Source organism: Nelusetta ayraudi, unplaced genomic scaffold, assembly GCF_046127955.1.
Source record: "Nelusetta ayraudi isolate G7.1 ecotype Tasmania unplaced genomic scaffold, CSIRO-AGI_Nayr_v1 ptg000017l, whole genome shotgun sequence".
Taxonomy (NCBI): Eukaryota; Metazoa; Chordata; class Actinopteri; order Tetraodontiformes; family Monacanthidae; genus Nelusetta; species Nelusetta ayraudi.
The window spans coordinates 10,584,473-10,652,813 of NW_027466067.1; the positions used below are offsets into that span (position 1 = coordinate 10,584,473).

Below are 68,341 nucleotides of genomic sequence, written 5' to 3' on the forward strand. Positions count from 1 at the left end.
TATGTGTGTAAAACCTTTTTTTTTTCATCAGAGTTGAGGCACAGACCAAGATGATGATGATTAAGGAGAGAGCAGACAAGGACATTTTCATGTACAATATTGAGATAAAGGAACTGGAGAGGATCATTGCACATGAGTGTAGACTGAAGGAATACATGACCACTAAGTGCAATGAGCGCAGCGGACAGGACGATACCCAGGACACGGGGCCCTCACAATGTAAGTGCAGCTCATTTCTCTCAACGATATAAACAGTATTTTCTCTCGAAATGATGTGGATTCCACTGTGGCAATGACTTCTTAGTTGCTTCCTGAGATGTAAATAACGTCTCACCACCCTAATTAGTAGTAGCACAGTGCAAAAGTGATAAGCACATATGGTGCTAAGTACAATGTATTATATGGCAACCAGTATGTACAGCGTGGCACACCAAGATGGATTTATGCCACACATCTATAAAAGTATTTAGAAAGGCGAAAACCCTTTTGTCATTTGCATTCACGCATTGATTCATTCAGATTATGAACTTTCTATCTTGGCCAACACTACCAAAAAAAACAAAAAAAAACTTTATTACTTTTCTTTTAATATGAGGTTGCTCTCCAGTGCTTGGAAAAACTACTTCTGATGGATTATGAGCAAATCTGTTTCACATTTTATTTTTTTTCTCCATTCATTTTAAATGGACAGATCATGGTGTCAAACTAGTTCATGTGTTCAAGTGTAGGCCCAAGGGCAGTTCATGACATTGCAGTATAAAATCATTCAAGATAAAACACAAATAAATAATACTGTCACTGATATAATAGAGATAGTACTGATATAGCGCTAACAGTCCTGTTTGGTCTCAGTGTCTCAGCTGAAGGACCAGAGGATGGTAGACCTGGGGGAGGAGTCGTTGGAAAACCTGGAGGAGGTGTTTCAGAGGATCCACACAATGAAAGGGGAAGACAACCTGGACATACTGGTCACCAGGTTCATCCAAGGTGAGTCTTTGCAACACTTTCTCAAAGAGAATTTCTCACATCAGTCTGGCAGACTTGAATTTAACTAACATACTAATTGTTGTGCTGCTGTGTAGAGGAGGACAGAAACTTTGCACACTACAATTTTGTAAATGAACAAAACAATGAGGCACAGGCTCTGAAGGATCGAATCAGTCAGGTGAGTTTTTCTGTTTTTGTCTGTGTATATATGATCCTTATTAACGACTCCTACTCTTATTTCGTGGTTAATACAATGTTTATCATGCCACATTTCCTTGAATTCATAGCTCTTCTCAAAGCCAGGCCTAGATTGAAGGGATTGCTGAAAATTACACAGGCTATTCTGTTTAAAAAAGAAAAAAAATCACATCAGTTATGTTTCTGCTTGTCTTGTCTGTGCTGAAATGGTTTTGGGTGAAGATGGATGCTGAGATTGAGCAGTTTAAAGAAGAGAGCTCGCAACAGGAGAAAAACAACAACTCACGTCTGGGAGACATTGACAAACAACAAAAGCAAACCGAGTCCTGGGCTGAAGATTATGAACGACAAACCAGTGTCATCAGCAAAATCCTGGACGATGTTCGAGCGGGTATGATTTATTCAATTACTGATGATAGATATATGTATATATAGTCTGTTGGCATGTAATTCTTCTTCCTCCTACCCCCTACCCACAGCCATAAGCAGCACCCTGAAAACTACACAGTGTGACTACTCTGCATTGGAAGATGCACTTGGTTCTTCTGCAGGGATCACTGAGAGCAACGTCATGTCCTACATGAGTCTGGTGGAACTGAAGACCATCGAGCTGCTCGCCATACGAGCTTACCTTGAGTCTAAAGTAACCCGCCAGCTTGTTGCTCAGTTTTTTCTTCCACACATAAGTACAAAATATCTAAGCTTCCCTGTTTTTTTCTTTCCCTTACAGGATGTTGATAAGGACTACAATCCCAAAGAGCTCGCTAAATCCCTTTTGGGACAGTATCCAAAACTCCTTAAGCAGGACATTGTCATCGAACCTACACATGACGGGTGTGGTATTTTTTTTTTAGATTTAACCTGCATTAACATGTTAACATTTTGAAGTGCATTTTGATGACAGCTGAGTGTTGTTCTGGACTCCACAGTATGGATTTTATCGGGTCACCTGACTCTGAAGAAGAAGAAGTACAGCTTTCACATGATGAGCTGAGGCAAAGAATAATAAACACGGTAAGGAGGGGCTGGAGGATGACCTCAAGACAAATGGTTAAATGTTTTCATAATTAGGTTACAGTAAAAATGGTTGTTGATTGTTTAAAAATTTGATTTGTAGGTTCTGCAGCAACAGAGCCCGACGACAGAGTCCTGAACTCCCCCAGTCTCCGACAAGGCAGCATTTACAGCAGCCTGCCTGAAATCTGATCCTCATCCTGGCTTTCTCATTGTTTACAGTAATGATGATCAATGGAGGCCACAAGCACTGATGGAACCGACTCCATTTAGAAACGTTGCAGCGTGCCTGTATAAACATGTAAAGCCTTACAGTTAGAAGTGTTTGCGTCGCCACGTATATTTAAACGAAACCTCTTTGGACATCATTTCATGTCACAGTGATTTATTTTCTTCTAAATAATTAGGTTTGCAGCTATCAAGATGCCTTTTCAGACTCTGGCTACCAGCTGTCCTTTTGAAGTGAGACTTGCCATCTGGCTTCGGCTATTCTCTGTTGTCTCCAGGCAGCACCCCCACCTCTCCGTGGCTCTGTTTCATTTTAGGATCCTTGCTGCTATGCTCAAAAGCAAAGGTTGGGGGCAGCAGAACCTTTTGTAATTGTAACAAGAAGGCATGCTGAGACCTTGATTCTCTTTCCAAAAGGGAGGGAGAACCTTTCCAGCCTCACTATATGTACACGCTAATTTACGATGCATTTTTTTTTTTTTTAATTATTATTAATTTGTCAATTATTTTATTTAGTCGTTTTCATAAAAATTAGAATCAGTTGAACCATAGCGTGTCTTCCTTTGTAACCATACTGGTTCTTAGATGGTGGGAAATAATTAAATTGTGATTCCAAGTAGTCAACTTCTTGTTAACACTGATTAGAAAACCACCGCGTCTTCAGCCGACGTGGCTTGCAGTGTCCGCACATTTCAAAAAGTGAAAACTTCATTCTTGCTCCTCTTGGGTTTTAAATGTCACCTTATCCAAACATCCTGGAGTGAACCGCAAACATGGCTGTCACCGCTGCAACTTCCTCCGTACAAAAGAGACTGTCAGGAGGTGGAGTTATTTTAAGAACTGTATTTTTAACAGCAGCACAGTGAAACAATTAGCAAAGCTCCCTACTATATTTAGCCTTTAATGCCCAGTTGCACAAAGAAAAGGGGGCTGACTTTAGAAGACAAGTGATTATCTGGAGTGGCGTGTGACACAGGAAGTGAATAATGTTTCAATGCGTAATGATTCCATGTATCTGCTGACACAAAATCAGATGGGTGTTTTGGGATTTAATAAGTCATTAAAACAATAATTGGTATTTTCTAAAATTAGAAAAAGCATTTTCACATTCACTTTAAGATAATGTGCCACCACATTTGACACAGTACCCTGAAAACATGAATCTGTTCTGTTGATTAATATTCCTCTGACATCACATCTGGTGTTAGTAAAATGTGAGGTGGAGTAGGACGTAAGAAAATGAGGATCAGCAGTAAGGTTGGTAAGGATGTTCTCGTAGAAACGTAGTTGCGTACGTTTGACCATTATTTTTTTCAGCACTGAAATTCGTTCGCAAAACCAACATTTTGAAAAGAAAAAAAAAAAGAAATCGCCATTCTGTAAACACTTACGCAAAATCCGGCAATGACCACCCCCCACCCCTTCTGCCAGCCTCAACTGCGCGGCTATGAAAACCGATTATCAGAGATAAAAGGCTGCTGCGGGGAAAGCAGAGTTGGCAGTGGAGGGAGACGAGATGGAGGAGGATTTCTTTGAAATTCTACTCTCACTTAGCCCCCTCCTCTCCCGACAGTCTCTCTGCACACGGCTCTCCGCATTGCCATAGAAACTTTCCTTTTAATCACAACAGAAACCTCATTTCCGTCTCTCCGACAAAGAGTCCTCATCGCCTGCAGAGAGAGAGAGAGACCGCCCGCATCAGCCATTTTCAAGGCCCACCTCCTCCTTGCCGGCTCTACCTACCATCGCCCACCCACCGTCTCTCCCACCCCTTCGTCTCCTCTACGTATAAGCACATTTTCCACCTTTACACACACCCCGCTCCACCCCACCCCCCGACACTTTCCACCTTCTCGAGCCGAGCGCACACCTCATAATCTCTTGACATTCGAGTCCCTCTTTTCGTTCCTTTGTATGCGCGCCAGGCGGTTATGACTCGTATTTAGGTCAACCCATCCCAATTAAAGGAGCACTAATCCAGCGCAGCAACACGCCCAGCTGCGCAAACAGGAAGGCGCGCGCGCACAGGTAGCAGTTCTTCCCGCCGCTGGCTGACCTGGACTGCTACTATCGCTATGAGTAACCGCAGCGGCTTCCACTTCCTGTTCGCGCCGCCTCTAACTTAGTTTTACTTTCTGCTTCGAATAATGCCTCGGCCCAATCTGGAAACTGTTTTATGGCTCACTGTAGAATTCACTTTAACTTTTTTTTTTCTTCTCATTCATTTCCCGTTGGCAAAGTTGGGAGTCGTTTCACTACTTCCGGTCCCTACTCGCTCAGCCTGCTGTGGGAACAAACTGTGTTCGCACCATGTGCAACAGACATGGGCAAACTGCGGCCCAGGGGCCGTATGCAGCCTGTTTGTAATCTGGCCCGCCGTACATGAAGAAATGATAATCATCCAATTTTCAGTGTTTTAAGAGTCATTTCAATAAAGAGCTAAATACCGTGGGACTTCAAAGACACAGATTTTGTTGTGATGCTTTGTTCATTTTCAATTGACATTAAAGCACATGTTTTCTACATATCTCATGATATTTTCTCCTATGAGGTGGGTCACCAAAACACTCCATCCATCGGCTCCTGCTCTGACCCCTTGGTCAAATTTTAGAACCCATTGTGGCCCACCAGTCAAAAAGTTTGCCCACCCCTGATGTAAAACATGTTCCCATTGTCTCGGCACAAGACTGTTAGCGGAAAATAGCCTCCGTCGAACTCTCCCTGTAGCCCTCCGTGTCCTCATCTCTCCACTCTCTATTCCTCCGCTCTGACTCTGCCCTCCTCTCCCTTGTGTTTGTTTGTTTGGGATTGGTGCCAGGTATTTCCCCAGTCAGTCAGTCAGTCAGTCAGTCTGCCTGCACCCAGAAGGCTCCATCCCCTTGACGAGCAACCCAACCCAGGCCACCCCACTCCCCTCCGCTCCCCTCATCCCACCCTGCAACACTCACACCCTCCCACCCACATCCCGCCCTCCCTATGAATGTTGCTAAGCAACTGCCCGCCACGAGAGCTGGTGCCGGCTCCAGCCAATCAGATCCGCGGACAGGTTTTTTTGAACAGGGAGAGCACAGTGGAGCAATAGTGAGCGGATCTCTGCTGTGTTTCTGTCGTCGAACAATCTTGTCTTTCAGTTATTGTGCGCGTGCACACCTTACGTCAGGAGATCGAGTCTGCCTTATTGCACGCGCATGCCATCTATTGCATTTTTTTTTTTTGGTGTGTGTGTGTGTGGGGGGGGGGGGGGGGGGGGGTGATCTTGTGCCTCTGTTGCTCCGTTGCCTCATCTCCAGCATGTAGCAGCAGCCCACCGCCGGGTGGCAGCAGGATCAGTTTCACTGTTACCACACAGGCAGGATTTTTTTTCTCTCTCTCTCTCTCTCCCTCTCTCGCTCTCCTTTTTACTGCTGTTGCTAAGCAATCCAGACTCTCATGTCTTACCTGTGAAATATTTGTGATTTTTTTATTTTTTTTTTACAGAGGTCCCCGCCACCATTTTGTCTTTGTTTTCACGGCTTAGAAAATCCACCACAGTCTGTGTGGAAAGGGGAATCATTCTGTTGCACAGCGAAAAACCCCTATTTAGAACCAGTTAGCCGTCACCGAGGTATTATTTAAACTGTAGTGGTTTGTAGAGTGGGAAATGAGATGCACAATATGTCTGAGGAACAGGCTTGTTGAAGCATGAGCCTTGAGCAACTCCAACCGACATCATCTCATAATGCAGAAGGCAGGAAATGTGCTCTTGAGTGATTAGCCCGGCAGCGGCTCTTGTCCTTCGCTTAAGCACCAGAGGAGGAGATGCGTCGCCTGGGTATGAGTTTATACAATGGCAGCTCCTTTTCTTTGCATAGAAACCTCTGAGATGTTTCGCACCAGCTGCTATGACGTTTCAGACATGATCCAGATGATCAGGTTGCATTTAAATTATGTTGTTTTTTGTTGCTGATTAGTTATCTTTATTTACACTCCAGGTCCCTGTGTCCCTCCCCCTCCTGGTCCCCCTGTGTGCAAGTCCCTCATCTCAGCTTTGGTTGCTGTGCAGATGGCTCTTTGTTGGTGCTTTACAATAGGCCTAAGGTTAGTGTGCCTCATGCCATCAGCACACTCAAACTTCCACACTACAGCTGTCCCATTCTTATCATTTGGTGTTTTTTGTAAAACAATTCCCCAGCATGCATCAGGGCTGCACATGTTTTCTCGATGATAAGTTTTAAAAACCACAGATGAAGCATGGAGGCAGACTGGAAATGTGTTAACGTGGGAACATATATCATTTTGTTTCCCTTTCGAACCCTCTGCATCTTCTCTTCACTTTTCTTAATCACCTTACCTAAATGTGTCAGTCAGAGATGACCTTTGCAACGTTCGTTGAGCCCCCCAATCAAACCAGACGTTAGAATATCAGATCAGCCAAAGAAATGGAAATGCAAATCCACCATCTGCTCTGTGATCCCAAAACAAGCCTTATTTATCATTCAGGAGCTAGTGTAATCATTGCACCTAGCTTAACCCTTTGTTTGCATGATTTCTAGAGGATTATGTGAGGCTTCAAAATGAATAAAAATGACACTGAAAAAATGCCCCTACTACCTTTGTGCTCCCTGTTTTATAGGCTGGGTATGATCCAACAAACCAGACAGACTCTGATCAGCAGATGAGATGTTCAATCCAACAATTACATTTACGAGGCAATGAACGCCGGTGGCAGGAAAATACAGAGGTGCCATGTTTTCCCGAGGCGCGAGTCTTCTCTCTCTCTCTCTCTCTCTCTCTCTCTCTCTCTCTCTCTCTCTCTCTCTCTCTCTCTCTCTCTCTCATTGTTCCGCAGAGCGCCACAAGGTTCAGCAGCAGAGGGCCGGCCGAGAGGTCTTGAGCAGGAAAAAGCAGGTAGAGAGAAAGGCGGGAAACTAGAAGGAGGAGGAGCTTTTCTTGCAAAGGGACAGGAATTACTGGAAATTTCCACTTTTCTCTGGCAAGGCAGTTGCAGGGGAGGAGCTAAATGGTGAAATAAATAAGGTTGCATGGCTAATGTTAAGCCCGCTGTGCAGAAGAAAGGAACTTCTTAATAATTTGCATGTAACCTTTTGAAGAGAGATTTGGCACTTTGCAAGATTGTGAGATGTTGCTGTGTTTTCAGATACTGCAGCCCGTTTAAACACATCACATTTTATGTTTATTTCATATTGTTTTTGAACCAGTGTTGAGGGTTAGAAAGGAGAACATATAGCTGCTGGAATTGTGAAGGAATACGGCATTTGGACATCTTTATTTATTTACGCCGCTAAATCTCAATGTTTCTGCCAAATTGAATACACCAGTGCCAGCTGCTATGTAAAAAAAAACAAAACATTAATTACTCCAAAGAGTAGAAAAATGTTAAACACAAATATATTTTACTTTGTTTTACTAGCTGTCCTTTATTTGATGGAGGCGAAATAGAAGTAAAGCCCTGTTTACCCTCTTCATTTAATGTGAATGAAATGCATGTATGTTGAAATGTGCTGTGATCACATTTCAACAATGTAACCAGTGTGAATACTGATACATTTGCCCTGCAAATCTGTCATCCATCTGCGCCTGTATGCATCCTTGCTGGCAGCTTTTTCTAGTCAGAGTTGCTGTGACAACACATTCAGCACAATATCCCATATTGTCACTGTTTCCCAAACAGGGTTATCCAGCACTTCAACCAAGTTATCCTCTGCTGAGTGTAATTTCAGTTGCCAGTCTGCGTTTCGTCACTTATTACGGGTGAGGTCAAAATAAAGACGATTTACCTGAATGTCTTCTTGATGAATAAGCCTTCTAGACTGTTGTCGGTACAAGAGTCCACATTACGATATTTTATTGTACTCTTGTATTCCAAGTAAACATTAGTAATACTAAATCCTTCTGTGCCTTCTTACATTCTGAACTTGAGTTGTTGTTTTTATCTGGGCTGGGCTGGATAAGACCCTTTATTGGAGAGAATTCTTTAAATAATCTTCCCAGTAATGGCTTCTGCTACCCTGAAACAGGCCCTGAACGGCTGGGTTGACAATCTGCTGTGAAAAGAGCACAATCTTTCTGACTTTAGCTGCACCTTCATGTCCTGCCCGTCATTACAACAAAAAAGGGAAGTAGATAACGCACATCCCCATAACAAAACCCAACACTCGTTTTGAGGCGGTTTTTAGATATAGTGGAAAACGGCACTACAAATCCACTGTGCACAGAGAGCAGATGACTTGGAGCATTTTGGGAGCACTGGTTCTGGCTCATCCAAATCCTCAAAGCACCTAGAGACTAATCCATGCAACGTCGAAGAGACATGTCAGCCATAACAACCCAAACACAATTCAGAGTCACAGGGTTTCAGCATTTGTTGGCACTATGCCTTGTTTTCTTTCTTTTTTTTTTTAACTTGCACTATTCGCTACAAAAAGAGGTCCATACAGACCCATTGCATATTTTCATATACAGATAATATTACGTCAGTTTTATTCTTTATATATACTATCGCTACGATAGTAGTATATATATATGTGTGTATGTACATATATATACTGTATTTATATACATATAAAGAATAAAACAAATAATGTGGGCTTTTGCTTGATGTTGCTATTGTTTCTTTTAATTTACATAAGTATTTCAATGATATATGACCAAATTGTCCTTTAATAAAAAACAAAAGAAGTTATAATGATTGGGGAAATTTTACTGGTTCTACTAAAAGTAGATGTATTAGTTTCTATGTCATCAATGTATGTCTAACATAATTTCCGTAAAGGGATAAGTGACATTATGATTCAGTTATGTCATATTCGTTTAAGATATTGAACTGCCCTTGTTAGTTAGCAGCACAGTGTGAGCTTTCAGAGGCCAACAATTGAAAGTGCCTTCATTGTTTCCAATTATCACTGTACTATATTAATTAGTCTTCAGTCACACAATAACGCTTTCTCCATGTCTGTGCAATCGACTGGACAATCTAATGAAGGAGTCATATTTATGTTGCTCAATGGATATGGGAGAAGGGCAGGCAGACCGTGCAGGGCACTGCTCTTCTAAACAAAAGAGCTCAGTTTGCCCCCGCCAATTCTTCCAATTATCAAGACCCTTCCCCCGCCTAATCCTGACCTCTGCTCTTTGATGGGCCCCACTTCACTCTACCCCCGAGCGCTGACATTCCTCGAGTTAGGTCAGACCTTTGTCCTCAAGAAATTAAGGTAAATTAAGGTGCTGCACTTCCCATCCTAGATCCTTTACCCTCTGAGCTGGAGGTGGAGCAAGGAGCAGCTTTTTACTCAAAAAAGAAGGAGGGGGCAGGGGGAATCCTAAGGCTGTGGGAGCTCATGCAAAATACATTGACTTTCAAACATGTCATTAGGTGCATAGTGAGGCTTTTCTTTTGTACAGTATTGCTTTCTGTGGGTGCATACATTTGAAAGTATGAAAAGTTTCCTAGTTCATACTTGTGGAAAGTGTGGTGAACACTTCCGTTGTTTGGAAACATAAGGTTTAGAAAAAAATAATACGACATAAAGGACTCGTTCTTCATCGCTTCACACACGAACCACTCACTACCTGACTGCATGACCTTGTTGCAACATTTTTATTTTTATTTTTTTTGCTATAGCGCGAACAGGCTGCCCATAGACACATTGCCATTATTCTTCACAACATATCGGTGGCACATGGAAACATGTTGAGGTAGGCTAACAGGGAGGGAAAAAACAGGCAGGAAATGATCTCACAAACACTCCTCTCTCTGATTGCTCCCATTTTCCAGTTAGAAAAAAAACAGTGAGTAATGCCTTCGTTTAGTCTGCTCCTCTGTTGCTCCCATGATACCCTGGGGTTTCTGCACAAACTTAAGCCTCAGCAGTCTTCACATGGCCCTCACTTACCTAATTAACAGCATAGCCAACATGATCCCCCTATCTTCAAATGCTGAGACATGTCTTTTGCTCCAACTGTACATCATAATTTTAGCTCCACGGCAGGAAACTACTGGGGACAACACAGAGGTTTTTTGGGTGCTTTTTGTCTCTCCATACTTTTCCCATTTCTTTCGACTAATGAAGAAGGAGCTTTGTTGAAATGCACTCAACTGTATGTTAAGAACAACAGCCTGCTCGAGTTAGAGGCAGACAGTAAATTTTAAAGTTGCCAATTTGAGCCACAGTGACACACCTCCCTTTGATCTTTGAGTGTAATTACAGTCTGCATAACTGTATTTCAGCTGCTTGTCAGTTGAAAACAGAAAAGAGCCTGAGGGCTCCCTTCAAACCTGGGATGGTACGACTAAAGGTAGACAATCTTGAAGTATATCTAAAGTCAGAGGTTAAAGACATAGCTACTCATGTCAAAATTTCTGCCACGGCTGAGATAGTGTTAGACAGCGAGTGGCCTAAAAGAATGGTAAGAGCAATGGTGAGAAAGAACACTGCTAAGATTGTTGATTTTAATCCTTTCTTTCTATTGCCCCACTTTAGCAAACACGTCTTTCTTTTAAAGGCTGTAACATCAGGGTATTATCAAAAACACTGAGCAGACCCATGTTCTGGGCTACAATAAAAGTGTGGTAGTGCAATGACAACTTTTACTGTAAATATGAATGCTCATCATGAGTGAATGTTAGCACTACAGTAATTTATTTTTTGCCAACTGTTCAAATCTTTCGCCAACATCTTAAATGCGTTCAAATGCTTCACATTGGGCCTTTAAGATATTTGGTTTTAACATTTACATTTTTTTCTATTTTAATTGGAACTGTGTAAAAAGTGTCACATTAATTTTACCTGTTTTGAGAATGTTCCTTTTTTTTTTTTTTTTTAATGATCACAAAGAGATAATTCCCACGAGTTGACTTGGGGACATCAAAGCTCACAAAACGGTCACTTCCTTTGGTTTAACACTTGAATGAACAAGTGCTGTAACGCCACAGACGGTTAATTTGAGATTAGAGGGGAACTCCAGTTTCAGAAACACATCACATGTGAAAAAGGCAGAAAGAGTCAAGAGTTCACAGTTACTAAGGTGGTGGTACTCTACATTTACAAATAACTTTAAAGAAACCAAAGATAATACTGCAGGATTTCAGGGGCCTCCATATTGGTTGTAGAAAATCCCTGGTATCCTAAAAGGCCTTGGCATTGAAGTTCTTTTAATGTGTATGTTGATATATTTTGTGATTCAAATTATAAATCAAATTCAAATTTAATCGAACAAGTAATGCATCGCTATCAATACGATGTATTTTTTTTTTAATTTAATTTAATTTTTTTTTTTTTTTTTACTGATTTTAGGTTTTCACATAACCGCAGGCCTGGATTTTTGCTAACAAACATGTAGCATCTTCATCAATTTACTGACAATGAAATGCATAAAATAACGTCTTAAAAGCAAAGAAATTACTGCATTAAATTCTGAAAAATTAATCTCATCAGCCTTAATAAATTTGAAATCACACCATTAATTTGCATATTAACTGTATTTGAGATTTTACTCTGAAGCTGCTTTATCTGTTTGAACTTTGTGGCTGTGATTTGTAAGCTGCACTGTTACATTTACTTTTCTAAACGAATAATATACATATATATTTATTTATTTTTTTAAATAAAACCTTATTATGTCATTTGATTTCCAAGAATAATTCAGTTGACCAGATTGTAGTGAAAGTCAAACGCACTCTTGAAGCAGGAACACGCTTTATTTTCGGTATTAAATATAGAAAGGAGGAGTGGCCGAAAGGTTTTCAGCGTCACGTTTCTTTTTGAGTGTAATTTGATACCACTTCTCTGTAGGGTGAAAGGCTGAGACAAAAGATTCTGCACGTGTTCCACGAACTTTTCGCCATCCAATTCGTTCCTCGTTGTAGTCAGAAGGTATAAAAAAAACCTAACAAACTGACTGGACTGTTTTTCCTTTGACAACGACCTACTTACATACACGCGTGTTAAAGTATAGTTGGCGACATCAAACGTCAAGTGATGGGAAGGAGAAGAAAGAACTCTTATGCGCCAGTGCAGCGCTTTAAAGCAGCAGGCCAATCACCAGCCAGATGCTAAATAGGCATGACGTCTCGCTGAGACCGACAGGGTGTTTATCCAGTGGTAGCTCCCCTTGTCCGAAATGGGCCAATCGTGTGCTCGGATCAACTCACAGCATCCAAGCGAGGGTGAATTTTCAACGAGCTCGAGAGAAAAGCGGAGACGGCGAGGCACCATTTCTCTCTCAGCGTCTCAGGACTGTACGCACGCAGGCGAAGAGCCAAGAAATCGAGAAAAAGCTCCTTTTTCTTGTCAGGAATAAATTGATCTACACGAATCCTTCAAATTAACAATGGCAGACACAGCTGTTGACACGACCACAACTGCAGAGGTTACCGCCAAGGTATGTTTCATTCAAGGTTTTTTTTTTTTATTCTTTGAAATGTCGTGTGAATAATTAAGGTTGAACTTTCAAAAGTATATCCGATCGTTTGTGTCGCGTCAAATCACTTGGGGTATGCAGTGCGACCATCTGCACTTAGTGTCCGTTCGTTTAAGTTAAAAGTTGTAATTCGGTGGTGGGGGGGGGGAAAAAAACCTTGTGAATTCTTGTTAACAATGAAACATGACGCAAAGAACGTCAGCATCACTATTGACGACTTAATTTTAGTTTTCAGTCTTAACGGTGCCTTTTTTTTCCGCTCGGAAACTCCAGCGCATGATGTGGTTAGCTTAAAACGTCTCTTGAAGCAGACAAAGCGATAGCGGCGGTGCAGCTGGTGGAGCGGAGCTGCTGCTGCTGCTGCTGCTGTGGGCGGGAAGCCACAGTAACGTTCACGTTACATTACACGTTCGCCATATCTCCCCCCCATTAAAAAACAAAAACCTTCCATTTCAATTCAGCACATTTAACAAGAGCGTCTTTCCACTATTTTACATCGAAACCGAGTCGCCTTGTGAATCCGCGACACTTGTGAACAAACTCCAATTGTTCACGGAACATGCTTTTATTTTGTAGGACCTGAAGGAGAAGAAAGAAGTGGAAGCGGAGAAGAAGAAGGAGAAGGAGGAGGAGAAGAAGGAGAAGGAAGAGGACGAGGACGAGGAGGAGGAGAAGGAGAAGAAGACCGACAACGGAGACGCACCTGCCAATGGCACTGTGAGTTGTAGTCGAGAAGTGGCCTCATGGCCTTTTGTCTTAGCAGCCCTCATCATGCAGGTGTCGCTGCCGCCGCCTCCCCCTCCTGTTCAGAGGCTCCTCGTTCGGCGCTTTGTTTGGGTTGTGAAACGGCGCAGATGTTTTACTTTTGCGAGTTCACGGCCTTTTTTTCCCCCTCCTGTCGGTGTCCCGCAAATTTTTTTGTTTCTTTTTTTAGCGTGGTAGCTAATCCCCCGGGAAGAAACTAGGCCTCGAGAGGCGACGCTTTTCAAGTGTCCGTAGCTTGAAGGGAAGGTTTTGATAGAATTTAGAATTGGCATTTTTGGAATTAAATTTACGGTATGATTCACATTTCTGAACTGCAATATGACGCTGGACCGACATTTTCTGTCGTGTCTTTCAGAACGGTGCTGATCACAGTGACAAAGTGGAGGAACCCGAAGAAGAGAAACACGAAAATGGAGACGGTACGTTGAAAGTAACTTGTCTGTTTTCAGCAAAAGCTCTATATATCTATAGCTCTATCTATCTATCTATCTATCTATCTATCTATCTATCTATCTATGACCTTTTCCCGTAGTGTCGTCTTTGTCAACTGTTTCATATGGTCACCCACCCACCGCTACATATGGGTGTTTATTTTCAAGATTTACTGCTACAGAGAGCTTTACTTAAATCTGTGCGGACGAAACTGAAGCTACATTTTCTCAAGTGGCACTCTGTCTCCACAGGCACTGCAGAGGAGGCGCCCCCTGCTGAGGAAACTGATGCACAGCCGGTGAAGCGTGCTGCCGACGAGGAGGAGGTGGGTTGTCACTAGGCTCGACTACACCCTTTTAATCACATTTTGGATTTTGTCTTATCTGGATTAATACTTAACCCCCCTTCCCTCTTCTTTTTCTAATTAGGAAAATGTGGAGACAAAAAAGCAAAAGACGGGGGAAAACGGGGACTCTAAAGAAGCAGAAGTGAAGGCTTAGGTCTTTAACCTGCCCCTTTTGCGGCACTGTCTTACCAGCCTGGTCAACATCGTGTTGTAGAGCTTGTGCTTTCTGTACTTTTTGAGAAATAATCTTTTTTTGGTTTGCTCCCATGTTATCACCTTGCACTGGAGTCATGAAAGATGGTGGCCCTGCATCTTCTTCTTTTTTCTTTTTTTTATAAAATATTATTTATTGGTCTTTAAAACGAGCTTGTTTTACATGTACAAAAAGGGCCATGCCATAAGATCTTCTTTTTTTTTTGTTTCATGAGGTTTTATATTGGTATGTTGGAAGCACAATCTTTATACCAGTGCTGACCAGTCAATTCATTCATAAAGGCAGCTGCTTACCCCCTCCAAGGCTCATGTTGACCTCTCAGATTCACCTTAAGGACCAAAGATAAGTTTTAAGCAGGGGCTAATAGACAGTTCACATTATTAGTTGTGGCATATTTTTTTGTGTTGAGCTGCTACTTAATCCTTGGCTTGGCTGCCCTGTTAACCTAACAGATGGTGCAAATGAATACAAGGGGCCCTGTCTTGTACCCCTATAATAAGGTTACTTGATCTTGTTTAACAGAGACAAGATTATTCAATGTTAATTAACCCCTCTTAAATCTTAAAGCTTTGGTCATTTGTTCTGTATGCATTCCACGCAAGTTTGTACCATTTATACTTGTTTTTCTTATGTTTCAATAAGTTCTATGTTATGGTTGGGTAGCCCAGTTTTGTGTCCAAGACTGCCTTTTCCAAAACCAGAATGACATTCGGTTACTTCAGCCACTGCTTTGTATATTCTGATTACAAATAAAAATGTGTTTTTACTTAATTGTATCTGTCTGGTGTTTTTCATCACTGGGCATCACTGCCTCCTAAATTGCCTTAAAAAAGTAAATGATGTCACTTGACCCAATTTTTCTAAACATGGAAAATGGCTGGCTTGGATGCAGGAAGAAACGGGGATAATCTCGGTAAGTCTGTAATGGAAAAGTATGCACACAATGGACTGCAGTCATCTGTCCACTGGCTCCCCCGCGTGTTTGTAATTGAGATTGCAGGTTCTATAACGCGTATAGGCCAGCAGTGATCGGTGTAAAGGAGAAGTGACACGAGTGCAAAATTATCTTTTTAGTTTTCAGTTAACCCTGAATAAAAGAAGCAGTTACAGAGTAGAATACTATTAGGGAACTTAATGGCATCAGAACACAAAAACTTTGTCAAACTTTTTGTTTTGTTTTCTCCCCAAGCAAGCTGCAACAGCATGAACCATACAGTTATTGTTTCCTTGGAAACAGTAGCAATATTCAGTCCATCAAAAAAGGCTTTAATAGTAGGCAATAACATTCTGCTGAGGCAGCAAAGATGACTGGCATCACAAGCCTGTTGAAGAGACCATCAGAAATTTAGTCTCTAAATGGATTTCTAAAATTCATCCTCTTGTTAAAGCCCTGAAGTCAGGCATGTCGCCCAGTTCAAACAAAGCATATAGTTTCCCATGGTGCAAGAGATGTAGAAAATACATTTGCTGATAAAGATTGGCTTCTCCTGGATGGAAACTGACATGAAGTTGGATGTGTCTGAAGGACATTGTGAAACTTGGCTTAGGTATGTGTGACCAACACCAAACTGCAATGATGGGCTGAACGAGGTGGAGCAAAGCCGAGTACCGTAAGCATGCGCCCTAGTGATGTCAGTGAGCCCTAGCTGCTGGTTTTCTGGACCCCCACAGTCCTTTCAATGCTGTCCACCTTCGGGGTTTAGCCACAGTTCACATGAGTCTTCTCCCTGTTTTCTGTTCTTCTGCGTTTGTTGGTTTCCGACTGATTCACACCCCAGTTTCAACTTCTCCTCTTCCTGATAATGACAAGAATCACTGTCATTACTACAATGGCATGGCCAGGAGCACGATGACAGCTGACGCTTTTCCATCGCTCAGTGAGGGCGCAGACAGAATTTGCCACCAGTTCACATTTGTTTGTATGCATGAAAGTTTGCGATTTGGGGCATTTATGTGTCATGTTTGTCGCTGCCGGGTCTGCGATGATTAAGTGCTTAACTGTACTCGTACTTGCGGCTACGAGTCACTCAGCATCCAACTGTGAAATTTAGGGGGTTTGCACATTGTTGAGTCTCTTGAAAACTTGATCTATTGGATGGAAGTTGTGTTAATTTGCAAAAAACAAAACACAAGGCCCCTTCAAGTTTCAAAGTGGCTGAGCCCTATTATGTGTCAGGTGCATGGAAAGTGTTTTCTTGCCAATTTATGCCAGGGGAGCTTTTGTGTCAGTGTTGATTTTTAGTGAGGGTATCACTGGCAGCACATTCATTTAGTCGAAAAGTCCTGCCTGAATGATGACATTAGTATTCTAACTCAGAGAAACAGGCAGGTAGACATTTCCTTGGCCATGTGACCAAAAACAAAAGGGAAAGTAGAAAGGCTGAAGTAGAAAGAAGTTGCCATTGTAGCTCATGCAGACGTTATGCAACTTATAAAAGGAGGGAAAAGGGAGGAAAGCCGTGGTTAGCCTGGATATAAAGAATGTGACATCCCTACTCTAGACATCAACAAGCAGGAAAAAACAACACACAACAACAAATATACAGCAAACCAGACACAGCCGAGGCATATATGCGCTAAGTGATCGCTCAGTCTCAATCTCACACAAACGCGCGCGCGCGCACACACACACACACACACACACACACACACACACACACGCACACACACACACGCGCGCACACACACGCCTGCAAAAGTTAGGAAAAGATGCATGGGCACACACACAGTGTAAACACACTCCATGTATGCACATATTAGAGCAGTGGCCAATGTCTGTCTGTCTGTCTGTCTGTCTGTCTGTCTGTCTAGCTCTGAGAGGAACAGTGCAGGTTAGTGCGAGAGAGAAGATGTGGGACGGTGCTGTACAGTGTGCGGCAGGATGTTCGTCCTGTCGGTGCTGTGAACGTCAACACACTCAGGACACTATGTGACGCGTGCGTGTAGCTGCATGTGCGTGAGTGCATGTGTGAGTGAGTGTGTGTGTGTGTGTGTGTGTGTGTGTGTGAGGTAAGTAAGATCATTAGAAAGAGGGTACTTTTTGCTGCTGTTGCTTCTCTTGCCTAAATGTGCACCAATAGCGGCTGGGTCTCGCTTTCGGGTGGCTCACCCTCAGGGGGGGGCAGCTGGTAGACCACGCAGAGGGAGGAGTACAGGCAGCCCACGAATGACATCAGGCTTGAAAAGTACATCACTCCCTGGGCCCCACCCACCAGAGAGGTTAGAGGCCCCATGGCCACAGAGACCAGGATCTGAGCCAGGAAGTACTGGCAGCTGAGCAGGGAGATGTCCACCCCCATCCCGCGCCTGGTACCTTCCTCCGAGGAGCCGCAGAACTGGGGAAGATGTGAATATTCTCGTCACGTGATTGGACAATGCACCGGGACACACAGCAGCATTAAAGAGACAGTGTTTGTGAAATCCCTGGGAAACTTAAGAAAGCATATTCCTCTCAAAAACACAATGTGACGTTACAAAAAGGAGAGATGACAAGATAATATGGCTGTATTCAGAACTCCAAAGTGTCCGAAGGTGTGTGTATGTGAATGTGACTGGGTGCATGTCTTTGTTTGTTTGATAAACTGGCGAGTGACAGCTGGAACAAGCTCCAACGAAAAAAAAAAAAAAATGCAACCCTGAGTGCAGGAGGAAGCGGGTAGTGAAAATGGATGGAGGGATGGATGGATAAGGCTTTATTATTATTACTAAACTCAAAGTTCTGAAATATTTTTCCTGAATATTTTTCCACCGTGTCTCGCCTGCATCTATACAGCTTGTCCATGTGCTAGTGCACACAATAAAAATGCTGGTAGAAGATGCAGAAGATGAGAAAAAAAAGTCCTTTTTTGAAGAGATTTGCTTTCTGTAGTTAAATAAACAATGTGATCCGCAACAATCGCAAAGGAGAATAAGGAGCAACAACGTTCAACGCTGAAATTAACAGCTTGTGAAAAATACCATAAAAAGGCTGTGAATTTATGGCGCCATATTCAGCTTATAAAACTCCACAACAACTGGTTCACAATGTGACATTATACACTGTGTGTGTGTGTGTGTGGGGGTGTGTGTGTGTGTGTGTGTGTGTGTGTGTGTGTGTCAGTGTTTTTTTTTTTCCTAGCTCCTTGCTTAATGGCCAGACTGGCTGTGTGATCATGTTCTTGGATGTTGGCAATTTCCAGAAATGGCTGTGTCGTATAGTCATTTGCTAAGTGGAGGTTCATTGATGGCTACACTGGAGGACAGGCATTTTGTTCTGTTTTACAACCAGTCCAACACTATGACATACTGCAGTGAAATTGTACTGTATATCTCCAAGAAAAAAGGTGGGAAGGGAATAAAAAAATGCAACTTGTACTTTTCTGAACTCATATGAACTATGACTAAGTGTCCAATTACAATTTTCCTAATGTCTGCAGCACGTTCGCATGAGCTTATTCTGGACATTATTCCCATGTAATTTTCTTGATAGTGTCTGGTGTTCATGTGTGAAAGCGGTATAGGTTTAGCGGCAGCTCAATCTATTGAGAACATCTTCAGAATGACATTTGGTGACCTTTGAAATACTGTATGTTTTACTTTTGTTCTTTCCTTTTGTAGGATGAGCTACTTTCATGCTCTTTCAAAACATTGTGTTTGCAGAGAAAAAGTGCCTTTCTACAAAAATGTACATCACAGTTTGCATTTACAGACACTCACCTGAGGGCTCTGGTAGTATTCACAGAGCAGAGAGTAAGGCAGCGTGCATAGCGAGGAGAAAAGCACCCCATAGGTGACACACAGGGAGAGGACCACATAGAGGTTGGTCGATAATGTAGCCAGGCCTGTGCCTAGGCCAAACGCCAGGTAGGCAAAGAAATACAGAGTGCGGAGAGAGAAACGCTCCTCCAGTTTCTCCAATATGGCTGGATGGGAAATAGGGATTAACCCAGGAAGGAAACAAGGAAACAAATGTAAAGTCAGCCCAGAGAGAAGGAGGAAGCACAGCGAACAAGCCTGCTGGCTGCAGAGGGATTACGAGTGTGTCTTACCTGAGTAGAAAGCAGCACTGAATGCATAGATGCACATTCCCCAGCAGCCCATGGTAACGCCAGCATTGTAGCGTTGGTAAGCCTCGGAATCGTGGGATGCCTTTGGGTCTCCTTCAAACACAACCTCCCCCATAAAGTCAGTGTAAAAGAGCAGCATGCCCTCAAAGGATAGCCAGCCTGCAGAAACACAAGGCCTCGAGTCATATCAACAACAGAGCCGCCGTTTGGGCGGGAAATAAGTTCAAACGGCGCCCACCCTCACCCAAAAAATGATTAGTGCATAAGCTCCGCAGAGAGGGTGGCATCCTGTAAATGGCTATACACAGCAGCTTCATCGACATCTGGGACTCGGCCGTCTCGGCGTTCTCGCTCAGGTCGCTCTCATAGCGCACTCCGTTCAGCAAGATATTGGCTACCTACGTCGGAGGAGACAGAAGGGCATTGCACTTTGAAAGGCAGTCGCAGTGAACCCACCGCTACCCAACACCCCGATTTTTCCAAAGAACGCGTTTCACCTGTTGGCTGAAAGTCACCGTCCTCCGCCGTCCGTTCTCCAGGCAGACCGCCTGGCTCGCCGCAGGTTCCTCCATTAGTGCAAGACTCTGAGGTCGCTTCAGGATGCCCGCCGAAGAGCCCCGATGTGACCCGGCGCCGGGCTGAGCTTCTGCTGTGCCCTGAGACGCTCCGTGAGGTTGCCCGTCCCCCCCACCGGCCTGAGGGACTTCGGTGCCCTGAGATTCCCCGGCTTGATGAGACCCCCCGTCGGCCTGAGCTTGGCCAGCGGCAGCGCGGTTTCCTGACTGCGCCGGCTCACCCAGCGGAGAGGCATCCCCCGGAGGCACGGCCGCAGTGGCGCTTGGCGTCTGCGGGCCGGTGTAGCAGTTTATCAGCACGCTGTCTATATAAGAAGCCCCCAGCGAGGAGGCAAACTCATTGATGCCAGTGATCGAGTTGTCCCTGCTGATAAAGCTGCCATACTTGGGAGTGAGGGGGCTCAGGGGCGATATGGGACTGGTGAGGCCGGCGCACAGGCGTGCGTTGGCACTGCAGGAGTGGGCCAAGAGGTCAGCGTGACCGCCGTGAGATTTCGTCGAAAAATTGTAGCTGTAATCCTCGTCCTCTTGGTCCACTTCCAACGCTGAGCCCGGGGGGACGGGAGGCGAGAGGGGCAGCGGGAGGCTGGGACTCTTCAGATGGTTTTTGCCACAGCTTTTGTTTGGCTGGCTCTTTTGCAAGCGCCGTTCAGGAATACTCATGAGGGTCATGGCTGTGGCAATCACCAGAGTCACACTAGTGAACAGGTATATGACCCGCAGCTGGCCGCCCATCGATCTCCCAAACTGGGTCTGGTCCCAGTTGATGCCGCCCACGATGTAGCCAAAGCCACCTCCGAGACCTGGGGAGAGTGAGTGAGGGAATGAAAAGTGGATCTTTTCAAATAAGCAACGAAGGTTGAAGGTTGTGTATTTCGTAAATTTCAATTTGCCAATACAGTATTTTCTGAAAGTAATAAATGTCTCCGTCGGAAAGTCCGTCCTTTACTACTTTTGTGTGCTTCACTTTTGGGAAAGTGTGTGCAAGGACACACAGTTGAAATTGGAAAAGTGGAAATCAGTCATTTGTGATTGCACAAAAAAAAAAACCTGACGAATACCTCTGCCAAGTTAGCGTTAGCGTTAGAGAACCCCGCAAGGCCATCTTGCATTTGTACCAATATGACTAGGACAAATAAACAATCTTTTCAAAAGCTATTGCTAGCCTATAAACAAAATAAGCTATTTTATGTCAATTTAACTAAACAAATAGGTTTTAACTGTATGTAGATGCTCAACTGTGTTTTCACTGAAAAACAGATTCCTTGCCTGCCAGTAGTGCATGGATGTTCAGCCCTCGATCCTGGTCCTCTGGGCTGCAGACATCCATCATGTAAGCGTGACTCGGGTTGTCAGCTGAATCAGCACTGAAGTCCATCAGAACCACACCGCACACAGTCAGGACGATTCCCCACTTATGATTTGTCGGTGTGTCAGCCAAAGCACTTCCAATATCCCGGCCATTCAGCACCAAGGATAGACCAACCAGAGCCCCTGAGAGTGGACAAAAAACAGACTTAGGCACAGCTACCTAAATACACCTCAGAGTGAATTTAGTCAGATTTAGTCGTCCAAGTGCGCAAGTGTGACCTTGAAAATGTTTTTCATGGACATGGGTTTGACAGACAAGTTGGTAATGTCCCGGCATTACCAACTTGTCTGCGCTAAATGTTGGGAAATATACATAAAGCCCTGTGAGTTCTTTATTGATTGCTTGAGTTCTGTAGCGCTTCCATGACACTAAGTATATTTCTCACCTATGGCCAAAGCGAAAATAAAGGGCCTTCTGCGGCCAAACCGGGATGTGCATCGATCACTCCACGCTCCAATGAGCGGCTGAATGAGGAATCCTTCAAGGCAAACAGAGATTGATTGAGTTATGGGGCCCGGTGAGAGGTCAGAAAACAGTTTTGTGCATCAATTGTTCCCGGTATGGCTGATATACACTCACCAAGTATTGGACTGATGAACCACACCAAGCTGTAGAACTGATCCGGCAAGCCCATCTGCAGAAGCACGGGAGTCACATAGGCCGTTTCCATGGCGTAGCTGAACTCAATGCCGAACAGGATGCAGCCATTGAAGAGCAGCTCTTGGAAGGTGCGCCTCGGGGGAAGCTCGCTGAGGTCTAGCTGGTCCAGGGGACAGGGGGTGTTGGGCGGCGGAGGCGGCGACGGTCTTATCAACTTCCGGCGCTTGGGCTGCCTCTGGAAGTTGTTGGCTCTGTGACTGAGGTGCCTGGTGGTCGACGTAGGAAAGCTGGCAGTTTTGGGGAGCGAGCTCCTCCAAATGCCTTCCTGAGCTGACGACGACCTCCCTCCGGGGCTCGCCAGGAGGGGGTCACTGGGGGTCCCCATGCCCGGTGAAGACATGGCTCTCTCTCCAGTCTACACTGCGAGCGGTGGCACAGGAGAGGTCGACATGAAGTGAGGAGTTGCAACTAAAACGGAGCCCGCTCGACATTCGTCACACGGCACAGCCGAGTGACTTTGGAGGCTGAGAGGAGCGGGTACCGGGAGAGGACACTGCAGCAATCAGCAACAATGGCACCGCAGTGACGGACACGACGCGCTGCAAGGCACTGCGCATGTTGTTAGTGTAGTGCGCAAAAACCCCCATGTGCTCGGCGCGGCTTGACTCACAGCAGGGTCGATGCGGCACCGCTCTCATGGAGCCCTTTTCCTGTTTTAATTTTTAATGGAGGGACCTCACATCGGGCACAATAGAGCCGCTGGATGGAGGGGTGCGTTTGAGCGATTGCAGCGATATTGGCTCAGTCCTAGCTGCCTTTCTATGCGTTTTGTTTATTTGTTTATTTATTTTTATTTTTATTTATTTTATTTTTTGGGGGGGCCGGGGGGGTTTGAATGTGACCCGTGATCATTGATGTTCATTTGATCGTTTCGGATCAACGCCGGAAAAAACAAACAAACGGATAGTTCGCGCGAGAGGCTGACAGAAGACAGAAGACGACGTGCACATCTGAAGGATGATAATTACCTTATCGGGGACTTTCGTCGTACTGCGGCATGCTGCGTAAACCGGACATTATTATTATGGACGGAATAAAACTGTCGCAGTCATTTCGGGAGTCGTCGATGTTTGGATACAGTGGTGTTTTTTCTCTTTCTTTTTTCAGGCAGTCTCCCCCTCTCTCTCTTCACCGGCATCCCTTCCTCTTCTTCTTCTTCTTCTTCCTTTCCCCTTCTCCCCCATCGCATTTTCCTCCCGGTCTCTCCCGTGACGTCACGCCCCTCCCTGCAGCAGCGGCGGCAGCAGCAGCAGCAGCAGCGCACGGTCCCCACTGAGAGGATGCACATCAATCAGACCACTCACTCATCTGCCGCCCTTGTGTGTGCATACAGAACTGTGCACTTCAGATCAGAATGTCACGGGATTACACCCACGACCCCCCCCCCCCCCCCCCCCCCACCAGCAGAGCGACGCTACCTTTAGCACCTTGTCATTTGGATTGCCAAACAAATCACCTCACATTAAAACGATTAAAGGCTCTCTTGACTGCTGTAACATTAATCCCTAATCAGGCCAGGCTCCATTACAAAGTTGTCTGCCAAAACCATCGCATTTTCAAAGTTGCTGTGGCAGGTTTTTTTTTTCTTAATGTAATGTAGTTTAGATAAAGGGTCGACAAGAGATGGGAGGAGAAGTGAAGAAGGGAACACAGCGTTGTCCTGTTCTGTTTCATGCTCTTGCATTTAGAAGTGACGTTTCTGTTTTAGAACGAACGAACAATTCTAGCATGAACATCTAAATGAACAGTGTTGGCAGAGTAATGTATTACTAAGTAATCCACTCCTGTAATTGAACTACTTTTTACATAACGGAGTGAAATAGCGGGATTACTGTGGCAAAACTGGTAAATATATCATAATTACTTTATCAAGTAACAAATCCGTTGCTTTTGTTTTATTATCCACAAAATGTCTGAAATTTACGAAAACAACAATGTCGCCGATTATTTTAACCATATGGGCTGTGCAAAAGGCACCAGTGCTGTACATGAGTTTGTTGGGTGAACTGTGCAGTTTGTGTTCAGAGAGCAAACATTCATTCATGTTAAGAGGACAGTGGCAATACTTGCAATTGGAAAATTTTGCACTTTAATAAAGTTCATTCCAAAGCACTGAGCAACTGTTACTTTATCTTTTTTAACTAAAGTAATTTGTAATAAGTAATTGATTACTTATGAAACAAAGTATTTAAAGAAGTACATAGATTACTTTTTAAAGGAGTAATCAGTTATCCGTAGTTAGATTACTTTTATGGAGTAACCCCAACAACAACAACAACAACAACAACAACAACAACAACAACAACAACAGCACTGTGAATGAATTGTGTTTATATTGTGTGTGTGATAACCTCTTTCTCATAATCCTTCTATTGGTAAGATGTGTGTACAAATATACATGAATTTACAAGTAAAAATGAGAAACATGAGAGTTTGAGATATGGTGCAAAGAGTTGCTTGTACTCCTGAACTGGTTATCTGACAATGACTTTTCTGTCCCTGGGGTTAATGGATTATAGAGAGGGGCTGAAGACAGACAAAGCAAAAACGGACTGCAAACAGGCAAGCAATAAATCCGGACACCTTTGAGCTCACCTGTCACATTATGCAACTTGCGTTATGAAAACTATACATTTTTACTCAGTGCGCCGAGGCACGTCTCCGCACTGATAGTGGGCGTTAGCCACTAGCATCTGCTGTGAGAAAAAAACACAATCGCGTCGAAATTATGGCTTTTCTGGGGAATAAAGACAACTATTTACTCACTAATTCCTATATTTTCCAAGATTTCTTGGGGCGCATATCCAAGAGTGACGAGGCCCCGCCCCCAGCCTTTCCCGCTGCGCGGTCAGTGGTGGGTTTTTCAACACTATCACAATCTGATTGGACATTGGAGCGGGGTGGGCGGATCAGGATGCAGCTGTTTTGCAACTCGTGCGGGCGTTACTCAAATTTCGTTACTACTACTACTACTGGCGTATTTACTTCACGCATTCCTCACACCTGCACGCCGTCGTCTCGCTAAACATTCCCCCCACCGCCCCCGAGAAAATGGCAACCGTCGACCTCGCCAAAGTGGGGAAAAACACTTTAAAGAGTGAAAACGGAGAGGTACGTATGATCTCAGGGCTCTGGGGGGTGTTTAGCTAGCTGAAGCCCTTTTTAGCTTCCCTTCCATTTCTGTCGAATCTTTCCAGTCGCCTCTTCTTTAAAGTGCTTTAATTGAAAGTGTGTCGCTCGCCGGGTTGCCTTGTTCACCTCCGTCCGACCGTGTCCTCCGCCGGGACTTCCGCGAAGCCTGTCATTACCTTATATCATTACTCTCAATTACCTAAGCTTTCAAATGACACCTCTCGGGTGACATAATGATGAGCTTGGGGAAATACACGTGAATGGAGCCGTTGCAGTTTTTCAAACAAACGACCCCCCACGGCTAACAGAAGGCTAACAACTTAAATCTTTCTGTTTGTGGGGTCTGCGTGTTTCAGAGTGTGGAGCTGCAGTCTCTGTGGAGGGAGCAGCCCGTGGTGCTCTTCTTCCTGCGCAGGTTTGGCTGCCAGGTGTGCCGCTGGATTGCGTCAGAGATCAGCAAACTGGAGCCGGACCTGAGAGCCAATGGGGTCGCCCTGGTCGGGGTTGGACCGGAGGAGTTCGGCCTGAAGGAGTTCAAGGAGGGAGGTTTTTTCAAAGGATGTAAGTAGCACCTACACTCTTCTGTTCTGATACTGTAGTATATGTGCAACATGTTTAAACATGCTTGTTTTTGTTTCTTTATAAGATAGATAAACAAGTTGTTGTCTTTCAGCTATTTATGTTGATGAGCAAAAGCAATGCTACAAGGATTTGGGCTTCAAAAGGTTAGTAAATAGAGAAATAAAGTTTTCAAATCAAGCTTTGTAATAATAATGATACTACTACTACTACTACTACTACTACTACTACTACTAATAATAATAATAATAATAGGTAACCATAAAAATGTATTCATCAATTAAAACAAATTTTAATCGTGAAACATGAAATCCTAAACGGGCTGATCAAAAAAGAAAAAAATCAACGCTTGAATTAATCCACAAATGTTATTTAAACCGATTTCAAACCATTTGCTCAGCTACAATATTTGGCTGGTAGAACAAGTTCACAAGAAAGAATAAACCCAACCTAGTGTCTCTGGCTTGCTGGCTAAAAGATGGATGAACTGGTTTTAAATCGGGTTCCTGTCATGTGTATGAGAACCACTGGACTGTATGTATCAAATATAACCAGTAGGGGGCATACATGTAACGTATGACAATTTTTTTTTTTCTTGATATGAATTCTTATTTTTCATTTATTGAAATCAACTGTAATAAGGAAGTAGAATATTTATTTATGTTGATAAATCTCCAACCACCTGTTTGAATTTACATTTTAAGATTTTTTCCTCTGCGTCCTCTCTCTTATGCTTAGGTACACGGCCATAAGCATCGTTCCTGCTGCAGTTGGGAAAAAAGTACGAGACGTTGCAGCAAAGGTATCAGTATGCTTGCATTGGATAATATTTTTCCGTTCATGCCATTGTGGTTTAACCCAAAGCCTTGTTTTCTGTAGGCTAAAGCTGATGGCATCCAGGGAAACTTCTCAGGAGATCTGCTGCAGAGTGGAGGAATGCTGATTGTGGCTAAAGGTACTGCCCTAACATGTCTAATGAATTCTCTATTATTATTTAGTAATTATTGTTTAGTATTTTTTTTTGTGTGTGTTTATGAGATAATTTAATTTTTAATCTAGGATAGGCAGGCTAGCAGATATTTTGTATCTGTATACACAATTGACGCAACCGGTATATATTTATAAGGTTCACTGACCTCAGTCAGTCTTTTTCTCAGTCACAAAGATGAAATCCCATAAGAGGCCACATAAACGCATGTATTTATCTCTCCACTAGAGGGCAGTGCTCTGTCACTTAAATCATGTTTGACACTTCTTCCATCATTTCTAAACCATTCCCATTTTAAATGGCAACTTGCCTTGACTGACTACTCTTGGAATATAGATACAAATTCCACATCCTCATAGAAAAGTATTAAATACATAAGAGTGAGTTTTCTGCACACATAACTGACTTGTCTTTCTCTGTGACTGCGCTGTCTGGTAGTTCAGTAGTACAAGATAAAACAAGAAGAACGACTCAACTGGCACCCACTGTACTCCCCTATGACAGACTGAAGAGTGACATAGAGAACAATTTGGTTGAATTTAGAATGTCTAAGTACACTTTCTGTTTTCACCTTCTTAATGATCAACAATATGCTGATACAGAATCTATCTGATGTCCTGAACAATTCTTTGCCTTTATGAGGTCAGCAGAAGAAAAAAAAAAAAAATCATAGCAATCATATGTTGCATTATTGTTAAATTTTAGCCGGACAGCTGACAGCCTCATAAGCAAGCCGGTCGTGGGTTGTCTGTAGGTGTGAGTGTGGGAGTACATGGTCTAGTTTCTCTGCGTGATGGGGACGTGATGAACCGGCAGAGAGTTGTCCTGACTCAGAGTCTGCCTCTGCCTTCCCCTTAAGATAACTACAATAGCCTACAGCACCCTAGTCAACCTGGGTGCATTGTAAAGTGGTGATAGGAAATGGATGGGTGCATTATGTCCCTGCACTCTGCCAAGGTGGAGAGAAGGTCCTGCTGCACTTCATCCAAGCCTCCCCAGGAGACTACCTTCCTCTGCAGGACATCTCCAAGGCACTGGGCGTCTCTGCAACGGCCAAAGCTGGTCAGAGGCCAGTGGTAAGTCATCCGGCCCCACACTTTATACTTTATCCTTACGGTATGCGTTAAAAAGCAGATTAACGGTTTCTTTGTGCCCATTAAGAGACACGGCACTGTTGTGAAGGTCAATTCAGCAGACTCAAGCTTGCGTCAACAGCAGCGCCTCACATCAAAGTACCCTTTTAGAACAGAGTTTCACGCTTATTACGCCCTCGGAGTGGTCCGTCAGCGCTGATGTCATGTTTGCACCAAGCACTTTAAAGAGGACTGGTGGGGTGACGTTTAGCACCTAAACGTGTTCGAAATATATGGATATATATATAAATGTATATATGTATATATTTGTATATATACATATACATATATGTATTTGTATATGTATGTGTATGTGTGTATATGTGTATACGTATATATGTGTATATATATATATACACACACACACACACACACACACACACACACACACACACACACACACACACACACATATTTTGTTAGATGACATCATATAAGTGTTGATAGCCTTGCTTCAGATTAGTCACGCATACTGATATTCTTATTTCTCCTACAATACACAATACAAGCTTCTGTGTTCAGGGTGGATGTGTGTCCATAGATTAAAACAAGAAAACCAAAACCTTTGTTTCCCCAACTCTGGTCCCAACACACAGAAAGAAAATAGATGAAAAAAAAAAAAAAAGTGCCAAAACCGTCAGTGCAAAAAAAAAAGAAACAATATAGGAAACAATAAAAACAGCTACAATCAATACATAAAGCATTAAAACATAACCAACACCTGACGTGGTTCTCAGAGAAGCATTGCTGGATCTCACAGCCTGTTTCAGCCGGTTTGTACTTGCTTTTAAAATAATTGTATGTTCCCGGGTTTCCACTAAATTGCTGAAAAATACCAGCCTTTTAGCTTTCTTTCTACTTTTTCTGCAGTGTAACACACATACACACACACACACACACACACACACACACACACACTCACAGGACGACACGCACCATAATTACTATTACACAGTAAGTGAGATACTGTATCGTCTTTAAAAAAAAATGGTTATGTGATTTATTTTTTTTCCCCGAAAGAAAAGCAAGCGGATGCTGACTGCATCATAATGATAATAATTTTGTAGTTACTAGAAAGATAGTTGCATAAAATTACATTTAAAAAGGATTTGCTAAGGATCGTGCGCATGATACCTCTCGACAAGACCCCCTTGGTTTTGTGCCAGGATGCTCAAAGCTGCGGGGAGTGCCCGTGACATCCACCACATCCACCACATGACGTTTGACACCGAAGCGGTCTGACTATTTTGTTTGCTTTCTCGCACCATGTCAAATTTGGCGGGGGTGACAGTAGACGTATCCGTGACGTGTCCGCAGACCAGCAGATGTAATCGTGGCAGTCCAGGAACAGAATGGAGCTTGTTCTCTCTCACGGGTCGAAAATGTAACAGAAAAAAGTGCGAGTCACAAGCCGTTTAAATGTGCTTATGTTCGCGATGGGGCTCAAAGCATTAAACTTCAATAGACTTGGGTCGTAGGCTAATCAGGATGATGTCAAGTAATGTTCTGTCCTGTCCGGCTAATTGACTTGTGTTTACAGTGTTGAGGCGCTCTTGTGACGCAGCTCGCCTGCAGTACTGAGCAGTTGTTGAGACCTATGGAAAACTTGTTTCATGCTAATTAAGACAACACAAATAAACACAGTCAAGTTTAAAAGAACACAATATAAAGACTGTATGGGGATATATTAGCGGATAACATAAAGGATAATTTACGAAAATGTAAATGTACAAATCAAAAAATCAAGACATTCGGATTAAACTATCACCAGTTTTTGGTTTAGGATGCATCGAACCATATTTTACATTCTATTTTTTCTTCTTCGAATCTTTTCTTAATCCTAATGTAATATTTGCTAAAGATGAATCTGTCATTAAGGTGTTGATGGATAATCTCAGTTGAGCTCAGCCTTCCACAGATTTCCCAGGGATTAGTGTAATTGCCTGTGAACTCAATAAAAGGCCTGTAGACTGATTAATATGGTGCACGTGGTTTGTCCCGACACGTCAAGCTGAACTGCAATTGTACTCGGATGAATGCGTTCAAGTCGTGTGATGGGGAACCTTTTTGCTTTGTCTTGCAGTGTAATGAAGACGTTTGTACGCTATGAAGACCCCCAGACAGATATGTGTATCAAAAGCAGGAAGTATTTGAAGGATTTGTGAAATTGATTCATTATATTGTTCTATCCCATGCACTGTTTTTAATATTTTTTATTTTTTTTAATAAAAATCACTACTTTCCTACATAATAATAATTTTTATAATATTATAACAGACTGTTAAAATACATATCTTCCAAATTATGTATATATACATATTTGTGTGTGCGTGCGTTAATGTATCAGTAAATAATTTTGTGCATATCTCATGATGATAAAAGATCAAAATAACTTCTGTGCAGTCACTCATTATTTCATGCAGACATAATGGAGGTGGAGGTATCTCACTGTCACATGATGAAAGATGTGCTGCCTAAATGATCACTGGTTTGTTTACAACATGAATAATTCACAAGGCTAATGGGCCATTGGGGGAATATTAATCATAATTATAACGTCGTTTAACAAATCTGACTCCCAACTGAAGTTGGACACGAAATATAAATCAAATTGATTTTCAAGTCACTTTTAGTTGGCTCTGAGCTGACTGATATTGAAACGATGCTGCCCTCAAATTACAGTTTGAACCTTCTTGTGTAATTAGCTTTCTTATTGCTTAGTGTTTGTTTTTTTTTCTAGTTGAGAAGCCGCTCTTTAAATGAAACGGTGAGATTAAATAATTGAAATGTAATGAGGGATTGTCTGAATCAACAACAATGACCTGCCGTGACTGTGCTCATTTGGACTACAGTTGAAAGTGGAGGATAATAATCCCACTGTTGCCCAACGCAGTGTCTCAACCAGGGTTCCAAGTAATTACATATATTTTCACACAAAACATTCGCACAATATACTTGTTGTAACAGTCACTTTAATAGCAGTATAGATGATTACATAGCAGCAAGAACATTCATACACATCTTAAACATCAGGATTCTTGTAAAGATATATCTTATTTTATAAATATTTATGTAAATAAATAAACTCATCTGATTGGTATAGAATCTTTGAGAATATAAGGAAATGGAGACACTTGTAACAGAAACCGTCTGTCCACGGTGGAATTTCAAATACTGTATGGAAATAATGGAGCGTCGAGGTGTTTTACTACAATACACGCCTTTTTAGTAAACCAATGCAACAAATAGCAGCAATTTAACTTGAACTTCAAAATGTTTCATTAATTGTATTATACTTTTAGCTCTGTTTTATAACATTATTTGCTGCCAGCTAATTGACAGCTGATTTTACAGGCTCAAAAACAAAAAAATATTGTTTTGTCATTTCAATGTCATTTTACTTTACTTTAAAATGGCATTACAGTGTCAGCACAAAACTGTGAGTCAAAGTCTTTAAATACATGTTTTCCCAACACAACTCTTAATTATCAATACGAGAAGACTAAGAGAGACTGTAAAGCTTCAGTAGACACATTAAATATGGTCGGAAAAGTCGTGACCATATAGCCAGAACTCCAGGATGTGACATAATCCAAGCAAACTGCACATGACAAGCTTTATGTCTTGCTTAATCCTGCATTTGAAGGCCCCGCTCATTACGAAACACGGTCACGTCTGGCTCTCGCCATCTCTTTTCATGAGCTCCGCTCTGCTTTTATTCCCCTGCAAATGATGTCTTAATAAAAAGGTAGAAAATAACAGTCCAGGCCTTGGCCATCTCTTTAATGACGAGCCCTATTTTAGTATGTCTGTCTGCAGGCTTTTGGTTTGACTTCAGCGGTCACCACGCTTCACCATGCCGCACTTCCATCCAGTGATCTCACACAGCACTGATTAATACCAGTTCAGGCGGCAAACCACTTCATCTGCTGTGCTTCCGTGTATGAATCTGTCTCATGAGGATTCTAGACCCCGGCTCTTTGCAAGTAATTGACTGTGCCTTTGGGCTTTGGTCTCCTCTCCCCTTGGAGGACCATGCGAAAGAAACAAACAGTTGTGGTTCCATCAGCATGTCAAAATAAATGTGACCTTACAGATCTCATGCAAGTACAGATGATTAAAGGAGCAATATACGAAATTCAACCATTTGGTGCGGTTGTGTCCCACAAAACCCCTAGCGTTGAACAACCACTCAGCAAGTATTGATTAGAAGCGATAATCAATGTCTTTGTGTTCAATGTCAAGTGAGAAAGCAAGCGTAACAGGGCAACTGAACTGCTGCGCCTCTTCTTATTTCCTCGCCATTGGTTTGTTTTTTGAAAAATATATTTTAGGTTACGATTTTTAGTGGCTACGTTATCATTAGCGTTGGCCAGTGTCTTCATTTTTCAATGTCACGTTCACTAAATGAAACCAGTAACCAGCAATGTCTACTCGAGAAGTCACAACACCACTAGCGCTTAGACACAACATTTGCTTTTCCCAAAGTCTAATTTTGTATGCAGCTCCTTTACGTACAGCTCATTCAACAAATGGCCCATGAGAAGAGTTATGACAGGGGTCTGTACCTCAGAATGACAGTGATTGAGTAAACAATATAGTAGTGTACTCAGTATTTTCTTTCCAGCAAGAAATCTGCAGCGGACTGCTCATATTATTATTTTTTTTTTACTTTACATTATCTGGAATAAGCTTCCAGACAAATGCACCATTACAATAAATCTTCAGCAACAGTCACTGACACAAGTCACAGAGAAATTATCCTGCGAAATTACTGAGTAGCTTTGCGGCTAAAGTGTAAAAATAATGAGAGTCGTGGGTCTCTCAGAGTATTAATCTAAGGTTAAAGCTGCAAAGGTTTAACAGTCTTAAAGTCGTCAGATATATGTATATATTTTGAATACAACAGTGAACAACTGAACTCCCAGAGTGTGACTAATTCTGTGACCTCAAGCGCTCATTTATTTAATGCGCTTCAGCGAGAGTTCTTATCAGATAGCTGTTGTTTCTTCCGAGACGAGACAATGTCTTCAACACAACACACCAGAGACAGACAGTACGGCAGCTCGGTGCCTAATGATAAATCACAAGATTTTCACAAGAGAGATTTTTTTTTTCACTCATAAAGGTTAGTCAAGAAAGGCCGGCAGAGCATTTGTAGCCGGCCGTACGAGATTTTACCGTTTCACGAGGTCTTGGCATTCTACGTAGCTCGACGTCCACTGTGAGACAGAGCAAAGAAAAGAAACGACAGACCTACTCATCCAGAGACAGCGCTTCAAACTTGACAAGATAGATAAGCAAGAATCTTTTTAGTACACAAGTTTGAGCACCAAAGTGTAGCTCAGGGTATCGTCGGAGTAGAGTACACCGACAGTATACAGTGTGTGAGCATCCTCGCCGTTCGATCTGCTCCAGCTCAGTCGTAAGTAAGCAAGCAGCGTCGCTGCCGCCCCAAGAAGTACTTGCGACTTGCTCTTTCAACTTCGGGTTGCCCCGCTTTACCAGTGGTCCCTACCAGACGCGACACTTTAGCTCGGGGTTCATCGCGGTGCCTTTCTGGCACTGGAACGCTTCTGAGAATGCCTCAAAGTTCTGGAGAGAGCCAAGCACCCTGAAGAGAAAACAAACTCAGAATGAGTGGTGGCGGTAGACAGGACGCCAGGGGAGCACTTCAGGGTAACAACGACAGGAAATCTCAAGTAAGAATCAGGGTTTGATGGTTCATGGACAGCTGATCTGTTACTGCAGGTGATGCAAAAGGCCTCATAATCTGCATAATTACCACTTGAACTCTTCAGAAATGGTAAAGACTCAAACTTTGTTTTCAGAAAGTGTCTTGTAGAAACATACAGTTCGAAAGAAAAAAAAAGAAAAGACAATGTCTACCTGTATTCCAAGGGACTGTGTGGGTCGGTCTTAATGGACTGGCTGGCATATTCAGGCCTATAAGCACCACACCACACCTAATAAAAACCACACAAGCATCAAGGAATTTAATTTCAAGAACAACTTGAGCTCCACAAATTTCAGCACTGATGTGATCTTTATTTCAGGAAACGTGCTGTGTACACGTGTGAGATCGTATTTTGGTCCCATAGCAAAAAAAGAAAAAATGCACCCAATGAGCTGTGGAGCAAAAGTGGGAAGTTAAAGTGAAAAGCTCCCCGCTGAGTTACCAATAAAATGGTATCTCATTATTCGGACATACTTGGGCAAAGTTGATGAAGAAAAGCTGCTTGTGATCCATGTCTAGACCGGGTAGTTGAGCCTCTTCACCCTCTGTCTCTACCCACTTGAGGTAAGCCTGGAAACACAGGAGCAACCTTTATAAACTGGTGTCAGGTGATTAATTTTTTTTTTTCTTTCTCTTTTTGAATTCGAGATCTGGATGGAAAGCATAACACTGATTTATAATTTTGTAGCCGTGCTGCCAAGCACCTTGTAGGCTTGTCGGACCCCTCCGTTGTCTGCGATGTTCTCCCCTAAAGTGCTTATTCCACTGACCTGCAATCACACAGACACACCAGCATTATAGCACTCTCTCCGCTGGCCCCTTAATAAACGGTTCAGCGTCTACTGGGATTACAGAACATCTCATTTAATTCATTCCACTGGGCACTTACGTTCTGTCCGCCAGCTAGTTTCCAGTTGAAGTTGCCGTATTGTTGCACCATGCACTGTGACTGCTCTTTAAAATGCTCGGCGGAGTAATTACTCCACCAGTTCAGCATGTTACCGTCCCTGTCGAAATTACGCCCTGTGTGGCAATCAGAGGCGTCAATTAGAGCAGCCCTTCACCGACACTGGGGACTAAATAAAACTGCGTGCGTGCTGATTCCCTGAAGTGTCTTCGGCAAATTGCTCACCGTTGTCGTCGAAGCCGTGTGTGATCTCGTGTCCGATCACCATTCCTATCCCACCAAAGTTGAGGGCCTGGTGCTGCTGCTTGCTGAAGAAGGGTGGTTGGAGGATTCCAGCTGGAAAGACTGACAGAAAAAAACAAAACAGGATTTATTTTTCATAAAGCCATCCATTGTTTTTGCTCATTGGTTTGTGTTGCACTCTCGCGACAGTCTTACCAATCTGGTTCCTGTTGGGCGAGTAGAAGGCGTTGACCACGGCAGGGCCAATGATCCACCTGGAGGTGGGAATAAGAAAGAGTTATAATGAATGAAGCCTTGCACACGCGCGCACAGTTTTTGACGTTATGCTTTTTCTCCCGTGTCTTGTGTGCAACAATATGACAAACAGTTCAACCGTCCACCAACACCCAGAATCTGTACTCTCAAAAACTCAACATCTATTGAGCTAAAGCACAACTGTAGTGTAAACTAATGTGGCAAAGATGACCACTGGAGAAAAAAAGATATGATGCAATGTGACGCCCATTACATGTGATTTTTGATTCCCAGTTGTAAATATTACTTGGTTAATATTTACAATTTCAGATGAAGTTGATAAGTGAGGGTAGAAACATCAGATAATTTGGCTGTAAATGACTTTGAGGAATTGGTCCCTGCAATTGGGTATAATGTCTTGTCATGATTAACCCCCTTAATTAAACACTCATAAGGATTTTTAAATGGTTTTAAATTGACGTGCACAACATTAAGAGGTAAAAGCTGGTGCCATTTGAGTGAAATCCATCATTTCAAGAAACTTGTCAAATCTTACAGGTCTGGGTCAACTGCTTCTCTCAGCTTCTTCAGACTCTTGTGAGCTTCAGACTTGAGATTCTCCAGGATGTTCTCAAAGTAGAGTTCCTCGCTGAAGTTAAGCTTCGGAGAGAGAGTGCATAGAAAGCAGAAGTTTAAAACCAGGGGCTTTAGTCATTTTTTCCGTTGCCAAGAGTGACATTTTATCGAGGACTTACATGGGCGTACTCTTGGTCCAGCTTCGGGTTGCCCTCCTGCAGGATGTGATCTGGGTAGCCGATGTGTTCTTTGATCGCCATGGCCTACATGGGAGCACACATGTCAACAGGAGCTGCCGTGGAGAAGATACAGGAAGTGCTTGTCGCTTCGTCTTGGCCACCTTACCTTCTCCCTTGCCTTCTCCTTGGAAGGGTCATCCATCCAGCTCAACTCTTCCAAGGTTTCCACATAAGCTGTCTGGATCTTACTGATCAGGTCACTGACCTGTGAGTGGTGGAAACACGGTACCAGGGGTGCAGGCATGAATCTTGTGAACGAAGCCTGATTTTACTATTTCACTTTATCAGTTTGCAGGGTTAAGAGAACATGAGGATTGGACAGTGTTTTCTGTGTCTCAAGCATGTCAGTGAAATCTCTAAAGTAAGAAAAGTCTGTCCCTTTCTTTTTGTGCTTGCTCTTCTTCCCAGTAATTGAGTGCTAAAACAGTGTTATCTGTAACGTCACAAAGGGAAGTGACCTCACTCATGTTAGTGCCAACACTCCCACTCATGGTATATTGTTTCAAACATGGAAGGTTCGAGTTTTCAACCAAGTGAAACTGTTTTTGAAGAAGGCTGGAACAGTGGGCTAAGTATGTTGTTACTAATGTCCTTTGTTAGGATACATATTAGTGCAAAGCTGCTCTGCTGGAGTCCAGAATTAAAAATAGCAATAATAATAATAAAGATTTGATAATAAGGGGTCTTTAGTCTTTAGGGGTTGACAATACTCACCATTTTTTTGCTCTCTCCGGCAAAGGTTTCTTTCACATACAGAGCCCCGACTGCGTTCACCATGCTGCTCTGGACGTAGCGGACGCACTCCCGCCACCATGCATCCTCCACAGTGGTCCCGTAGAGAGTCTGACACACACAGTGTTGCATTATTTCGTTATCACGAATACGCTTCAAACTCACTCTGTGCCAAAGGACATTCTGCACACCATACCTTCCTGTAACGGGCTCTGGCGTCTTTGAAACGGCGGCTCAAGCTATTCACTCTGTCAAAGACGAGCTGCCAGATGAGGTAGTTCTGTATTGTCCTGTGAACAAAACCCACTGTCACTGTTTTTTTGTTTTTTTAATTCACACTGACAGATCAAATTTTTTTTTTTTAGCGCTTATCCGCACAGAACGCTCTGGGACCGACCTGACGCTGTGCTTGGGGAGAACCTCGTTCATCTTCTCGAGGTAGGGAGAGCTGTACACCACCACCTCTTCCCCCAGCTGGACGTTGATGGAGACGCTGGAGAGCACTCCCTGAATGTATCGTGTCCAGTTAAATCCCTGTAAAACACCAGCGTAAGGAGACGTGTACTTTAGTTTTCCGAAAGTGTGGACATGGTCATAAATCATTGTTTTATCAAAGCTGCTGCAGCTGTTCAACCATGCCAAGCAAGCTAATGGCAGTAGACACATCCTCAATCACTGGCTCTGCTTCCTCTCTCCGACTGTTGCAAATGCAGCTCTTATTCAGACCAGTCTCGCCGTAACGCTGAGCACACACACACCAAAAAAGGTGGCATCACACTCACGTTCAGGCTGTACGTGTTCTGCAGCTCTCCAAGCGTCATCTTATTGTAAAGAACCGTAACATCTTGACGCTCCTCTGCTGGTGATGTGGCCTGTAAAGTAACAGGATGAAATAGGATTGGTGGTTGTATAAACAGTAACAATTTGGTCCCCTAATCCGTTTCTCATCGGTTAAGCTCTCGACTGCGGCATATAAAGACAGGTTTTAAGTTTGCTCCAAGGAGCCGCTCGTCTTTTTCATCTTGTCATGATTAATTCGACACAGCTGGCGTCGCACAATTCCATTTCCTGTTGTCTCTGGCACTCACGTTGGCGATGTCTGTCTCGAGCTCCAGCACTTGCATCATTTCCTCCCACACATGGTCGTCGTCCTGAGTCAAGTTCCTGTCATCTCGGACTATCTTGGCAATAGAGACCATGTAATGGAGGTAGGCCTTGCGGACCTGCGGTGCGTATACAAGCTGTCAACCTGCTCTATCCAACAGTGTTACAGTGTCAAAGCAAAGAAAGTCAGCCTATCTGTCCTCTATCATTGATGCTGTTAAAGCGTTCAATTAAATCAGTTAATTTGACAAAGGTTTTTTTTTTTAATGGTGGATAGATTTGAATTTGGGAGGTGTTTTTTTTCTCAAAAGAGAAGTGTTTTACGCAATACAATGTTAAGTGGGAACAGAACCTTTTTGTAGTTTCCGTCATTGAAATAGTAATCTCTTGATGGCATCCCCAGTCCTGGTTGGTCGATCTAATAAAAAATTACAAACATTTATGCCTTGTTTCAACAAGATTGAACACCATTTTCCATGATATTGTTTATTTTGCTCTTTATCAACAAATCCCATTAAATGGGCAAGAGAGAGAACTTAAATTATCCTTCTCCCATTGTCTTTTGCACATTGTCATACCCCCAGTCACCACCTGGTTTACCGATAATGTGAGCAGCAGTTGTTAGGAAGACAAGTCCTTATTGATTTTCAGGGGTCAGAGGTCACAATGGGCAAACTGGTTGGAGACTATTGAAATAGAACAGGAACTTGAATAATCACTGGTCACAACCAAGGTGTGCAGAATAGCATCCAAACACTGAAACAGTATAGACTGTATATGCATATACTGCACACCTTTCTGCCACTTAATTAGGTACCTGGTACGAGCAAGTTGGAACTAACAATGTGGCTGGTGAGTTCATGTTCCTGCAATACCAGAACATCAGTGGTCATTTATATGTAATCTATCTTCAGTGTTACTTCAAATATCTTGTAGCCTTATTTTGTGCCTCTTAAGTGGGAACACAAGCTCAAAGCCTGTGATGAAAGTTTTGTACATTTGCAGATGATGATGTGAATATAAATTATGCTATCGGGGACAACCTTACATGAATGATGTGGCGTCGGGAGTCCCGGTCGTCGGTCCACACGTACATGTCCAACAGGGCCTTTTTGTGGAAGCGAGCGGTAAGTGCAGCCAGTGTGTCCTCAAAACTCCAAGACTCCTCTGGGATGAGAAAGAAATCAACTCTCACTTAAAGCTAGCTTGTAGCTGTTAAGTGTCATTCAATGTAGTGCATCATGGAATTCAAGCTCCAGCTTTGTTCCTACTTGATCCTTGACCTCTTACCTGTTCCGAATCTGCATGCACAAACACTGCGTGTAAATCCATTCGAAACCAGCCAGTGTGCACAACACAAAAGTTTAATTAAACAGGCAGAAGTCTGGAGCTCAGGAGAGAGCAGAGTAGACTATTTAAAACATCCGCCCACTCATCACGCTCCCAAACTCCACACCTGACCGCTCAGCTGAAGAACCTCTCGTGGATAGCAACACAAGCAAGGTTCCGCGGCAGGCACATGCACTTAAACAGGACCGTGCTTTTTCGTCTGTGTGCACGTGCTGCAAGTGGGCACTAGTCCAAGGCAAACTGGAAACATGATAAGTTGCTCCTACCCATTGTGGAGTTCCAGTCCTCAAAGGCCACAGGCCAGTCTCCGACACTCTCCATGAGCTTCAGGAGGGGCTGGGAGTCTCGCTGCTCTATGAGGCCTGCAGATAAGAGTCTCTTTAGTATTTCCACAACAGCAAGAAAGCACAGCCTGACCCATCAAAAATAGCCAGAAAATTCAATTTTCTTGGAACCGAGATTATTTGATGATCCACATTTTTTTCTTTTTATTTAATTTTGTTAACAATTTATTTTGTGCATCGTTTTGATATATTTGATGTTTTTGGCAATTTTTTCTCCTCCTGGGTCCACGTGGGCAATGACAGCGTAACCTGGAGTGGTGTGTTTGGGAGGAACGGCCTGCCCAATCTGAACCTGAGCGGTGTTCAGTAATTAGGTACTAGGTAATTAGGCACGAGGACAGCCAAGATCATCTCATCAGACCTTCGGCCCTATGTGCTGGAGACTCGGGTGAAGAGAGGTGCAGAGTTGTCAACCGATTAGCACCTGGTGGTGAGGTGTATTGCAATTGTCGAGTCCCAATTGGCGTTGTTCCACACTGCTGTTGGTGATGGGGCTGTTGCTAGCTGCGGCTGTAAGATCTCTCAGGCTTGTCGGACAGCAACTCTCGTACCCGCTGGTGCACACCCAGGGTCAGGGGAGCCGTCAAGGTGATGAGGGATGCCTAACAGAGCCTACAGTGTCCTGTAGGACTCTGGAGACTGCCAACAGCTACCGGTCTAAAGTCTACTCCCAAGCGCTAGAGAGGAGGATCTGGTCAATTGTTGAACCTCGGATAGAGGAGGAACAACACGGCTTTTGTCCCGATCGTGGAACACTGGACCAGCTCTTTACTCTCGTCACAGTGCTGGAGGGTGCTTCGGAGTTTGCCCAACCAGTCTACATACGTTTTTGTGGACTTGAAGGCTTACAACTGTGAAGGCTTATAACTGTGTGCCCTGACGGATCCTGTGGGGCACTTTGGGAGTCGTGAATGGCCCCTCTCTGGGTCCCTTTATCTATTCTGTGCGAGTCTGCTACGCATGACCGGTAGGAAATTAGACTCATATCCAGTCGGAGTTGGCGTCTGCCGAGTGGATGGATGGATGGAGGCGGGGTTTGGTTGGGTAACCTTAGGATCCTATCTGACGATGTGGTCCTTTTGACTTCATCTTGCTCTGACCTGCAGCTCTCACTGGTTCGGAACACAACCAAGGGTGAAGGGACTGGGATGAGGATTAGCCCCTCCAAATCTGAGGCCATGGTCCTCAGCCGGATAATGGGTGGAGTGTTCATTTTTGGCCCTGGAGGGAAGTCCTACCCCAGTTGGAGGAGTTCAAGTATCCCGGGGTCTTATTCACGTATGGGGGTCCAATAGAGCGGGAAATTGACAGTTGATTTGGAGCAGCATCAGCAGTGACGCAGACACTAAACCAATCCGTCGTGGTGAAGAAGGAGCTGAGCCGCAAGGTGAAGTTCTCGATTTACTGGTCAATATATTTATATATATTAATCCTTATCTATTTTGACTTCATTGACAGCAAGACCTTTTCACAGAGTTTAAACCCACACAAAGGCCTGTTGTTGTTATGATTAAAGTTAATGCAGCCGGTTGGTCATTGTTTCTATGGGGACATGCCTATTCTGTCAAACACAGAGGAGCTTGAAACTGTGCATGTTTGACAGCAACAGTTGTTTGCCTTTTTCTGCATGACCTATGGTGAACAGGACCCGTCTCTGTACGGTCACTCAACATCTGCTGCATCAGCTGAGAGTCTTTAGGATTTCAACACATGTAGAGAGCCCTACTCTCATTCATGCAGGAACTGTAGAGGACTTTGGCCTTCCTGATGGCATCTCTGTCCAGCTCATTCTCCGTCTCCAGAACACCTGCAACAACAAAGCGCGCACTCAGAGGTGTCCTTCCAATGAAATCCACACAGGGCGCCGAATGCTCCGGCCCACCAGTCAGTAATAATGAAGCTGACCTTTGAGAACAATCTCCAGCTTGTCTCTTAGAATGTCAAAGACGCTGTGACGGGAGCTCGTCTCTGGTATGACGTGCCGCTCCAGCCACCCACCGCAGGCGTACTGGTAGAAGTTATCGCAAGGCTTGACGGACTCGTCCATGTTCTGCAAGAGTCGAGCAGCTAGGAGGCAAAAGGCAAAAAGAGTTCCAGGATGGGTCAAAGAGGACTATTGTTTGTTTTGAGTAAGCAATGTCCTTGCCACTCAGCTTATGTGTTTTGCAGCATTGAAATTGCTTGGGAGAAAAGTAATCAAACAGAAAGAATCTGTCCCTCACCTGCAGTAACACAGTCCGGTGTTGTGCACACAGGGTTCAGGCTAGAGCGAAACAGCTGGCCTGGAAAAAGTCTTTATTATGAGTCAAAGGGAAAAATAAAACAATGAAAAAAACTCATTTTGAGGAAGTTAGGCTGCGTGGGATGGTCAGCGCGCGTGTGTGTGTGTGTTTGTGTGTCTGTCTGATGGGTAATGTCTATGTCAGCAGGGACTCTGTTCTTTCACTCTTGTTTGGCACTGCTGATGTGGCACTACAGGGCATTACAGCATTATAGTGACTATCGGAGGTGGAGGCTCCAGTGTGACACAGGCTCACTGATCCCACAGAGGTTAGTTTTGGCAGCATGAGGCGATCAGAGCTCACCTGTTGAACTCCTGGACACACTTGACCTGTTGGATTGATCTGAAGCAGCCAAAGGAAAGCGATTTTGGACAAGGTTTAGGAAGGTTAATGGATTGCATGGACGCGAAATGATGAGATAAGATAAAATCAGATGGTAAATGGGAAAAAAGCAGTATTGCAGCAATATAGTATAGGTATAAGTATAGGGAAGTTGAAAAGGGCAAGCAAAGTATAAAGAGCAGAAATGGTTGTAATGTGCAAATATATAATAATAACAATAATAATAATAATAATAATAATAATAATAATAATAATAATAATAATAATAATAAGAGCAACATATCATTCTAATACATTACTATTTTTAGATTTGCCCAATAACCAATTTGCATGCAACAATGTAAATGAAATACTACAGATCCAAACAGCCATTTAGACCAACGCAATAAAAGTTGAGATTAAATAGTACAACTATGCCAATGCAATGGTGTTCAAAACAGCCAAGTGCAAAGAGAAAAACAAAAATCAAGTTCTACGCGACATCAAAATTGTTTATGAAATAATCTTTGACACAATAAAAATACATGTAGAATAGGCAAGAATTTGCAATGTAAATGCTGTGCTTAATTTTGCTGCTGTTGTTTGCAAAAGAGCATCAACGACGGGTAAACACTGTCACAGCCACCAGTGAGTTTGGCCACGCTGCCTCCCCTTTACCTTTCACAACCGACGTGTAGAGCACCACTATCCCGGCCAAGGCGCAGCTGACCATCAGCAGCAGCACGGACAGACCGATCTCTGCAACGGTCCAGCGACGCTTCCCGGGTTTGGTTGATTTCTCCATTATATCCATCTGGCTTTCAGATTTGCCCATATTCCTCCTGACTGCCGGCTCTGCAGGAAAGACACCGTAGGAGTGTGGGATGGTCCACGCAGAGAGCTGCCGCCGTGTGCCTGCGTGTGTTTGTGTGTGTGGGCTGTGCAGCGATCCATCCGTAAACTGTGCCAGCTGACCTGCAGCGAGTGCGTTTCAACCCGCCGAACACCTACTGCAGCTCTGCCGACAGGAGTTGTGGAAGTGTTGTTGCTGGCAAGCATCCTGTCACATGTTTATTTTTCTACAGTGATGCAAAATGTATGAGCTACAGTGTTCCCACACTTACACATGCAAAAAAATATATGAGCAAAGCAAAGACATGAAGTTTGAATAATAGTCACGTGTAACTAGAACAATGCAGCCAAATTAACCTTCACAGCTTTGGGTCTAATTTCATTCTATAAACTTAATGTCCACGATTACACAAGTCAGATATGATTTGTTTGGGAATGACGCAGCGACCTGGTCCAATCTGGGCAGTTCTCTAGCTAATATCCATAAATCTGACTGCGTTTATTAGCGACCCAAAAAAGCACAATGATCAGAGAGGAGACCAGGCGACAGTCCGGGACGCTTGCCTGCACTTCCATTACGGCGGCCACCCGGCCAAAGCACAATAAATACTGCCTCCACCAAACAAGGCTTGAGCCGCAAACAAATCAAAGAATGCCTCGTCTATTGCAGCTGTTCAACATCGTTTGATGATGAAGTGAACGTAATGTCGTCGCATCTCTGTCAACTAATTCCAAATAATTTATTGTTCGATGAGAGTTTTTAAGAAAAGCATTTTCTAATACTCGTATCCTTTAACCCCCAATGTCCCACAAGGCAATTGCTGCAAACGCATTGTATCTTAATTAGAACTGCTTTCTGTTTATATCTGGAGTTACAATGTTAACCTGATTTCCGTTAACGTCTTTTTTGAGTGGTAGTCTGTGTTTCCTTTTCTGTTCTCATCTGTTGTGCCTGTCTCTCTGTTCCTCACCTGTGTTCTATTAACTAATCACCCAATGTTTATTCAGGTCCAGATCTTCCCTTTATTCCTCATTAGTTAGTCTGATGATGCCTTTAAGTTTGGCTATATTTTGATTATTTTATTTTATTTCTCTCTTTCTCTCTTTATATACATATATATATATATATGTATATATATACATATATATATATATATATATATATGTGATGTGTGAGCTACAAAGGCACGAGAAACTTGGTTAAAATTGATGGCAAGATGAATGCAGCAGGTTATCAAAAAATTTGCACTCATCAGCCCGGAAGCTGCGCATGGGACGTACTTGGATATTCCAACATGATAATGATCCAGAACACAAAGCCAAGTCAACCTGTCATTGGCTCCAGCAGAATAAAGTAAAGGTTCTGGAGTGGCCATCTCATTCCCCTGACCTCAATATCATTGAGCCACTCTGGGGAGATCTCAAGCGTGCAGTTCATACAAGACAGTCCAAGAATTTACAGGAACTGGAGACCTTTTGCCAAGAAGAATGGGCAGCTTTACCATCAGAGAAAATGAAGAGCCTCATCCACAACTACCACAAAAGACTCCAAGCTGTCATTGATGTTAAAGGGGGCAATACACGGTATTAAAAACTAGGGTATGTAAACTTTTGATCAGGGTCATTTGTGTAATTTCTGTTGTCATTATGATTTAAAAAGAGTAAGCACGGTTGTTTGATAATAAATGGCTTCACCTGAGCACTAACCATGAGTGAAAGAAACGTTTTTGTGTTATCATTCATATTCTCTGAAAAATGGCCAAGAAATCATCAATTCTGCTAGGGTATGTAAACTTATGAGCACAGCTGTATATAAAGATATATATATACACCACTTCTAAAAGAAAATATCTAAACAGCAAATCACATGGCAGAAACTAGGCGTGGTCAAGGAGACCCGCTAAAGGTCAAACCAATCATCAGAATGGAGAACAGCGTGATATGAGTGATTTTCAATGGTAGTTTCACAAAGTGTACATCCATTGGGATTGTCAAGTGCAGCCTTCTCCAGTAAGCAGCATTTCTGAGGCTGAAAACACCTTGTTGATGCCAGAGGAGGAGACTCACTGTTTTGTTTGATTTGACTGAATGGCAACAACAACCAAAACATGCAGAAAATCATCACTGAACGACGGCGTTTGGAAAATTTAAAGGTACGGGCTGCAGCAGCAGATGTCCACACTGGGTACCGCAGCTACTGTTCAATTCAATGCGACTGATTTTTCTCTCTGACAACTAATTCTCCAACTTTTATGTTCATGAGTTGATGACACCATAGATTACAGCCAAAAGCTTGTCTAACTGGGATGTTTGCTGCTTGATGTTTGACTGAGGGATGATGAATGGTGATGAACTAAGGCACATCATGTCCAGTTAGATGGCGCTGACAGGGAAGTTTGATTAGAAATGATTTTGAAGGTTTTTTTTTTCATCCGTCCTTTTTCCTGCCCTATTTTGTTTCTAACTTTTGTCGTTTATCTATTCTAATGCTTTTCTGGGGTTTATCCCAGCAGTTTTAATTGCCAGAACACATTGTGTTTTCTGTTGTTTTCTCTTTATCATTCGGCTCCATTCGTTGTTGATATAGTCTGTGGCTGGGAGCCGTCGTGCGCAGTGAATGCCATTTATTCTGCAAGCAGTTTCGAGAGCATTGAGTTAACCATTAAACTTCTGTTTTCAGAAACACCGGCACCCTCTTCACCTCAGCTCACCACACACACACGAGACAAATCTGCATCACTGCACTTACACACACAAACGCACCAGAACTCCGGCTTTAAACCTCCTTCCCGAGAGCTCATTTCTATGCACAATAATGACGTACGCGCGAACACAATATTGCAAATGAGCATTTGTGGAGGGGACAAAAAAATACAATCACCCGTGGCTTTCAGCGGCATTGCTTCACATCTTTTCACTCCGCAGCACCTGTTTCATTACCAAGCCCGTCGCCCTATCATTAGACCTGACAGGGAACAGGCTGTAAATCAGAGGTTCACGCTGCTGTGCCCCATTAGCCAATCCTGATGAATACTCATGGCCACATATCTGGCACTGCGGTGATGGACTGCGGGCAGCTGCTTGTTAAAGTTGCACTGACGTCCCTCCGTGTCACACTGGAGACAAACTGTCTCCAGGGTGAAAATTCTCAGGGAAGAGATTTTGCATTTGGGCGCCGTGATGGGGAAAATGGGAGGGGGCGCCATCGAAACAATCTAAATTTAGAAACCGAGGCAGTGTGGAAGCCATAGAGGTGATGGATGGATAGATAGATGGATAGATAGATAGATAGATAGATAGATAGATAGATAGATAGATGGATACACAAAAAAGTTTATTTGTAATTACCAAAGTCACACCTAATCAAATGAATCAAATAAATAAATGAATGATTAAATAAATAATCAGGTTAACAAATGTTCATGTCCTGACTAGCCGTTCTGCATTCCAGATCCAGTGCAGGCAGAGTCAATGTGCACCACTGAATACTTGAGGAATGTTTGCATATGACGAACTTCAACAGTACAGCCGGTAGCGGTGTCGGGTGTAATTGAAGCTTAGTCAAATGGCACTTTGCAAAGAGCTCTTTTCACTCAGAGACAGGTTTTGAAAGCGTTAATACTAATTAAAGCTGCAGTCTGTGGGATTAAGTGGCGTTTCGGAGTTGCGGTGACATGCAACCTATCTGCACCTTTATTTTGAATAAGCAGGGGGAAAAGGGATTTAAAGGCGACGGTGACGTTCAAAAGCCCTGTGAGGTTCGGTGTTTGACGCGGCGGGTGCAGCGGATTCCAGCGGTGAAATGAGGGACGGGGACGCTTAAAAGTGAACAGTCATGGTGACTTACTGCTGCAAGGCTGATAAATGACACACACACACACACTTCTTGGAAGAACTTAATTAAGACGGCTTTCTCTAGAGGGAAAAACATCTGCGCTGTTTAAATGCTGTTGTAAGACCCTTTTAAAAATCTGAATTTTAAAGACAAAGATGAAATGATCTAAGTATTCTTCATGATACCGTATGTTTGAAAAGGATGATTAAATTCTACAAATTATAGTTTTAATGTTTAACTAAAAGAACAGAACGTAGACATTCAATGGTTCAGTGTGCATTCCTGAATTATTTTAGATTCAGTATGTTTTTCCTCCTGAAATCTAGTTCCTATGATTTAAAAAAAAAGAAGAAGAAAAAAAAATAGTTTTTTAGTATTAGAATCCTGGACACAAATCTGCAGCGTTCCAGATAAAACCTCCCCAGTCGAAACTGTACACATGTTGTCAATTGTCTTCCTAGAAAATAATGAATGCATTCTGGCTTGGTTATATAAAAAGCCTTGTAGAAACGAGTCTCCCAGAAATCCTTCCGTGCGGACTTCTCTCATCTGCTGTTCACACAGTGTCTCACTTTCAGGCATTCTAAGAATCTCTTAAACTTTTATGATCCAGAAGTAAAAGCTTGAACAGTAATGCTGTGTAATTCTTAAAAGAAGGATGTCTACAACTGATTCGGTGTGTATAATGCATGCCTAGTGGTATAATATTAAATGCAAGTACTGCTGTAGCTCACTGATGGAGCTAACTCACTTTTCTTTTTCTCCTCAACTTCTTCCATCCCTCAAAATATTGAATCATATGAGACTGTTTCAGAAATTCAACATTGAATGTTTTCATCAATCAGTAACCCTTCATCTATTGTATGTATATATGCGTGTGAGTGTGTGTTTGTATTATATCTAATATATATTATATATACATATATGTATATATGTATACATATTTATATTTATATGTGTACATGTATATATGGATAACTTTGGATGTTCATTCTTTTTCATCAGCAGAACACTAACCAGAGCCTGAAAGCAGTATCATTTGATCCATTAGGAAGTAAAACTGGCATTTCAGTCCAAAATGAAGTGATTCATGCCGGGTCAGTCTCTGCGTGTTCACGGGCTGTCAATGTCTTTAACACTTTTGAGCAGGTGAAATGATTACATGATGTCACCCAGTCATTCAGGTGAAATATATTCATGCATAACAATTGTTTGGTGCTGTAAAAAACAGATTAAAAAAAAAACAAACGATTCTGTATATTTAGTATTGTGCCATACTTTGCCAGTGACTGAATTTAGGCTCAGAAATAGACTGTGGATTAAGTCATGGCGCAGACTGCTAGACAATTTGATTTTTTTCTGACTTCAGTGCTACTACTACACACACACACACACACACACACACACACACACACACACACACACACACACACACGTTCATAACAAATACCTAAATCCTACCCTGCCCGAGACCCCAGGCACCTACCTTGGTGTGCTGATGGTAGAAGTCCCTGAGCCGTCCCCCTCCCCACCGCCGCGGCGTGCTAATATCTCAGACAACCCCTGCTGAGCGTCCGCTCAGAGCTGGTGTGCAGAGAAATCAGTCGGCGCCGCTGAGTTGAAGGAGACGTTTATCCCGCTCCGAGCGCCGCTCGGCCAGTGAGTGAGGTGGCGGAGGGAGAGTGAGAGCATGAGATGAAGGCAGGGGGAGGGTGAAGGAGGAGGGGGAGGAGGGCTATGGGTGGGGGGGAGGGTGATGGCGTTGGATTGTTTTTTTGCGGTGACGGTCCTGTGACAAGTGCTTGGGTTTCTGATTAGCTGAGGGAGGTGGTGGCGGCGGGGGGGGGGGGTCCACCATCCTCGGGGTCATCAGGATGCGGCCGAGCAGAGCGGCAAAATCTCCTCTCTCACTGACGTCCACAGCGGCTGAGCACGGGAAGGCAGAGGGAGGGAGGAGAGGGAGAAAAAAAAACAAAACAACAACAACAACAACCTTGTGAGCTCCAACGAGATAAGACAAACAGGTTCTTAAACGTTGTGATCATCTGCTGACAAGCTGTGTGAAACCTCCGTCTGCCGTTGCTGCGTTCAGGGGCCCCTGCATGCTGAGCAGCGGCGCGCTGTCACACGCAGAAGGAGCAGTGACCGCAGACAGCCCGTCTTCATCTCGCTTTATCTGAACTCTGTCCTCACGTCAAACTACTAGAGGCAGAGTGGCAGAATATTGACTGATAGACTGAGGCCTTGTACGTGTATGTACTGTAAGTGGGCATTTTTAAAAAGCCTTTTTTTTTTATTATTTAAAAACCCTGTTTTCATACAATGTATTGATGCGACCCTGCAACCCTGAATGCAGGAGGAAGCGGGTCTACAAATGAAACGATTGAATAATTGGTGTCGTCCAATTGATGATTGTTGGCCATCCATTTTTTTTTTTTTTTAATTCAGAAAAGTAACAAAAAATACAAATAGTGTATGTCTGTCTGGTGTGCACTGGTAATCAGAATAAGAATCAGAATCAGAACAAACTTTATTGTCTGACAAATGAGGAAATTTGTCTTTCAGTGCCCATGTCCACAGTACATTACAAACAATAAAAGGTAAAACAATCAATCACCACAGTAAAAGAGACAGTTTGTAACCATGTGTCAGGACACAGACTCAAAGGAAAAAAATAATATAGTCCTAAGTGGGCGCTTCAAAGCAATCAACACGTATTAATAGCTACAGTAGAAAAAAGAAATACAATGCATGTGTTCAGGCAATCATCCCATAACCTGAAAACTATTTTATCCACAATTTTCAATCCAATTTAACCACTGGCCTTTGCACATCAGGTTGCAGACAGATTGAACCAGATAACTTTGATCGTCCTCTAAAAAGTTCCCATTCTCTGCTTTGGAAACCGCGTATGGGATCATGTCGCTACAGAGCTTTCCAAGCACATAATGCAGAATCCATTAGTGATAGATTGTGAGTAATTGTGCCGTGTTGAGTAACTGGGGCTGCTTCCATCGAGTGGCCACTAATGTCTCTGCAGCTGTGGTGCCAGCGAAGAGAATGTGGCGGCCGAAAAATAGCAATATCACAGTCAGCCTTCAACAAAAACTAATAGAAAAAAACAGAGAAGGTGCAGAAGGTGTTTTTTCCAGTAATAATGGAGAGCGCTGACGCAACGGAATTCCAAAGAGGTATTAACCTCTATATGGCCCCGCATTCGTTGAAGGTCCGCCTTGCGCTAGTCACTTCCTGTATCGCCGTTCAAAGGATGACATTCAGTTTGTATCGGTGCAGCGCTCAGGGTGGCGAGGCCGCTGAGTGCAACCCAGCTGTCTTGGGGTGAAGTCAGCAGTTTATCTCAGGGCCACGCACAGAGAGACACGGCCAACCAGGTTGGAGTTGCCAGTGAGCCTCGCGTGTGTGCGTGTGCTTGCACCGTTGGGGTGAAGCTTGCAGAGAACCTGGGTGAACATGCGAGCTGCACACAGCAAGGCCCCGTGTGGTGATTCGTTTCCTCATTGGCGCAAACTGAGAGTAGATTGAAGAAGAAAGGACTAAATTTCACACTTCTGATCTCAACAATTTAGGCCAAGGATGGGCAACCTTTTTGATTGGTGGGCTAAATGGGTTCTTAAATTTGACAGAGGGGGCCGGAGCGGGAGCAGACGGATGGAGTGACCAACCTCAAAGGAGAAAAAAAAACAGATCATAGAAAACTTTAATGTCAATTGAAAATGAGCAAGGCATTACAACAAAATCAGTGTCTTTGAAACCCCACTGCATTTAACTCTTTATTGAAATGACTCTTAAAACACTGAAAAATTAGATGAAATACAGCTATTTTATGACCTACTTACCATTAATATAATTTTTTCAAGTTCGGTAGGCCGGATTAAAAAGCTTAGCGGGCCGCATATGGCCCCTGGGCCGCAGTTTGTCCATGCCTGAACTAGGCTGTGTTCCCTAAGCCTCAAGTATATGTGCATTGAGTAATCTACTTCTCGTCATTTGAGCTTCAATCCACTTGGAAAAAAAACAACTGACAAACATGTTTTTCACCTGCAATTTTGTCTCAAAAGAGTTTGATTTTTTTGCAGGTATACTCCGGCTTCCTCCCACAGTCCAAAGACGTGCACATTTCGTCGTCACATCTCCAGGAATCACGACCTTGTGCTCCTTGCGTGTGTGTCCCCCCCCCCCCGTGCAGCAGCAGCAGCATCTGTTGCCAGCAAAACATGCTTTCTTGTTTTCGCCTTGCCCCGATCATTGCCTAACTTCCAGCAAGCTGTTTGCAAACATCAAATCTCTTATTTGCCGCAGATTCAAGCCTGGATATTGCACGGCTGAGTGCAGGAGTGAGTCTAATTATGCTTAAGTAGGCAACCTCAAATTCGATTATCGGTGATTTATTCGCTGTAAGCCAGCGAATGTTTGTTCTCAAGCAGACCCTAAACATACCGGACTGTTTCGGTGATTAGTGCATCTGCAAAACAAGTTTGAAAGCTTTTTAATTAGGGCCGTTATTGATGAATGCTACTGTACGTATATGATGTGGACAGCTGCTCAACTTTGCTAAAAGCCGGGGATGAAAATGGAACGGGAGGTTGGAAACGCAAAAAAAAAAAAAAAAGGAAAAAAAAGGAGGTTGTTGGGATTTGAGCATGAAGCTTATCTCTGAGATGAAAGAAATAACTCCAAATGATCAAATTAAAGGTTGCGTAACATAAAAGCCTAGCATTAATGTACTTTTCATTGGCTCCAACCAGAAGATATTGCGCATTCATTAATGGACACGCGGCAACTTTTTTTTTTTTTTTTTTTTCATGTCGCTTGCTTTTCCCTAAATCTCTATTCCTGAGCTTACAGCCTGACAATAGTACTAATCAATGCTTTTCGTTCTTCTTTCCTGGTTCGTTACGCACTATGCTAAATACGTTCGGATTAGGCCAGCGGTTGGCATGAGATTAACCGGGGGAGGACTATTTGAGTTTTTAATTGCAATGCGTAAAGCCATTTTCAAGCGGGAGGCACATTTTAAATTTGAAATTGCAAGACGCTATCTTGTCCCCTTTCTTATTACAAATACTAACAATGCTCTCAGGTTATATAAGGATGGTTGGCTTGCAGCCGAAGAGGCCGGGTGATACATTGGCATTGATTGCTGTTTGACACGTCGGGCGGCTGAGGCGTCCCGTCTGTCTCGCACGACGATGCAGACAGACAGAATTCATTGCTTCGGCTGGAAAAAACAAAACAAAACAAAGAGGCTGTGATTAACTGGTGCCTCGCAGCTCCGTGCTGCACTGCGTGCGTTTGAAAGGCCGTAAGGAAGCGCGCAGGTCGTTAGGTGGTGACAGAAAGAGGCTGCTGACTGACTGACTCCTCCCTGGACCTGACGCTCGCCTCGCACCCGTAAATCAGCTGGGGCCAAACTGCAGTTTCCAGAGGCGATCGGCCGGGGAACTTTCGACCGGGCCGTGATGGCCGGGGGCGAGGTGTGGTGGGGAATAACTGTGAGAACAGAGGTAATCTTCTTACGCAGTGGCCCACTTCTCAGAGGAATTACCTGCTGTTGTTTTTCTCCCTCTGTGACTTGTGTTGAAAGGTCCACGCGCCATGCCCGTTTTTCAGATCTTTATTTTCACTGACGTGCCCCTGCACAACTAAACTAAACGCGGCCCGATGTTTGCAGCCCCCTGCAAAAAAAAAAAAAAACGACAAACAAACAAAAAGTTCTTCTGAACTGTATAGAATTGATGTTTTTTGGTTGTGCCCTCAGCAAGTTTGGACTTGAAGCACAAGTTGGTCTCAGGGGGCAGAACTAACACCCTGCTGATTGTGTGACTTCATAAAGGGACGTTGGGATCCAGGAAGTGTGTGTTTTAGTGCTACGAAACCAATGGCATCATATGGTCCTCTCTTTTGATGACATCATTGCATTGGTTTCTGCCATTTTAAGTTACATGATTGTATATGACGATGAATTGTCCTCAATAATAATAATAACAATAATAATAATAATAATAATAATAATAATAATAATAATAATAATGATAATAATAATAATAATAATAATAATAATAATAATAATAATAATAATAATAATGTAAAGTAAAGTAAATGTACTGGTCGTGCACTTTTGAACCCGCTTCATCATACAAGGATGAATTTAGAAATGATGCTAAGTGTTGTAATGCTAGAATTTGAGCGATTTATCAATTTGACTACAGAGTTTCTCACAGCATTTGCCTAAAGTTGAAAATTTAATTGAAAGAACATAACCAATCAGCACTTCTGATGCCTTAACTAGTTGCTCGGCTTTTGCTACCGTCTAATAAAACAATTTCTTTCAGTCTTTAATGATTTTATTTCACCCTGACCCCTCCTAATCCAAACTCTATCTCTGTGAGTCCCGTTCAGGATCAGCCTTCTTGGTCACTAAAGAGCTGAGTGAAAATGGACCCTCTCAGATGTGCTCTCACATTCTCCACCTGTCCCTGCTGCCACAGCAGCAGCGGCAGCTTGGGCACCGATGTGGCAAGTCTAATCCTCCTTATCTTAATGGCATCTGGCGCTATCGCCGGGGTGGTGAGGACAATCGACCCCTTCCCTTTCTTTATCAGCAAATTCCACTTCCTGAACCAATCACCTGTCAGAGCCCCCCTACCATCCCCCACCCGCCCCCTGCACCCCGACTCCATTCACCCTGTCACTCCCCACCTGCCTCCTCGTTCGACCTCAGCTCGCCGCGCTCTCTCTCCCCCGTCTCACCTAACAAGCATTTGTTTGGGAGCGAGACGGTTCCAGGAAAATATAAAAGGCTTGTTAGGAGAGGTGGCTGCCGCTGAAAGGGACAAATTGCCCCTGTGTTACTGCAGAGCCACAAGCTTTAAATCCATGCGCTCGCACGCGCAGATCAAAGACGCAGAGATGAATGTGGGCTTTGGACTTGGGTTTATTTTCCCGCTTGTGTTCCTGCTGAGACCAGGGCCGTTCTGCAGTGAGGGTGCCCGGAGGGACTTTTGGAAGTGTCTCATCAAATAAAAAAAACAGTCACAGCTGCAGGGGGAGGACCTGACCGTTGCTCAACTCATGTGAAGCAGCACAATACTTTTTAAAATGAAGCAAATCTATGTTTGGCTATTTTTTGCTAAGTAAGAAACAACCATGATTAGTCACCATTTTCAGTGCATAGTGGGGTTTTTTTTTCTTCAGAAACTAAAACCTGTGATTGAACAAAATGTGTATGAGAACAGTGAAACTAATACAAGCGCATGCAGTTAACATGCAGCCAGCATTATATTTCATATGGGCATTAAGCTGGGATTCCAAATAGATTTTTTTGGTACAACATTTTCAAACTATTTGATTATAGTGATTGATTTTGAGTATCTTGTTGAAGACGCTAAGTCTGCTGACTAATTCTACCTCTTGATTATTAAGAGGAGGTTGCAATGGGAACAGTTGTTGGTCAACCAAGACCAGCCGTTCCAATTAATTCTATCTGTCCATTATTTTTAGGGTATTGCTCCACAGATGTACATAAAAAACATCAACGGCCAAACAAAAAATGCGTAAATAGTCGACAATTTTATGCCCTTGGAGGAAAATGTGTTGTTTGGTCAACTCCCATTTCTCCCCCCACCCCCCCCACTTTTGTTTTTGTTTTTGATGCGGCAGTTTTCTGCATCTAATAGGCGATGAGGCGCTCTGGCAGCAGGCAGTAATTACTTGGATCCTAACAGTTGGGGGGTAATTAGAGAGACAGGAAGGACTATATGACTTCACGACTGGCACTGCTTAATGATAATGGGATCCAGCGCTACACTGCTGTGGTCAACTAATCACACTGGACTGGCTTGGACAGCTCTCAACGCAAAAGAGCCGTGACCGGAATACAGAGCAGCAGCTCACTCCGGCAGTCCCTCGCCGCACGCGCCACAGGAGGTCAGGCGCACGGCCGTGGCTGTGACCCTTCACCACCTGCAGCACTGTCATTAGCGTCGCCACGGATGGACAGGTTCTATTTAAATAAGCTAATGTCATCAAGACGCCCCGCGAGGGATGAAAACATACAACCGTTTCGCAAGCGCTGCTTGTCATTCCTGTGACACAATTGGAGGAAGGTTTGAAAAACAGGACTTTGGTCCGGAAACAGAAACCAGGAAGTCAGCATTTGATTTGAAAAAGGTTTTAACATGGATGGGAGATCCAGACCTGTATGCAAAAATACTTCCTTTTTTGTAACTAAAGGTATACTGATAAAAACAATGTAGAGTACAATGTGAGGCAGTCTTTCTCTATTTGAATGGCTGCAGTTTTACGATTAAGGTAACTTAACATCACCTCTTAAAGTGTCATGGTATGGGCTGAAATATGTGCCACCAGAAACTGAATTTGAATCATTTATATTTGAATTTGAATAGCTAAATGCAAAGAATTGAATTAAAAATTTGAATTTGAATCACATAATTTGAAATTGTATTGTTAAATTTGAATCATTGCATTGAACTTGTTGAATATTAGAATCTATTATATCGGTAATTGATTAGTTCAGAAAATCTTTGGGGGGAATCTACACATAAATGAGAAGGAAAAGTTTTTTTTCTGAATGTAATATGTTTTTAGAAAAAGTGCATACTTAATTCCGCATTCAGTCAATGTTCATATTCCACATTCTGTACCCGTTCCAAAACACTACCGCAGAGAAAATGCCACTAAAGTGGATTCTGCAGGGTCCAGTTGTCCGCTAAAGGTAATTACTCAAAATCCTTGATGCATTGCCATCTTTTCGCTGGACAACTTTTATTTTTATGTTTATTTAGTTTAAGGGGAAATTGTTATCTTTCTGGTGCAGCTTTTCGTCTGTTCAAGCCAAAGTTTCTATTCGGAACTAGTGAATGCATGCAGCCCTGGCAGGCAACAGGAAATGCTTTCAACTAAAAGCCTTATAAATGGGAATTTTCATAAAGAAAAGTGTAAATTCACTCAAATGAAACTCATACGCTCGGAGATAGACATTTCGTAAACTGAACTTTCAGCGTGCGGTTTAAAGTCACATTCTGCTTGTGTTTAATGAACTTGGAGTACCTTGATTTAAAGCCAGGAAAATGAAATGCATTTTAATGAAGAATATCACTGCAGTCTGTTGAAGGAGAAGACATTGCTTTCACTCAACACGTCCATAATTCAACGTTCAAAAAAATACATATAAAATTTGGTAAATAGCGCCTCCCAACGTACGATGTCTTGCAATGTCCTGCCCAGTGGTGGCGCTGTCTCTTTAAGAAAAACCTCTGGCAGCCGCAGGGCATGCTGGGTAGTTGCTTCTCAGCCAATCGAATCATTGTTGTCACCGCGCTGTCCGAAAGCCGGCGGTGCAAAGTTTGAAACTGCGCTGAGTTTTGTAACTTTCTCTGGAGGTTTTCACCCGCAGCGGGGAAGAAATCGTGCGAACTGAAAACATGACCTTCGTGGACCGCATTGAGGTTCTGCGGAGGCGTAACAAATATTTGCTAAACCGCCTGAAACAGCGGGGAGAGCAGCTGATGCGGCTGCAAGGCTGCGGTCCGAGCGGCGTAGTTGAGCCGACAGTCGGGGAGGAGGAGTGGAGAGATCCCGCCGAGGTCCCCACCGTGTCCGGCGGCCAGGATGGACACCCCGCCGAGCCTGACCTCGCAAAACCTGTTCTGAGACCCGGCGGTTAGTCATCCGCAACATACGGCTGAGGTTGCACGGCACCCTGTTTGTAAATGACTTTGTTCTGTGCCACTTTTCGGCGCTAACTGTCGTTCATCTGCAAAGATGTGGTTCTTTAGTGAGGCTGCTTCACTGCGATTTCGTGAAAATTAGTTTAGAATATGGTCTTAATTAGCATTTTTAATGAATTCCCCCTAGGTACTACGTATTATTAAACCATATTAAACCATTATGGTATGTTAATATATATGTAGTTACCATAAACCGAAAGTAATTGTCATCTCTTGCATTCCTAAACTATTCATATTCTGAATTATTCGGGTTATGTGTGCAACTGTGACCTGCACTGATTTGATCCACGTATGTACTTTTTGGGGTCTTTATTTAAATTGTTAATAATAATTTTATAATGATTAATAATTAATAATGTAAATAATATTATAATGATGATGGAGGTTGTTTTTATATTGTACTTTGAGGTTTATTTTAACGTAAACTGCATTACAAATCAAATGTATTATAATAATAATAATAATAATAATAATAATAATAATAATAATGATATTAATATTAATATTATTAGACGTGTGCCTATCAGTTGTCAGTAATACAGAGATCGTTCTTATCAGCAGATTCAAGTGTTGAGCAAGCAGGAGCCCGGCTCGCCACTCTGTCAACAGCAGTGAGCTGGGAGCGCAGCCAGCCACCTGCTGACCCTGCAGCAGCACCATCAGATGGCAGCACATGTCCTAGTCAAGTGCTTGACAAGAGGCCGACTTCCACTGAAACACGCCGGGTGACTCACAGCCCAGAACAGGTAAGGCTTGGACAAAGGGCGGGATCTTGTGATAATGGTAATCTTCAGTTCTGTGTTAGCTTTCACGCACAGGAAATTCTTCAGAACGAGATCGTGTCATCATAGGCCGCAGAAATGGCAGGAAATGAATACAAGGAACGTGTGAAGCATGTCGTTCCTCTGATTTCCCCCCCCTTTTTTGCATATTCATAGTTCATAGTGACTTTTTTGGTTTGAATTGATTGTGTTTTTAATATGTTGTAGGTGCAGTCACGGGAGAAACGTAGACAGATGATGTCACTGTTTGAGAGACTTATTGGAAAATGTTAACATCAAATGACCTATTATTTATTCACCTTGCACGACAGTGTGTTCATCAGTGTTGCTGATCACTGCGCCTCTTGTTTTTGTTTTTTACTGAAGGATGTCAGGAGCCGAGACTCATCTCGCCTCCGTGAGTCCAACGGGACCTCTGACAGACGTCGTTCTCGTCCCCTGCTAGGATATGACTGGATAGCAGGTGCAGCCTTGTAGACTCTGTGGTCCAATTAGAAAGCAGCGCTGTTTGATTTGTCTAGAATGTCTAATTTGCTACACGGTATGCAAACGGAATAATAATTAGAATTGTTGTTGTTGTTGTTGTTGTTGTTGTTGTTGTTATATATTTAATTAATTAAGCACTTTTGAGAAGTCAAAGGCACTTTGCAAGCAAAGACACATGAAATACAATATGAGTGATATCTAGACAGACAAACTTTCTTCATCCCTACCTATATGGGCATCATCATGAATGAGATGAATACAAATAATAAATACATGTCTCTGTCTTACATATAAAAATCAAAGATCAACAGCTTCTGAATTTCTGAATCACATTTTTTTGGGGGGGTTAAGCAGCCTTCGCTACCTGCTGTTAGCTTAACATTTGTCTTGTTTTCTGACACCAGGAAGCAGCTGCCTGACTTGCCGTGTTCTGCCGCTGGATGCAACACACACCTCACACTGCAGTCTCACTCATTTAACGAGCCGTTTCGTGCGCGGCGTAAGCCTTCCTGTGTCTCTTTCTCATGGCTTTGTTCCCTGCAAGGCATCCTGGATGCCGAGGACTCCTTGGCCGAGCGCTCTGACAAATTCTTCAGCGACCTGCAAGCGTTTCGTTCGCTCAACAGAGACAAGTGCGTCTACAGCCCGCCGACACAGTGAGTCCCTCCGACTTTGAACCAACTGACTCCTCTCGGGTCTCCCCGTGTTCACTGACGGCTGAATATAACCTCTACTCGTCGTGTCTCACTCACACAGTGAAAATTCTACTGGTGACTGCGGCCCGTCGATGCTCGGCGACAGCTGCAGTCCCGACGCTGATGTGGACGCTCATCAATGTAGGGAGAGTTGTAATTTTACTGTTATACTCTGACTGGTGTTTTCGTCACAGCTCTTAAGTAGTTGTTGACTGGAGTCTGTTGACTTGTTTGTTTTCCAGGCATGTTCCCCTATATGATGAACGACAGGTTCTTCCTCATCCCGCGTCACTCTGAGGAGCGTTGTGCCGTGTGCAAAATGCCCAAAGCCCGTCACCCTCACACTGAGTGTGACCCAGCGCTCGTCAGGTAGGAATGGTGTGGACGCTGCCTGGTTTTAAATGAAGCCAAGAAGAGTGTCTTGTCTAATGACACTGCAGCTTGTTGTTCACGTCCATCTTTGTGGTTTTTCTAAATTTTATCTTGAAATTAATTTGTGATATGTGATAACTGAAAGAGAACAGAGAGAGATTTCAACTCACTGCAAAGACTGTCTCCAAAAATACACACATGACACACGAAGAAGTGGGAAGAAGTGTATAAACTGAAACCTTCCCGTCCCCCGGTAGTTAATATTAAACACTTGTTCAACTTCCTGTGTTTATTTTTAAAAGTTCCTGCTGCAATTTCAGTTCTTTATCTACCTGCCCCTGAGAGAACGGAAGAATAAAAATCCACTTCACCCGAGGCCGTTTTCGTTTGTTCTGGCAGAATGTATCGCCACGGCGCCCTCTTCAAGAAATTGGAACTGTAACTTTATGTCACTCTGTGTTATTTTAAGCTCTGCGTCATCTCAATATTTCAACGTTTCGGTGTCGGTGTCGCTAAAAAGACGAGAGGCAAAGATCAACATGTTGAGCTTCTGTTCAAGGGGGAGAACCTCAGAAGGACACAGGATGTTAGATCTTGTGGAGATGCGTACCAGAAAGGCCAGGCTGAGATGGTTTGGCCGTGTCCAGACTCCAGAGGAGGGACAGTGGATATCTAGAGGGGGTTTAGAGGAAGAGCAAAGAGGAGAATAATGGATATATTGAAAGAGGACCGGAAGTTAGTTCGCTTGAGAGAAGAAGGTGAGAGGATGAATGAGGTTAGATGGAACCGAGGGAGGAAATCAACTCAACACTTCACTTTGTGTGTAATTTGTTCAGGGTCAGCATCCCCTGCTCGGTTATTCTGCCAGCTCACAAGTACAAAGCACATCGACGATGCAGCTTCGACCCCTCTGATGGTCTGGGCTTGCCGGCGGTGAGTGTTTGAAAACTGCCATCAACATTTGAGCGCCACCGCTCTTATTTTGAACACAATACAATGACACCTGACAGTTGCTGAGTGTGCCTCTGTGTTTCGCTGCCTGGTCCAGCACTGTCTGTCAGGGTGGTCTAACAAGTGTCAGAGTCAACTGCAGCCTCGCACTGGCCTGGATCTCCAGTCGAACATGAAGAGCTCTGCTGGAACACAGACCAATGAAGTGGAGGTGAGACACCCGGCGCAGTGTCTTATGTGTTTGTTGTGGTGTCTGTCTGCAAACATCAGATTCGTGTTTCAATATTTATAAAAGCAAAACGCGCTGTCGCCATGTTTCAGATTGTGCCTGCGCCAGAAGAGGCGGCGGAGGTCTCGGAGGTGTCTCGACTGCCTCCTTTCAACTTCCAACACTTCTCTCCCAAAAGAAGACGACCCAGCACTTTTCAACCCTCACCCTGAACAACCAACCTCATCTTATTTTGGTGGTTTTCTCCCAAACTTTTTAATGGTCTATACATTCATTTTTAGTGTTTCCATTTTTATTTGATGTTTTTTAATTGTATTTTTGCTGTTATGCTGGACTGTTATGAAATGTGTGTGATTCTGTACAGAAGGAAGTTATTTATATCACGTTGTAAAATGCTTAAAAAATATTATTAAATGGGAAATATAGAGAATGACATGGTTCTTAACAATGGTGTGGGAGAAAGTTTCAGTTTTTATTATTATAATAAATATAATATTTTGATAATATAAATACAGGTACTACCCGAAAAATTTGAATATCAAGTAAAAGTTGTTTTATTTTATTGAGCCATTACGCGCAAATTGACATGTCTCAGCTTATTAAAACCACAAACCCACAAACTCAGAAAAGTATTATAAAATTTGAGTTTTTTTTATGAAGCTGCAAGACCTGAGCAGCAAAATCCAAAGAAATAAAAAGTTGAAATATATTGATTTGCATATTATTCGTTTATATAATATGTCAAATTCACCTTTTAAGTTGAATTGCAGAAATACAACAACCTTTTCAGGATATTCTAATGGGCAGTGCCTGTATCTTCTATTTTTTTACTGGAGAGTACAGTAGAGTATTCATAATAATGACTTTATATGGTACTTTTCAAAACAAAGTTAGCGAAGAGTACTTGTATTCAAATAAATGATCTGATGGATGCAACATCTCCCAGGGTTTGTTGGTGCTCAAGCCTCCCTCAGCTGTCTATGGGCAAAGGGAGTTGCATCCTGGAGACTTTGCCGCAGACACAAACGCAGTCGCACTCACTCCGACGGCCTATTTTAGAGTTTCCCAATTCACCTCACGTGCTTGTTTTTGTACAACGAGAGGAAGCCAGAGGACCTGGAGAGAAGCTACGCAGACACAGGCAGAACATGCAAACTGAATCAGGATTGAACTTCAACCTCCTTGCTGTGAGGCAACAGAGCTGACCACTGACCACTGGCCTGAATACGACATAATAAAACACAACCAAATGAAATACTGGGAATAATAGCCAAATTAATTAAAGACCAAAAGAGATTGAGATTTATCTACACATAAACAAACAGATGTGAGCAAACAAAAAAATGGAATTTTTAAGCAAAAAAATAAAACCCCAAATTTTGCCGATTCATTAAAAAACAAATAAACACCCATCTACGGGCATTTTGAAAACATGCTGGCCTCAACACAAAGCCGTGTATGTTGACAGGAAGTGCATCTCGTTTGCTCTCATTGGGACAGATTTAGCTTCCACATGTGACCCGTGGCCTCTCGGACGTGAAGCAAGAGGTCGCGGCGTTACGCCACAGTGGAAACATGCCGAACGTGGTTCAGCGTGGTTTGTCATTTTGAATCACCAGGCACCGGTTCCTGTTTCCCGTTCCAACTCTTTGCTTTGGCTCAGAGCCCTCGCTCGAACTTCTGTTTTTAATTTCCTTTGACACTTTCTCATTGCGGCGGCGCGACGCAGGCTGAGCGGTGATGCTGCTGTACGGAGGCAAGCAGCAACCGCCCGCGCCTCTGGTGGGACACTGTCATGACGCTGCCCACTGCTTTTTCCTGTCTGATGCGTGCAAATGAACAGGTTATGCCCACCACACAGAAGATGACTAATACAATGAAAAAAACAAAAAAGACTACTCAACAGACTGATTGGCTGATAACTTTTTACAGTTCAAAACATTTGTGGGTGGGAAACTGAGTTTTGAGACGCAGACAAAACACTTCACATTAATTTTGAACGCGTTTGATCTCGATTGGGAAGCCACAACGGGAGAGAAAGGCCCCGCCGTTAAACAGCCCAGAAGCGTACACCAAACCACCCTCGTCGTGGAAAACGTGCAGCGGTTCCGTCGAAGCTCCCGCTTGAGAATATGTGTGACTTTTGAGATGGTGGGAAAAGGCGTTGAGTCTGGCGTCCAACGCGCCATGCCAAGACTATCTTTGCAGACATACGTCAGAGCTGAGGTGCAATCAGTTGGCTTCCTGTCAGTGCGTGCCGTGCTGACTTTGCACCGCTTTGATGTGTTGTGACATGTGGTTCAAACTGATGTGTTGGGGATTATCTGGCCGTCAGAAGGCTGATCTCTATCTGCATCAGTATCCTTGACACAAAACAGTTGCGGTGGGACCCTCCAAAAAAGAAAGAGGTTTTGCGACATATGAAAAAGTCTTGTAGATAATTGTGGCATTGCCATTGAGGCTACACCACCAGGGGCATTTTCACTATCTTTCATGAACAGTGCTTCCTCCTTTGGCCAATAAACCATTTATTTGTTCCTTTTTTTGTGCAAAAAATAAATAAATCTATAAATCAATCAATCGCCACTCCGTCTCCATCGCTAATGCTCCATTGTTTTCTATTTCCTTTTCACCCCCACCGGTCAAGGCCGTTTAATCTCGACTTGCTCAAGGTTTCTTCCCACTGGGGAGTTTTCCCCTGCCGCTGTCTCTTCTCGCTCGCTCTGTTGGTTTCTCTTTTGGTTGTGCACATCAGGAAGCCCTTTCAGAGGCTTCCTGATATGATTCGGAGTTTTTCTGAACAAAGGTTGGTTGATGAAGTGAAAATTAGCATCATCCGCGCATCTTGTTTCATGGATCAATGAATTGTGTCTCGGAATTTTATCTCAAATTTTGCAAGTGAGATTTGTGGAGATTACAAGTGAGATTTTAAATTTCTGTTTCATGTGGCATCGAACTTGTTGGAGGCCAGTGAACCATCGCTTTTTATATCATACCTGATCTTGTTTCGCATCACGATTTATCTTCTAAAATATAGCAAAGTGTCATTTTTTTTTTTGTTTGTTTGGACTGACGTGGTGATTCAGCTTGAACGACCAAAAAAAAAAAAAAAAGAAAGAAAGGAAAAAAAAGGCATTTCCATTGCTGTGGTGTGGGAAATACAGTTGTACAGTCAGCCGCCCTGTGACACCTCACTGTTGGCTGCAGTCACGTGCTGCAATTCTTAGAAACTAAACAATCAGTCCTTGTGGACTGATTGTTTAGTTCCGTTACTATTCCACGCTTCTCGCAACAAATGCGGGTAAAACTGATAAGCGGCATCAACGCGATGGTACGCAATTTTATCTTCACTCTTTGGGAAACCACACCGTGCATGCTCACTTCCTTCTGTACTCACAGTGAGAGCGGCGGGCTGCTGCTGTCCCGCCTCTGTAAAGTGATCGGCGCAGTTCACACAGGAGTAGCTGGAACCTCCACGCGCTGTGCTTGTCTTTAAAGGAGCGATGAAGGACGTGCTCGCGCTGCTTTGGCTCCTGGGTGTCCACACGTCCCAGGTAAGTGTGGGTTTTGGGGTTTGTGTGTGTGTTTGTGTGTTTGTGTGTGCTTATGAGGGGCTGTTCTTCAAGTTTGCAGCACTCGTCCGTGACTCAGAAAAGGTTAAATGCCAGACGGCTGTGGCATTCCTCTCATAGCTACTACGCCCCAGTATAATTTAGAGTTTCTTTCTTTCTTTTTTTACAGATAGAAACGTAGATGCGTAGAAATGTACACAAAGTTTTTTTTGTGTGTGTTTTTTTTTTTTTTTTTTAAATGTTTATTATCCTTACCTTTGTATCTACTGAACATGAACTTGTGCCACCTGCCACGGTGCCAGCGCAAAGAGCGCGTCGGTTCTCTAAAACCGATTCTTCCACTTCTTGTTCCAACTTGACGACGCGCAAAAGTTTCACGCGGTCAACTGACGTCGCACGTTACACTCTTGAAGTGTCCCTGGATATGACTTGTTAGGCTTTGCAGTTATGAAACAGTCTGGATATTTGGTTTCATTCGCTATGAGTGTGCTGCGGTTTCGCTCTGACTGTGCCATTGTTCAAGAGTTCCGAGTCATCAAATGACGAACAAGCCTCTCTATTGTGCCTCATTAGCGTTGTGCACTTGTGTCAAAGAGGTCGGGTCAGTATGTCCATGCAGCTAAGAGGAAAAATCAGAGGGGGAAAAAAAAAACAAACAAAAACCCAAAAAGCAGGTTGCTGGAAACAAGTCAGTGAATATTAAGTAAAAGCTTCACAGCGGTGTGGTTTCATGACCACAACTTGTCTTTACCAGCAGTCGCACAACAGGAGCTGCTGTGTGTCTGAAGACATGGCTTCAGGTCTGCCCGCCTCTGTTTCCTGGTATACGAGAAACCCGCTGCTGCTGCTGCTGCTGCAGTCAGCGCATTCAACATTTTTCTTGCCACAGCAGTCGCTTTGCAATGAAACGGTGCCTGTGCACCGGAGGGAGGGCAGGTGTGTGACGCATGACACCTCACCACAGCGATTGTGTAGTTCTTTAGGTCTGTTAAAAAACAAAAAGAAAAAAGAAATGTACGCAAGAGCGTTAAGGTTCCTGTGTTATATTGATTTTCCCGTCTTTATTTTTTCATCCTGGCATTCAGCCTCTTATTGATACCCCAACCAACTCCCCAACTAGGAGATACAGATCTCCAGAAAATGTCATAATTAGCCCTATGTTTACAGCTTCCTCTTTAAAAAAAAAGAAGAGACTGTCCTGCCTTCAACACTTGTCTATTTCAAACTGTTGTGGGTAGAGGATCGAAAAACAAGGAGGGGTTGGCGGGAAGACAATGACCTCTTGGCTGCGGTGCTCTCAGGAAACTGGAAGAGATACTGCTTAGGTCTGACTTCCCATTGCGACAATTAAGAAAAAGGCAGAATTTCCAAAGTGTGCATCACAGAAGACACTGTGAGTCGAGCAAGCCGAGTTTAATGGCTTTTTCCACATCTCTGGGGAGTTCTGTGACACATTTACTTGGGAAAGGGGAATTGAAAAAAACACTTAAATGGCTAACCACTTTAAGTACATCTGCGTTGTGGATTTTTATTTAAAACAATACATCACACACATCTTTTTTTATTGTCTGGTCCTTAAAAGGTTCCAGCGGCTGCAGTTTCAACTTAGTGGTCACATGCTGGTGGTTAATATCTACCAGCCTGGTAAATATTAAAACTTTGTTAGGTAATAACACCGATTAGCATAGCTGGCAGTGTGGCAGCTGTCAGTGAGGCTTTTAAAAAAACAATGAATGATTTTTGAATTGGAAAATAAAGTACATGTTTGAGGTGAGTTAATGAGTAAAACCTCCAACTTCATGGGCCTGAGGTCATGTGGAGGTGAACCAAGCCAGAACCAAGCCAGGCATCTGTTGGGAATAAATAATCAGGTTGGTTAATGATTTCACAGACTCACAGTGGACACTTGACCTGTATCTGGATACATCATTGAAATGGACCTGATGATTCAGTAAATTTGCAATTGTCCAACATTTCATGCATCAACGTTTAATCCATCAGGTTTTGTTCAGGGAGCAAAGTGTGTATTGTGTGTAGACACCGGCAACTTGCAACAGCATCAAAACCTACAATTTTCATTATAATGGCTGCAACATAACTGGTGATTTTATATCAGTGAGAGGCGCTGTATCATTTTATTTACCTACTTAAGTCATTCTGCCTTGTCTTTATGTTTTGAAAGCGCTTGACAGTGGTAAATAACGATTAAAAAAAGATGCTCTAAATTACCAAAAAAAAAAAAAAAAAGTAATACATCTTAGAAGGGCTTGAGATGCAAGGCTTCAGTGGTTTGATTGCTTTCTGTTAGGAAGTTGTTTGGTATATGAAAGAACCGCTAACGGAAATAAATCTACATGAATCATGCATGACGGCCCACGATGCACTTTTCAAATCCGGCATACAACGCCATGAATGATGAGGTTGCTATTTATTTTTTGAAGTGCTGATCGGTCGATCCGTGTTTGTTCAGCTTACTACGGCAGCAATTTAGCTTTGCTTTGTAATTTACCAAACGAAAATACGTGCGTTTTAGAAAGTCAAGCCTTGACTCGTATCATCAACAACAAATTATAGGATCTTAGGTAGTAAAGCCCCCACATGACTCATTTCTGCTAGCAGTAGGTGAGTGGGGGGCTCTCTGTACTGTAGATTTGCATGAGCTACCTACATTGTGTTGAAACAAGGCTTATGGAAACTCTGAAAAGTTTCCCTCCGAATGACATTTCTAAAGTTAAAGAATTATTTGTAATTGCAAAACAAACAACAAACACTAAACAAAATCAATCTAAGACTGTGCTATTGGTGTGCCGAAGGATGACACAGCAGCGCGTAAAGTTCCTTGTTATCATTGTTTCTCATCAACCAAAACCAACCTTCAGTTCCATTGTTTCCCACCAATAGGTGTGCTCTCAGGCCTATCTGGCAGATTCAAATGGAAACTGCCTCAACTCAAAGACACATTACAAGTTGGAGCGAACAAATTTGTGCTGCAATAAATGCAAACCTGGTGAGTTTTCACTGGAAGCTGTGTTTCTTTCTTCTTTTTTTGCACCATAAAACACGGTGCTGCATTAAAAGCTGCCTGCAAGCGATGATATTCCATTTCCTTCATTCATCCTGAGAAACAAAGTGCTTTGTTTAAAAGTGAAGTTAAACTGATTGTACTCATTTCATGCAGTTTAAATATTAGCAAATCTGTTATTAAAATATTATTGGTCACTCTTCTAAAATGGAGTGGTGGAATGAAGTGGAATACGTATATGTCTGTCTGTCTGTCTGTATGTATGCATGCATGTATATATGTGTGTGTGTATATATATAGATTTATACACACACATATGTATATATATATATATATATATATATATATATATATATATATATATATATATATATACATATATATATATACATATATATATATATATATATATATATATATATATATATATATATATATATATATATATATATATATGCATATATATATATATATATATATATATATGCTTTGTTTCATATGCAATATTCAGTCAATAGTCATTTTTGCACATGGCTCTATCTATCTATACATATACAGATAGATAGATAGATAGATAGATAGATAGATAGATACACGTGCTATTGCTGAAATAACAGTGTCATGTTATGACTGTTATGTCTGCAAATGTTGCGGTTTCGTGCAGAAAATTATGCAAATCAAGATGGCAGTCACAGAACCTTTTTTGAGCAACGATATGTAAATTTGCGTGTCTGTCAGGCGTCCATTCATACCTGGTTGTGCGGGCTCACACAGTGCGTGTTATACCATCAGAACTTATCTGCTTCTTGTCACTTAAGGTTATCGATTAAAGAAACCTTGCACAATGGATTCCGACACACTGTGTGAACCGTGTCCAAGGCACCAGTACTTGGAACAAATGAACTACTCCCCGAACTGCATCGGCTGTACTCCATGCAAGCCAGGTCAGTTGTCCTTTTTTTTTTTTCTGAAGTAACTTTTAATGGTGAGAAAGCTTTGTGCTAAACTAAAATGTGGATGTTGATTCCTGTGGATCTCCCTGAAATGTTGCAAACTCTGGACTATTACAAAGTGGAGGCTGGCACTTAAAGCCACTTAGCACTGCATGACTCAGTGTAGCGTCTCGTTAACAGTAATTTTTGCAGGATTGTGACTCAATTTTATTATTTATATCATGTCTTTTTGTGATTAACTTCAGAGTGTTTGAGATGAATGTAGATGTCTAATATTTTGTTTTCTCTCACAAGCAGAAAAGGGCCTGATATATCTCCAGAACTGCTCCACAACCACAAATTCCAGATGCGGGTGTCAGGCAGGGATGTTCTGCTCATTGGGCTTTAATAATCCATATTGCGAATACTGTGTAAAGTACGTGACATGTGCAGCTGGTTCCGGAGTATCTGTGCCAGGTAAAGAATGTTTTCTTAATACTTACAATTGATTTCAATGAATGTGTTTGAAGATTTTTTTTCTTTCATAAGAGAAAATCCATTAGCCATTAGTCGTTCCTTATAATTATGGCAATGAGCTTGTGTCAAGAACAAAACTGCTAAACTACTGTCGGGGGGGATATTCATAATGCCAACTGTTATGTAACTATGTGAAGTTCTCCCTAGAGG

The 68,341-nt window shown here is 43.0% G+C and overlaps 7 protein-coding genes across 15 annotated transcripts in view; 5 read left to right on the plus strand and 2 right to left on the minus strand.

Moving 5' to 3' along the window:
• odad1 (outer dynein arm docking complex subunit 1) overlaps positions 1-2,497 on the plus strand; it is a 6,362-nt gene extending 3,865 nt beyond the window's left edge. For all 4 annotated transcript variants that reach the window (XM_076025380.1, XM_076025379.1, XM_076025377.1 and 1 more), the window contains 8 exons: positions 32-219; positions 853-987; positions 1,083-1,165; positions 1,408-1,576; positions 1,665-1,828; positions 1,916-2,019; positions 2,115-2,199; positions 2,303-2,497. In XM_076025380.1, coding sequence (XP_075881495.1) covers positions 32-219; positions 853-987; positions 1,083-1,165; positions 1,408-1,576; positions 1,665-1,828; positions 1,916-2,019; positions 2,115-2,199; positions 2,303-2,338 — 964 coding nt within the window. In that variant the 3' untranslated portion in view covers positions 2,339-2,497. The remainder of the gene's footprint in view (positions 1-31; positions 220-852; positions 988-1,082; positions 1,166-1,407; positions 1,577-1,664; positions 1,829-1,915; positions 2,020-2,114; positions 2,200-2,302) is intronic.
• A 10,111-nt stretch (positions 2,498-12,608) lies between these two features.
• LOC142887610 (uncharacterized) lies at positions 12,609-15,374 on the plus strand. Its single transcript, XM_076025386.1, has 5 exons — positions 12,609-12,807; positions 13,423-13,563; positions 13,967-14,030; positions 14,295-14,368; positions 14,472-15,374. The coding sequence occupies exons 1-5, from the start codon at positions 12,757-12,759 to the stop codon at positions 14,541-14,543; spliced, it is 402 nt and encodes a 133-aa protein (XP_075881501.1). The 5' UTR covers positions 12,609-12,756; the 3' UTR covers positions 14,544-15,374.
• A 474-nt stretch (positions 15,375-15,848) lies between these two features.
• Positions 15,849-23,569, minus strand: slc45a1 (solute carrier family 45 member 1). 4 transcript variants are annotated; one of them, XM_076025385.1, is made up of 10 exons: positions 23,224-23,568; positions 22,175-22,615; positions 21,981-22,073; positions 21,493-21,717; positions 20,146-21,026; positions 19,893-20,046; positions 19,631-19,807; positions 19,299-19,504; positions 17,816-17,938; positions 15,849-16,399 (listed from the first exon to the last, which is right to left on the minus strand). In XM_076025385.1, exons 2-10 carry the CDS (start codon positions 22,593-22,595, stop codon positions 16,280-16,282), a joined length of 2,400 nt encoding a protein of 799 aa, XP_075881500.1. In that variant the 5' UTR covers positions 22,596-22,615; positions 23,224-23,568; the 3' UTR covers positions 15,849-16,279. The 4 variants fall into 4 exon arrangements, with proteins under 4 accessions (XP_075881500.1, XP_075881499.1, XP_075881498.1 ...); XM_076025384.1 differs by having other exon boundaries at positions 17,713-17,938; XM_076025383.1 differs by having other exon boundaries at positions 16,281-16,399; positions 17,641-17,938; positions 22,175-22,610; positions 23,224-23,569.
• A 1,596-nt stretch (positions 23,570-25,165) lies between these two features.
• prxl2b (peroxiredoxin like 2B) lies at positions 25,166-30,305 on the plus strand. The gene is made up of 7 exons (XM_076025388.1): positions 25,166-25,366; positions 25,744-25,948; positions 26,061-26,112; positions 26,705-26,768; positions 26,846-26,921; positions 27,912-28,030; positions 30,171-30,305. Exons 1-7 carry the CDS (start codon positions 25,307-25,309, stop codon positions 30,195-30,197), a joined length of 603 nt encoding a protein of 200 aa, XP_075881503.1. The 5' UTR covers positions 25,166-25,306; the 3' UTR covers positions 30,198-30,305.
• Positions 30,306-32,736: 2,431 nt separating this feature from the next.
• mmel1 (membrane metallo-endopeptidase-like 1) lies at positions 32,737-48,502 on the minus strand. Of its 2 annotated transcripts, XM_076025389.1 has the most exons (24): positions 48,330-48,502; positions 42,835-43,011; positions 42,139-42,177; positions 41,776-41,835; positions 41,459-41,620; positions 41,280-41,360; positions 39,476-39,571; positions 38,908-39,026; positions 38,212-38,277; positions 37,844-37,978; positions 37,538-37,627; positions 37,153-37,289; positions 36,952-37,045; positions 36,738-36,866; positions 36,130-36,228; positions 35,964-36,047; positions 35,765-35,868; positions 35,170-35,228; positions 34,957-35,076; positions 34,714-34,847; positions 34,529-34,594; positions 34,299-34,394; positions 33,977-34,053; positions 32,737-33,701 (listed from the first exon to the last, which is right to left on the minus strand). In XM_076025389.1, the coding sequence occupies exons 2-24, from the start codon at positions 42,989-42,991 to the stop codon at positions 33,602-33,604; spliced, it is 2,304 nt and encodes a 767-aa protein (XP_075881504.1). In that variant the 5' UTR covers positions 42,992-43,011; positions 48,330-48,502; the 3' UTR covers positions 32,737-33,601. The 2 variants fall into 2 exon arrangements, with proteins under 2 accessions (XP_075881504.1, XP_075881505.1); XM_076025390.1 differs by lacking the exon at positions 42,139-42,177.
• A 7,587-nt stretch (positions 48,503-56,089) lies between these two features.
• miip (migration and invasion inhibitory protein) lies at positions 56,090-60,558 on the plus strand. Of its 2 annotated transcripts, none has more exons than XM_076025392.1 (9): positions 56,090-56,545; positions 57,172-57,359; positions 57,762-57,858; positions 58,426-58,537; positions 58,638-58,717; positions 58,819-58,945; positions 59,785-59,881; positions 59,997-60,110; positions 60,221-60,558. In XM_076025392.1, the coding sequence occupies exons 1-9, from the start codon at positions 56,308-56,310 to the stop codon at positions 60,338-60,340; spliced, it is 1,173 nt and encodes a 390-aa protein (XP_075881507.1). In that variant the 5' UTR covers positions 56,090-56,307; the 3' UTR covers positions 60,341-60,558. The 2 variants fall into 2 exon arrangements, with proteins under 2 accessions (XP_075881507.1, XP_075881508.1); XM_076025393.1 differs by having other exon boundaries at positions 56,107-56,545; positions 57,175-57,359.
• A 2,887-nt stretch (positions 60,559-63,445) lies between these two features.
• tnfrsf1b (tumor necrosis factor receptor superfamily, member 1B) overlaps positions 63,446-68,341 on the plus strand; it is a 6,992-nt gene continuing 2,096 nt past the window's right edge. Inside the window, exons 1-4 of the mRNA XM_076025391.1 lie at positions 63,446-63,682; positions 66,602-66,707; positions 67,541-67,666; positions 67,973-68,131. Coding sequence (XP_075881506.1) covers positions 63,632-63,682; positions 66,602-66,707; positions 67,541-67,666; positions 67,973-68,131 — 442 coding nt within the window. The 5' untranslated portion in view covers positions 63,446-63,631. The remainder of the gene's footprint in view (positions 63,683-66,601; positions 66,708-67,540; positions 67,667-67,972; positions 68,132-68,341) is intronic.

What these genes read in the sequence shown, in the direction of transcription:
- LOC142887610 (XM_076025386.1), top strand. Translation starts at nt 12,757, where the DNA reads ATGGCAGACACAGCTGTTGACACGACCACAACTGCAGAGGTTACCGCC. An exon ending in CTGCAGAGGTTACCGCCAAG is followed by an intron (nt 12,808 to 13,422) that starts GTATGTTTCATT and finishes TTTATTTTGTAG; the next exon opens with GACCTGAAGGAGAAGAAAGA. An exon ending in ACGCACCTGCCAATGGCACT is followed by an intron (nt 13,564 to 13,966) that starts GTGAGTTGTAGT and finishes CGTGTCTTTCAG; the next exon opens with AACGGTGCTGATCACAGTGA.
- slc45a1 (XM_076025383.1), bottom strand. Translation starts at nt 22,595, where the DNA reads ATGTCTTCACCGGGCATGGGGACCCCCAGTGACCCCCTCCTGGCGAGC. An exon ending in CAGTGCTGCTTTCTACTCAG is followed by an intron (nt 19,505 to 19,630) that starts GTAAGACACACT and finishes TTTCCCATCCAG; the next exon opens with CCATATTGGAGAAACTGGAG. An exon ending in AATACTACCAGAGCCCTCAG is followed by an intron (nt 17,939 to 19,298) that starts GTGAGTGTCTGT and finishes CATCTTCCCCAG; the next exon opens with TTCTGCGGCTCCTCGGAGGA.
- prxl2b (XM_076025388.1), top strand. Translation starts at nt 25,307, where the DNA reads ATGGCAACCGTCGACCTCGCCAAAGTGGGGAAAAACACTTTAAAGAGT. An exon ending in AAGGATTTGGGCTTCAAAAG is followed by an intron (nt 26,113 to 26,704) that starts GTTAGTAAATAG and finishes TCTTATGCTTAG; the next exon opens with GTACACGGCCATAAGCATCG. An exon ending in TACGAGACGTTGCAGCAAAG is followed by an intron (nt 26,769 to 26,845) that starts GTATCAGTATGC and finishes TGTTTTCTGTAG; the next exon opens with GCTAAAGCTGATGGCATCCA.
- mmel1 (XM_076025389.1), bottom strand. Translation starts at nt 42,991, where the DNA reads ATGGGCAAATCTGAAAGCCAGATGGATATAATGGAGAAATCAACCAAA. An exon ending in TGTGTCCAGGAGTTCAACAG is followed by an intron (nt 41,836 to 42,138) that starts GTGAGCTCTGAT and finishes GACTTTTTCCAG; the next exon opens with GCCAGCTGTTTCGCTCTAGC. An exon ending in AGAACACGTACAGCCTGAAC is followed by an intron (nt 37,290 to 37,537) that starts GTGAGTGTGATG and finishes GGTGTTTTACAG; the next exon opens with GGATTTAACTGGACACGATA.
- miip (XM_076025392.1), top strand. Translation starts at nt 56,308, where the DNA reads ATGACCTTCGTGGACCGCATTGAGGTTCTGCGGAGGCGTAACAAATAT. An exon ending in ACCTGTTCTGAGACCCGGCG is followed by an intron (nt 56,546 to 57,171) that starts GTTAGTCATCCG and finishes CGTTCTTATCAG; the next exon opens with CAGATTCAAGTGTTGAGCAA. An exon ending in TGACTCACAGCCCAGAACAG is followed by an intron (nt 57,360 to 57,761) that starts GTAAGGCTTGGA and finishes TTTTTACTGAAG; the next exon opens with GATGTCAGGAGCCGAGACTC.